This window comes from Rutidosis leptorrhynchoides, chromosome 7, assembly GCF_046630445.1.
Source record: "Rutidosis leptorrhynchoides isolate AG116_Rl617_1_P2 chromosome 7, CSIRO_AGI_Rlap_v1, whole genome shotgun sequence".
Lineage (NCBI taxonomy): Eukaryota > Viridiplantae > Streptophyta > Magnoliopsida > Asterales > Asteraceae > Rutidosis > Rutidosis leptorrhynchoides.
Window position 1 is genome coordinate 5,916,249 of NC_092339.1, and position 62,603 is coordinate 5,978,851.

The 62,603-nt window shown below is 32.9% G+C and overlaps 1 protein-coding gene and 1 long non-coding RNA gene across 5 annotated transcripts; both read left to right on the plus strand.

Annotated features, from left to right (window-relative positions):
• Positions 1-32,736: 32,736 nt before the first annotated feature.
• Positions 32,737-36,131, plus strand: LOC139857956 (uncharacterized). 4 transcript variants are annotated; one of them, XR_011762755.1, is made up of 4 exons: positions 32,737-33,805; positions 33,914-34,025; positions 34,173-34,256; positions 34,361-36,131. It is a non-coding gene; the product is annotated as an uncharacterized lncRNA (long non-coding RNA). The 4 variants fall into 4 exon arrangements; XR_011762753.1 differs by having other exon boundaries at positions 32,737-33,667; positions 33,745-33,805; positions 34,173-36,131; XR_011762754.1 differs by having other exon boundaries at positions 32,737-32,999; positions 33,299-33,805; positions 34,173-36,131.
• A 3,069-nt stretch (positions 36,132-39,200) lies between these two features.
• Positions 39,201-43,719, plus strand: LOC139858172 (NAC domain-containing protein 21/22-like). Its single transcript, XM_071847026.1, has 3 exons — positions 39,201-39,462; positions 42,542-42,816; positions 43,089-43,719. Exons 1-3 carry the CDS (start codon positions 39,297-39,299, stop codon positions 43,605-43,607), a joined length of 960 nt encoding a protein of 319 aa, XP_071703127.1. The 5' UTR covers positions 39,201-39,296; the 3' UTR covers positions 43,608-43,719.
• The last annotated feature ends 18,884 nt before the right edge of the window (positions 43,720-62,603 follow it).

Below are 62,603 nucleotides of genomic sequence, written 5' to 3' on the forward strand. Positions count from 1 at the left end.
TAAAGGTATTAAAGCTTAAAGGAATTTTATATCCAAAATGGCAATAACTTAAAAAGGCACTAAAACCTATTAAATATTAAAGCGATAAGTGACGTCGTAAAATTCTTAAGCGCCTAAATCTTAATCTAAAGAAAAACACTTAAGGGATTTTACGGCTAAGCTTAAAAATCTAGGAATCTAAAATTAATTACGGCAAAAACTAAGTTTAAAACTAATTACGAACGAAAAATATATAAATTACGATTAAACGATAAAAACGATATAAATATAAAAAGAAACTAAAGTTATAAAAATACAATCTTTATAAAAATATTATTTTTATATTATTATTATTATATAAAAATATTAATCTATAATAATAAAACTTAAAATTACAAATTAATAAAACTAGATATAAAAATATATTATTAAATAAAACCCTAATTAGGTTTAAGTAATAATAATAATTTAATTAACCCAAATTGTGTAATTATTACGTACTACGTTTCCTGTCACAGCAACTCATGCGACCGCATGAATTTTAGTTATTGGGCTCATGCATCGCATGGCCCAATGTTCCAGCAATGATTCGAGCTTTTAATCAGGTTCGGTCCAGTTTCCTTTTTTATTTATGATTTGATTTTTTTTTCCAATTTTCAAAATATTACAAAATATTTATATAATTTAAAATAAACTTATATTTTAAATCTAAAAATAAAAGTACTTGTTAATATTATATATAAAATCTTAGAAATATATATATATATATATATATATATATATACATATATATTTATTTTAATTTTTAACACTTATTATAAATACAAAATATTTTACGAAATAAGAAATAATATATTTTTACAAAAATATAGTTTTACTAAAATATAGCGTAAAAATACAGCGTTTCGCTGGTTCCCCGGCAGCGGCGCTAAAAACTTGATGTGTGAAGCGGAGGTGTACGAAATAGTATTATTTTTATTACGAAATACGATACAATGTACACAAGTTTTATTTATTTATATAGATGGGATATACCTAAACCTTGCTACAACACTATAGGCAGTGTACCTAATCGTAGAGTAGTGTAGTTTTTAATAAGTCCAGTTCGTTCCACAGGGAGCTAGCTGTAGTGACCCGAACTTTTCCATGTTTATATATATTAATTGAGATTGATATTTACATGATTAAATGTTTCCAACATGTTAAGCAATCAAACTTGTTAAGACTTGATTAATTGAAATTGGTTTCATATAGACAATTGACCACCCAAGTTGACCGGTGATTCACGAACGTTAAAACTTGTAAAAACTATATGATGACATATATATGGTTATATATATAGTTAACATTATATTATGATAAGTAAACATATCATTAAGTATATTAACAATGAACTACATATATAAAAACAAGACTACTAACTTAATGATTTTGAAGCGAGACATATATGTAACGATTATCGTTGTAACGACATTTAATGTATATATATCATATTAAGAGATATTCGTACATCATAATATCATGATAATATAATAATTTAAAATCTCTTTTGATATTATAAACATTGGGTTAACAACATTTAACAAGATCGTTAACCTAAAGGTTTCAAAACAACACTTACATGTAACGACTAACGATGACTTAACGACTCAGTTAAAATGTATATACATGTAGTGTTTTAATATGTATTTATACACTTTTGAAAGACTTCAATACACTTATCAAAATACTTCTACTTAACAAAAATGCTTACAATTACATCCTCGTTCAGTTTCATCAACAATTCTACTCGTATGCACCCGTATTCGTACTCGTACAATACACAGCTTTTAGATGTATGTACTATTGGTATATACACTCCAATGATCAGCTCTTAGCAGCCCATGTGAGTCACCTAACACATGTGGGAACCATCATTTGGCAACTAGCATGAAATATCTCATAAAATTACAAAAATATGAGTAATCATTCATGACTTATTTACATGAAAACAAAATTACATATCCTTTATATCTAATCCATACACCAACGACCAAAAACACCTATAAACACTTTCATTCTTCAATTTTCTTCATCTAATTGATCTCTCTCAAGTTCTATCTTCAAGTTCTAAGTGTTCTTCATATATTCTACAAGTTCTAGTTACATAAAATCAAGAATACTTTCAAGTTTGCTAGCTCACTTCCAATCTTGTAAGGTGATCATTCAACCTCAAGAAATCTTTGTTTATTACAGTAGGTTATCATTCTAATACAAGGTAATAATCATATTCAAACTTTGGTTCAATTTCTATAACTATAACAATCTTATTTCAAGTGATGATCTTACTTGAACTTGTTTTCGTGTCATGATTCTGCTTCAAGAACTTCGAGCCATCCAAGGATCCGTTGAAGTTAGATCCATTTTTCTATTTTCTAGTAGGTTTATCCAAGGAACTTAAGGTAGTAATGATGTTCATAACATCATTCGATTCATACATATAAAGCTATCTTATTCGAAGGTTTAAACTTGTAATCACTAGAACATAGTTTAGTTAATTCTAAACTTGTTCGCAAACAAAAGTTAATCCTTCTAACTTGACTTTTAAAATCAACTAAACACATTTTCTATATCTATATGATATGCTAACTTAATGATTTAAAACCTGGAAACACGAAAAACACCGTAAAACCGGATTTACGCCGTCGTAGTAACACCGCGGGCTGTTTTGGGTTAGTTAATTAAAAACTATGATAAACTTTGATTTAAAAGTTTTTATTCTGAAAAAATGTTTTTTATTATGAACATGAAACTATATCCAAAAATTATGGTTAAACTCAAAGTGGAAGTATGTTTTCTAAAATGGTCATCTAGACGTCGTTCTTTCGACTGAAATGACTACTTTTACAAAAACGACTTGTAACTTATTTTTCCAACTACAAACCTATACTTTTTATGTTTAGATTCATATAATAGAGTTCAATATGAAACCATAGGAATTTGATTCACTCAAAACGGATTTAAAATGAAGAAGTTATGGGTAAAACAAGATTGGATAATTTTTCTCATTTTAGCTACGTGAAAATTGGTAACAAATCTATTCCAACCATAACTTAATCAACTTATATTGTATATTATGTAATCTTGAGATACCATAGACATGTATACAATTCTTCGACCTATCATGTCGACACATCTATATATATTTCGGAACAACCATAGACACTCTATATGTGAATGTTGGAGTTAGCTATACAGGGTTGAGGTTGATTCCAAAATATATATAGTTTGAGTTATGATCAATACTGAGATACGTATACACTGGGTCGTGGATTGATTCAAGATAATATTTATCTATTTATTTCTGTACATCTAACTATGGACAACTAGTTGTAGGTTACTAACGAGGACAGCTGACTTAATAAACTTAAAACATCAAAATATATTAAAAGTGTTGTAAATATATTTTGAACATACTTTGATATATATGTATATATTGTTATAGGTTCGTGAATCAACCAGTGGCCAAGTCTTACTTCCCGACGAAGTAAAAATCTGTGAAAGTGAGTTATAGTCCCACTTTTAAAATCTAATATTTTTGGGATGAGAATACATGCAGGTTTTATAAATGATTTACAAAATAGACACAAGTACGTGAAACTACATTCTATGGTTGAATTATCGAAATCGAATATGCCCCTTTTTATTAAGTCTGGTAATCTAAGAATTAGGGAACAGACACCCTAATTGACGCGAATCCTAAAGATAGATCTATTGAGCCTAACAAACCCCATCCAAAGTACCGGATGCTTTAGTACTTCGAAATTTATATCATATCCGAAGGGTGTCCCGGAATGATGGGGATATTCTTATATATGCATCTTGTTAATGTCGGTTACCAGGTGTTCACCATATGAATGATTTTTATCTCTATGTATGGGATGTGTATTGAAATATGAAATCTTGTGGTCTATTGTTACGATTTGATATATATAGGTTAAACCTATAACTCACTGATAATGCTAAAAACGAACATATATTTCATAGCATTATTCCTCAAGAAAGACAAGCTTTTAGTTGCAATTGTTCGATTTACAAGCAATATTCGTTTAAATATTAAAAAGTGAAGACAAAAGGCAGATTCGACAAATTGAAGACAAAAAGGTCCAAAGAGCTAAAAAGTACAAGATACAACTAAAAAGGTTCAAATTATTGATAAGAAACGTCTCGAAATCACAAGAGTACAAGATTCAAAACGCAAAATACAAAATATAAAATTGTACGCAAGGACGTCCGAAAATCCGGAACCGGGACCTGAGCCAAGAAGAAACGCCCGACGCAACGGACCAAAAATATCTAGTCTACTATGCACAAGAATATAATATAATATATATATATAATTATATATAATTATATATTATATATATTATTATTATTATATTACGTCGGCAAGAAGAAAACAAACCAATTTGGCTGGATCCAGGGTGGCCATGCGACTCGCATGGCCAAAGGCACAAATCCATGCGAGTCGCATGGAGTGAGATTGCTGGTCAGGTCCTATATAAAGCCAGTTTTGTGCCGAGTTTTAATCATCTTTTTTCTTCCTCTTCATACGTAAATATATTTATATTTATAATTTATATTTTAATTTTAATTATAATTCTAATAATAAGGGTATGTTAGCGAATGTTGTAAGAGTGTAAGTCGAAATTCTGTCCGTGTAACGCTACGCTATTTTTAATCATTGTAAGTTATGTTCAACCTTTTTACATTAATGTCTCGTAGCTAAGTTATTATTATGCTTATTTAAAACGAAGTAATCATGATGTTGGGCTAATTACTAAAATTGGGTAATTGGGCTTTGTACCATAATTGGGGTTTGGATAAAAGAACGACACTTGTGGAAACTAGACTATGGGCTATTAATGGGCTTTATATTTGTTTAACTAAATGAAAGTTTGTTAATGTTAATATAAAGATTTACAATTGGGCGTCCCTATAAATTACCATATACACTCGATCGGACACGATGGGCGGGGTATTTATATGTACGAATAATCGTTCATTTAACCGGACACGGGAATGGATTAATAGCCACTAGAATAATTAAAACAAGGGTGAAATTACATTCAAGGGTAATTGGTGTAATTGTTAACAAAGTAGTAAAACCTTGGTTTACACGCAGTCGATAACCTGGTGTATTCATTAAACAAAGTATTAAAACCTTGTTACAATTCGAATCCCCAATTAGTTGGAATATTTATCTTCGGGTATAATAATAATTTGACAAGGACACTTGCAATTTATATTTATGACTGATGGACTGTTATGGACAAAAACCAGACGGACATATTAAATAATCCAGGACAAAGGACAATTAACCCATGGGCATAAAACTAAAATCAACACGTCAAACATCATGATTACGGAAGTTTAAATAAGCATAATTCTTTTATATCATATTTAATTTTCTTTATTTTATATTTAATTGCACTTCTAATTATCGCACTTTTATTTATTTTATTTTATCGCACTTTTATTATTCGCAATTTCATTATCGTTATTTACTTTACGCTTTAATTTAAGTATTGTATTTATTTTATATTTTACATTAGGTTTTAACTGCGACTAAAGTCTTAAAATCGACAAACCGGTCATTAAACGGTAAAAACCCCCCTTTATAATAATAATATTACTTATATATATATTTGTATTTTTATAAAAGTAAACTAATATAGCGTTGAGCTTTGTTTAAAGATTTCCCTGTGGAACGAACCGGACTTACTAAAAACTACACTACTGTACGATTAGGTACACTGCCTATAAGTGTTGTAGCAAGGTTTAAGTATATCCATTCTATAAATAAATAAATATCTTGTGTAAAATTGTATCGTATTTAATAGTTTTTCCTAGTAAAATAATAACTATTTTATATACACCTCGCTTCGCATCAAGTATATTTTTGGCGCCGCTGCCGGGGAACGCCGAAGCGAAACGCCATATTTTTAAATTTTAAGTTATAATTAGTTTTTGTAAAATTTATATTTTTGTTTAAAAATTAAAAAAAAAAAAAAAGCTTTTAAAATCGAAAAAAAAAAAAGAGTATTTTAAATATATTTTTAAGTTTTTCTTTTATTTTTACAAAATTATAAAGTATTTTAAGTACATTTTTAGTTTTTAAAATTAAGATTTATTTTAATTATATATATATTTATCTTTTAAATATAAAACAGAAAAATATAAATAAATAATAAATATTACGTGAGCTGTCATTTGAACCAGTCCAATTGAACCAGTTCAGGGTGTCCATGCGACTCGCATGACCCACCCCCTTAAACCATGCGACTCGCATGAGGGGTCTGACAGGGCCACATTCAAACCCTAATTTCGCATTTATTACGGTTATTATTTAATTATTATTAATTAAACCCTAATCTATTATCTATTATTATTATATTTAAGTTTTTAGTTTATTTTAATTAACTTAAAAACTAGTTTTATTATATATAATATTTAATACAAAAATATATAAAATATAAAAATAATATTTTTATAAAATCTAATATTTTTATAACTTTTTATAACCTTTAATATTTTGTCCCTTTTTAATCGTTGTAGCGTAATATTTGTATTTTTTAGCTCATATTTAATTTTAAACTTAGTTTTTGCTATAGTTATTTTTACTCCTAGATTTTTAGGCTTTGCCGTAGAATTCATTAAGTGCTTTTTCTTTAGACTAAGATTTAGGTGCTTTAGAATTTTGCGACGCCTTTTTAAGTTTTAGTTTCTTTTTAAGTTATTTCCATTTGGGATTTAGTTTTTCCTGTAAGCTTTAATTTTTTTAGATACCTTTTACTATGTACCAATTATCATTCCAATTAGTAATTTCAATTTGCGATTATAATTTTAAGTTAGTTGTAGTAATAAGGTTAGGTTAGTAAAGTATTTTTAAGTTTTTATAAGTTTCTTTTATTTTTCCGTCACCTTTTATTTTTCAACCATATTTTTTTCTTTTTCGACCTTTTGCGACGAACTCTTTTTCTCTCTTATTTCTCGCTATTCTAGTTTTAGGACTTAGAATTTTTTTTTTTCTACTTCTTATCTAAATTTCTTAAAATTACGAAAATTTATTTTGAGTGGTTAAATTAATAGACATCAAAATTTTCTGGTTCGTAGTAATAGTTGGATTTGTACGTGGACCGGGTTATTGGAGCCAAACAGTCCTCAATTATATTGAGACCAAACGAATCCTGCCCCTCTGCTGCATCTTTTGGCTATTCGAAACGTGGGCAAAATCAGAAAAGTCTATTGATTGGATAACTTATTATAATTTTTCTTTCCTTTTAAAAACTAATAGGATATTCAGTGAATGCACCGAGCAAGACGTTCATCACCTTTTGTACGTTCACCACCTGTAACTCGATCAAGACATCGTTTAACAAATATAACCGCCGTTGATTTTTCTTTAGAATCGTCATCCAGTCGACCAAGTACTTCAGTTCAAATTTCCGATAATTCAGTTTTTGAAACAAACCTCACAATTGAGAATCCAGAGAATATTCAGGAACGGTTCATAGATCCTGAACCATTAAACTTTCCTCCGGAACCACCAATCATTCAAACAGAGATTGTTGAGGAACGAACCATTAAAACAGAATCATCTAGTGATACCGATTCAACAAATTCAATTATGGAGAATCTGGAACCTTTAAGTATGGAAGACCGAATGAGAGCTAAACGCACTGGCCAAGGTCACGCAATTACTCATCCAGACATTAATGCGCCAGATTATGAAATCAAAGGACAAATTCTACACATGGTGACTAATCAATGCCAATTTAGTGGTGCGCCGAAGGAAGATCCAAATGAACATCTACGTACCTTTAATAGGATCTGCACACTATTTAAAATCCGAGAAGTGGAGGATGAACAGATATATCTCATGTTATTTCCCTGGACTTTAAAGGGAGAAGCTAAAGATTGGTTGGAATCGTTACCTGAAGGGGCGATCGATACATGGGACGTTTTAATTGACAAATTTCTTAAACAATTCTTTCCTGCATCTAAAGCCGTAAGACTTCAAGCAGAAATTGTTACATTCACACAAAAACCAAATGAAACTCTATATGAGGCGTGGACAAGATATGGAAAGTTATTAAGAGGATGTCCGCAACATGGTTTAGACACCTGTCAAATAGTACAAATATTCTACCAAGGATGCGACATCACTACAAGGAAAGATATAGATATAGCAGCTGGTGGTTCTATTATGAAGAAGACCGAAACTGATGCGTACAAAATTATTGATAATACTGCTTCCCACTCACATGAGTGGCACCAAGAAAAAGATATCATTAGATCATCTAAAGCAGCTAGAGCCGATTCTAGCCATGACTTAGATTCCATTTCGGCAAAGATAGATGCTTTCGAGAGACGAATGGAAAAGATGACTAAGGATATTCATGCTATACGAATTAGTTGTGAGCAGTGTGGAGGACCACATTTGACAAAAGATTGTCTCAGTATTGAATTAACAATGGAACAAAGAGAGAATATTTCATACATAAACCAAAGGCCTGGAAATAATTATCAGAATAATTATCAACCGCCAAGACCGATTTACAATCAAAATCAGAACTATAACCGAAATATTCCATACAATAACCAACAAGGTCCTAGCAATCAACAAGTATCCAATAATACTTACAATCAGCAAAGACCTAATTTTCAAAACAAACCACCACAACAAACCGATAATAAAAAGCCGAATTTAGAAGATATGATGACGAAGCTAGTTGAAACTCAAACGCAGTTTTTCACATCTCAAAAACAAACCAATGAACAAAATGCTCAAGCATTTAGAAATCAACAAGCTTCTATTCAAAATCTGGAACAAGAAGTAAGTAACCTAGCAAGGTTAATAGGTGAAAGAAAACCGGGAAGTCTACCAAGCGATACAAATGCTAACCCCCGGAATGAAACAGCTAAAGCTATTACCACAAGAAGTGGTACAACACTTAAACCACCGGAAATACCTGTAACTTCTGATGAAACCATTCCTACTCCACAAGAACCACAATCCGAGCAAGAAAAGGAAAAAGAACCGGTAGTTGAAAAGGTTAATGAAGATAACACAGTTAAGGATAAACCTTATGTTAAACCATACCAACCACCACTTCCTTACCCGAGTAAAATGAAGAAAGAAAAACTTGAAGCCGAGCAATCCAAATTTTTGGATATGTTTAAACAGATAAATGTAAATCTTCCTTTCATTGATGTGATTTCAGGAATGCCTAGATATGCTAAATTCATGAAAGATCTAATCACGAATAGAAAGAAAATGGAAGAACTCTCGGCTGTTACTATGAATGCAAATTGTTCAGCAGTGCTGTTGAATAAGATACCAGAAAAACTATCTGATCCAGGAAGTTTCACAATTCCATGTTTTCTGGGTAGTCTTAGTTCAATAGAAGCATTGGCAGACTTAGGTGCTAGTATAAATCTAATGCCGTATTCACTATACGCTAAGCTAGACCTTGGAGAATTAAAACCAACCAGAATAAGCATACAACTAGCCGATAGATCAATAAAATATCCTAGAGGGATAATGGAGAACATGCTAGTTAAAGTTGGTACTTTAGTATTTCCAGTAGATTTTGTTGTTTTGGACATGGAAGAAGATTCTCAAGTTCCTCTCATATTAGGAAGACCATTCTTAAACACGGCTAAAGCAATGATAGACATGTTCGGTAAGAAACTGACCCTAAGTATAGAGGATGAGAGTGTTACCTTTTCAGTTGATAGAGCCATGCAACAACCACAATCTGCAGATGATACATGTTATTATATTCAAACTATAGATGCACATGCAGAATTATTAGAAGAATTTCCAGAATTACAAGGAACAGGAGAATGTTCTTTAGGAGAAGGTAATGAACCAATTGATGAAGCTGAAATGTTAGCTACACTTATAGCTAATGGATATGAACCAACAACAGAAGAAATTCAAATGCTAAAAGAAGAAGACAGATATCGATATAAATCATCGATAGAAGAACCTCCGAAATTAGAGTTAAAGCCACTTCCAAACCATTTGGAATACGCTTATTTACATGGTGAATCTGAATTACCTGTAATAATATCGTCTTCTCTTACTGAAAATGAGAAATCACAACTCATTTCTGTGTTGAAAGCTCATAAACCAGCCATTGCATGGAAGATTCATGATATTAAAGGAATAAGTCCTTCGTATTGCACACATAAAATCCTTATGGAAGAAGGTCATAAAACGTATGTGCAACGCCAACGAAGACTAAATCCTAATATGCAAGATGTAGTTAAGAAAGAGATTATTAAACTGCTAGATGCAGGTTTGATATATCCAATTTCTGATAGTCCATGGGTAAGCCCAGTTCAATGCGTGCCTAAGAAGGGTGGCATGACTGTCATTACAAATGAGAAAAATGAGCTTATTCCTACTAGGACTGTAACAGGATGGCGTGTATGTATTGATTATAGAAAATTAAATGACGCCACCAGAAAAGATCACTTTCCCTTACCTTTCATAGATCAAATGTTGGAAAGATTAGCCGGAAATAGTTACTATTGTTTTCTAGATGGATTTTCCGGATATTTTCAAATTCCAATAGCACCCGAAGATCAAGAGAAAACCACATTCACGTGCCCTTATGGTACTTTTGCTTACAAACGCATGCCATTTGGACTTTGTAACGCCCCTGCAACCTTTCAAAGGTGTATGATGGCGATTTTTCACGACATGATAGAAGAATGCATGGAAGTATTCATGGATGACTTTTCAGTCTTCGGTGATACATTTAAATCATGTCTAGTAAATCTGGAACGAATGCTAATTAGATGCGAAAAATCAAATCTAGTACTTAATTGGGAGAAATGCCATTTCATGGTTAAAGAAGGCATCGTTCTTGGACATAAAATTTCAAAAGAAGGAATTGAAGTGGATAGAGCTAAAGTAGATGTAATTGCTAAACTTCCACATCCCACCAATGTTAGAGGAGTTAGGAGTTTTCTAGGGCATGCCGGTTTTTACCGACGTTTCATAAAAGATTTTTCAAAAATTGCCACTCCTATGAATAAACTCCTAGAAAAGGATGCGCCATTCATCTTTTCAGATGAATGTATCAAATCTTTTAATATTCTTAAAGAAAAACTCACTAATGCGCCGATCATGATAACACCAAATTGGAATCTACCATTTGAACTAATGTGCGATGCAAGTGATTTTGCAATGGGAGCCGTTTTAGGACAAAGGATTGAAAAACGATTTCAACCTATATATTATGCTAGTAAGACATTACAAGGAGCACAAACAAACTATACAACTACTGAAAAAGAACTCCTTGCTATTGTCTTTGCTTTTGACAAATTTCGATCATATCTCGTTCTAGCAAAAACGGTGGTCTATACCGACCATTCTGCTCTTAGATACCTATTTTCAAAACAAGATGCTAAACCAAGATTAATCCGTTGGATCTTACTCTTACAAGAGTTTGATATTGAAATCCGAGATAAAAAAGGAGCAGAAAATCTCGCCGCTGATCATCTTTCTCGTCTTGAAAATCCCGAATTAGAAGTTCTGAATGAATCGGCCATAAAAGACAACTTTCCTGATGAATATCTATTGAAGATAGATTATAAAGAAATCCCATGGTTTGCAGACTATGCAAACTACTTAGTTTGTGGATTCCTTGAAAAAGGATTATCGTACCAAAGACGAAAGAAATTCTTCAGTGATATAAAACACTATTTCTGGGAAGATCCACATCTGTTTAAAAGTTGTCCCGATGGAATAATACGCCGATGTGTATTTGGAGATGAAGCTAGTAAAATTTTAAACCATTGTCACACAGGACCAACAGGAGGGCATTATGGGCCTCAACTAACAGCAAGAAAAGTTTATGAAGCTGGATTCTATTGGCCTACAATTTACAAAGACGCACACCTTCTTTGCAAATCCTGTGATGCATGTCAAAGGGCCGGAAAAATAAGTCAACGTGATGAAATGCCACAAAATGTCATCCAAGTATGTGAAGTATTTGACATTTGGGGTATTGACTTTATGGGTCCATTTCCAAAATCTCATAATAATCTATATATACTCGTAGCCATTGATTATGTATCTAAATGGGCGGAAGCACAAGCTCTCCCAACTAACGATGCACGAGTTGTAGTCAATTTTTTAAAACGTCTTTTTGCAAGGTTTGGAACACCGAAAGCTTTAATAAGTGATCGGGGTACTCATTTCTGTAATAATCAACTTGAGAAAGTTCTTAAAAGATATGGAGTAACTCATAAAATCTCCACCGCATATCATCCACAAACAAGTGGACAAGTTGAAAATACCAACCGAGCTTTAAAACGTATTCTAGAGAAAACCGTAGGATCAAATTCGAAGGAATGGTCCATTAAATTGGAGGATGCACTCTGGGCTTTTAGAACAGCCTACAAAACTCCAATTGGAACCACACCTTTTAGACTTGTTTATGGAAAAGCATGTCATCTTCCAGTAGAAATTGAACACAAAGCATTTTGGGCTTTGAAAACATGTAATCTTGATTTACATGAAGCCGGACGTCTACGATTAAGTCAACTAAACGAATTAGAAGAATTAAGACATGAAGCATACGAAAATTCGTTAATCTATAAAGAAAGAACGAAGAAATGGCATGATAAAAGAATCAGAAGTTCAAAAGAATTCAAAGAAGGAGACAGAGTTCTTCTTTTCAATTCACGATTCAAGCTATTTCCTGGAAAATTGAAATCAAGATGGTCTGGACCATTCATAGTCAAAAGAGTTTTCCCATACGGAACGATAGAATTGATAAATTCAAATGGGATTGAATTTAAAGTTAATGGTCACAGAGTTAAACATTACATACATGGTCCGATGGAAGTCGACAACGAAGTTAATCATAATTTCGACACCACAGCTAACTAAGTGTGGGGAGAATCAAGTCTGTAAAGGATAATATGTATTTCTGTTAGAGTTAGATTGTCTGTTTTCGTGTAGTTCTCGAAAATGGAACACGTATGGTCTTTCCCTAGCAGACCCTAAAGAACTAGTCTTCTCCCCCCATTCTGAATTTTTATTTTTTTTTTAGGTTTTTACGAAATGAAGACTGCCTGTGAACTAAACCATGGTCTAATGCTACACGCTTTGATCACTAAACGTAATAATGACATACTCCCGAGTGAATTAGTATCAGTAATCAGAGAAAGAATGGACGGAGTTAGAAAAGGATCCAGATGCGAAGATAATAAGTTACAATTTGGTAAAGGAAAATCAAAATCCGCAGCGAAAAGAAGAGCACGACACCTAGAACGATGTCACAAATGCGGAAAATGGTCACATGGAGGTAAATGTTCAAATAATCAAACCTATTCAAATACCGAATTTGTTACTTTATGCAGAGACGGACCGTTCATATGTTTAGAAGAAAAGACAATGAATGCTCGAGGTTACGCCTATGCAGCCATGGAAAACCAATTAAATCGACTATCTTATGAATATAATAGATCATATAACTAAGAAATCTATTTCACAGGTATGTCTGTACAGTTTTTATTTTTATTTTTAACCTTTTGATAATAAACGCTAATTTGTTCGCTAAAAAGTATTAAATTGGTATTAAATAAAATTAGGTTTGGCGACCGAAATTATTGATATCGTTCAAAAATTTATTACATCACTGCGAAATTTAACGTTTATTCTTAAGGTATAAATATCTTTAATCAATCAACCCAAAATATTTCAAAAATTCGTCATGAGTTAAATTAGGTCTTGGAACCGAAATTACTTTACCGAAAAGAGGGGCGCATATTTTTGATAATATTTGATTGATTAAAGTGGGATAAAAAGACAAAAAGATTTTTAATTTTATTTTTACCATGTTTTTAAAATTAATATAAATCTTAAGTTAATATTATAAACTTTGTAAAAACAATATATTTAAAATTGTAAATATTTGAAAAATTAATATAAGTTTGGTATGAATTTATAATATGAATTTTTAAAATTGAGTTTGGTGTGAATTTTTAATATTAATTTTGAATTTTATATTTAAGTTGTGTGAATTTAAAAAAAAAAATTTTTACTTTATCTCATTAAGTTAAAAATATGATTTTTAAAATTCGTCGTAAGTTGAAGACTAGGTCTTTGAACCGAAATTGCTTTACCCGAAGGAGGGACGAGAACTTTTATTATCATTATTTTTAATCTTATTGATTTAAAGTATGCCAAAAACATTAAAAAACCCAAAAATCTTAGCTTTTAAAACAATCGCTACAAAAAGACAAATTTTAAAATTTTGTCGAGGGACGGACTAGGGCATCGTCCCGAAACGACCTCGTCTTAAAAAGAAACAAAATTTTTAAAATTTTATTAAATTTTATGTTTTAAAAGTATAACCTTTTTATAAAATAAAAAAAAAAAAAAAAATATATATATATACCAGAATTACACCCCATGCGAGTCGCATGGGGGTAAGAGCAAAACCATGCGACTCGCATGGATCAAAAAAACTGGACAGGATCAAATATTCAGTCGCTGCTTCTTTTTCACAAACACACATACACAAACACGAAAACCTCCCAAACTCTCTCAATTTTTCACCAATTTTCACCAAATTTCTTGCAAAAATTTCACAATAATCATGCCTAGATTCAGTAGTCTCAACCCCTTCAGGAGAAAGGTAAAGATTTCACCCCTAATCTCTTTAAATTCGAATTTTTGTGTTCTTGAGCTAGAAATTTTATATTTTGATTTTGTTAAATTTAGGTGTAATTAGAGCTAAATTGTTGTTATATTATGCATGTATATCCTAGATAGAAGCTATTTAACATGAATTGAAGCTAAAAACTTCAAATTTTTAAGAATCTAGGGTTTGTGTTCTTGAGCAATTTGGGCCTTTTTGATATAAACAGGTTATGGCCGATTTTTGTCATGAATTGTTGCTAAATTGAGTAGTGTAACATGTCTAGGTAGTTAATTGATCCAAACTTTGAGCCTAAACATGTTTTTGAAAATTAAAGTGGACTTTTTAAGTCCAAAAATTCATGAACTTGGATAAATTAATATAAAGGCCATTTGAAACTTGTTTCATTGCTAGTAGTGATTATTTTGGCATGTTATTTGAGATAAATGCTTATGAACCTGATGTACATTTTTCGTATATGCTTATTTGATAAAGTGTAGACTTGACAAAAATATGAAAATGAGCACTAGTTTGATTTGAATGCCATGTAACAAGTGTTTAATTGCTATAATGATTATTGTTGACATGTTTAAGAGTTTAAATGTGATAAAACATTGTATACATTTTCGTATGTAAAAATGTAGAATTGTTATTGTTAAGAAAATGTGTATAAAATGTGTTATGAATTGAACATGTCATCATAATTGTTTCAAGTTATTATTTTGCTAACACTAATGCATATTTGGATGCACAATTTTTGTGTTTAATGTGTTTTACAGAAAGCCGATACTGGAGGTTCAGGAGCATCATCGTCCAGGCAACCAGAGCCCGAACCGGAAATGTTTCATGAACAAGAACAACATATGCAACAAGAAGAAGAAGAACATGAGGAGCAACATATTCCTTATCACGATCAAGATCAATTATTCGTGAATCAGTTTCGTCAGTTCGCTCCACATCAAAGGATTCTGAGCTTAGACATTAATGAAGATCAGTTACACCCAAATCTGAGATTTGATCGATGTTGGATAGAGTATCCAGATTATCAAAAGAACATGCACATTCTCTACTTTAAGGTTGTTGAAATGCCAAGGGCAATTGACTGGGTACCTTTGGAAACAGTTGACCTTGCCGAACCGATTCGGGAATTATTGGTGCAAAGGTATGGTAATTCTCAGTTTAACGATTGGATGCGCCTATTTTCCATTCGTAGAACCATATATAGGGAATGGTGTATAGAATTACTTAGTACTATTAAGTTAAACAGTGATGTTAGGAGGATAGATGATAGAAGCTTTATTAGATTTCTGTTAGGTGGACGCATGTACAGAATGTCCATGATAGATTTAGCTAGGGCCTTACAGATTTACACCCCTGCTGAACTTTTGAGCCCCGACTGTAATAGCTTGATTGCCCAAGGAGAAAGGGTAGATAGGGAATTTGATATTAACGCTGTCTGGAGGCGTATGTCCCACTTTAATGAATTTCACGCCAGTGGAAATCATACATACTTAGATATCGACAGAGCTGAACTCCGGGTGATTCATAGATTCTTAGCAAACACAATTACACAAAGGGGAAGAAATAAGGAGAAATTGACCGTAAACGATTTGTTCTACCTCAAGTGTATTAGAGACCCGAGGAGTTTCGTTAACATTCCCTATTGTGTTGGTTATTATCTCGCTAATGTAGTTTCGGGGATGAAATCGGGGAGTATTATAGGTGGTGGTATTTTCATTACTCTCATTGGAGAGTATTTAGGTGTAGATAAGCACCAAGGGGGTCCAATGAACGAAATAGAGGACGGAGGTGAAACTATAAGTTCAAACCTTTATCACGGTGCAAGGGTATTATTAATGAGACGTGGTCGGGTATATCGATACGAGGGACCTCAGCGACAGGTAGAAAGAGGTTCGGATGACGAGATGGAGGATGCGAACAACATTATAGGAGTTGTTCGGGAGACTGCTCTTGATTTAGGCGTTCGTATGGAGGATGAATACATGACGAACTATGATAGGCATATGCAGTACGAGGCATGGCAACGTCGGAATGACTACGAGCATTCCCGGCAACGAGAGCATGGCCGATGGGATTATCATCAGCGCCAAATTATAAGCCAGTTGCAGCCTGGCGAGATGTATTATCCGACCCGACCCGCATACTATCCCGCACATCAGCCAGAAATGAGACCACCCTATGATTCATATGATTATGACGCAGCATACCAGTTCACCTATAATCAGCCATGGAACCCGGACGCGAACATGAATTGGGATCCCTATCCTAATTATCCTCCTAACCCACCTCCTGATCAGTAGAGATAAGTTGGTAATTTTTATTTTTATTTTAAACACTTAACATTTTATTACGTTTATGTAATGTTTGATATTCTTATTATTATTGTGTACTAATATTTTTCTTATAGTTTGAAAGTGGGATGTCAAAGATCCATTTCAAATTGCATGTATGATTATATTTGTATTGTATGTATTCTATTTTATGCACAAAACAGGGTAAAACAACGCATTTTCAAAGACTGGCATTAAGTTCAGCAAAAGCAAGTAATTTTGACGACAATGATGCAAAATGTATGTGAAATAACAACAAGACGGAATGAACAAATGACGTGCACCATTTATCATTCAGCAAACAAACGCCAATATATTTGGAAACTTTGGTAAAAATTTAATCATTTTCACACAAATCACCCTCAATAATTTAAATTGTTACTGATTTCTTGCAAATGAGGGCATTGCAAGATCTTAAGTGTGGGAAGGGGTTAAATTCTTTCGAATTTTAAAATTTTTATATTAAACACTTGGTTACCATTAAAAATACTAGTAAAGCAGTAGTTGTATTAGAATCTAGTGCTCTCTGATAAAAAAGAACAGCCCTAGTCTTATATACTGACTACCCAATTCTAGTAAAATTTTTCAAAATTTTCAATTAAATGAATTCAAATCATGTTTATACATATTTATGAACGATAAAACTAGGTTTTAACACCGAAATTATTGTTACCTCGGAAAGGACATAAATTGAGAAACAAACTAAAATGTTAAAATTCATTTAAAATGGAATAGAGAACGATAAAAAGGAAAATAAAAGCCAAGTGTGGGAAAATTTACCAAGTTATTTTAAACATATGTCACATATATCTGTAACAAATAACTAAAAATACTTTTGCTTTGGACTAAACTAAACTGTTTTACCCGATGAAAGAAAAGAAGAGATGGATCTACACGATGAATCAATTCCATCACTAAAAGGAAGTAAAGTCTTCCAAAAAAGACACGCGCTTCTTGATTTAGGTCATGAAGTTGTCGTTCAGACCAGCTGTAGGTTGACGAAAAATCTAGAAAAGTCATCACTAAAATCAGCAGGAAATCCACGGACCTCAGCATTAAACAGGGTCGCCAAGTGGTCAGATTTATCCTAACCATGAGAAGGATTTATCTCGTACAATGGGGAGGCACCGTGCAAATTAGCTGGATAAGACTAATGAATCAGATCCCCAGAAAGGATAATCTCCTTAAAGATTAAAAATCAGCTTTTAAGCCTGATATTACTCAATCCTTGAGATTGACCTTAAAGATTGAGAATTCAAACTCATGGAATTCGATGATATCTAAACTCGAGCTTAAACGAGAAAATATTTTGATCAAAAATTATAAACCGATTTGTTTTCTGAAAACCCTATTTTCAATGCGTTCATTACCATTGAACGTAAAATCCTAGGAATTCACCTGGAATTCATTAGGTCACCTGAACTAAATCGGGTGTCAACCGTAAGAACGGTGGTTGCATAGCATGGTCAAAGACAGGACCTTGTGCCAGACCGAAAAATTATAAGGGTGAGCTTTACTATTGCTCCTACCAAGGATAGTAATTGCGTCCGACACATTATAGACCATAATCAAAAGCATGTCACGGGACATTGCCTTAACAGTTGCTTGTTCAACGCTTTCCTTTACAACCGGACAGTAGTTTGCCGAAAGGTAATATACGGGACAAGTAAACTGGACGTGTTGATTTCCAAATACAAGGTTAGCAAGTGGGTGACACAAAACCGCAAGTTTTGAGCTAAAATTTTCAAATTTGAAACCCACCAAACCCACAAAAATATTTTGCAAACACCGGTAAAGGGTTATTCCGGAAAACTTATCTAGGGTAAAAACTAGATTTCAAAAGATCAAATGTTTTCATAAAGATCCAATTTCCTTAATGGATCTAAATTTTTATAGTCATGTGGGACTGTAAACCACATCGTTACTACCATTGTTCATACCGCCGTATTGAAATCACTGATGTACAAAGTATGAAGAATAAAGAAGTGATTCTAGTATTTCAAGACAATATTGCTTGAGGACAAGCAACGCTCAAGTGTGGGAATATTTGATAATGCTAAAAACGAACATATATTTCATAGCATTATTCCTCAAGAAAGACAAGCTTTTAGTTGCAATTGTTCGATTTACAAGCAATATTCGTTTAAATATTAAAAAGTGAAGACAAAAGGCAGATTCGACAAATTGAAGACAAAAAGGTCCAAAGAGCTAAAAAGTACAAGATACAACTAAAAAGGTTCAAATTATTGATAAGAAACGTCTCGAAATCACAAGAGTACAAGATTCAAAACGCAAAATACAAAATATAAAATTGTACGCAAGGACGTCCGAAAATCCGAAACCGGGACCTGAGCCAAGAAGAAACGCCCGACGCAACGGACCAAAAATATCTAGTCTACTATGCACAAGAATATAATATAATATATATATAATTATATATAATTATATATTATATATATTATTATTATTATATTACGTCGGCAAGAAGAAAACAAACCAATTTGGCTGGATCCAGGGTGGCCATGCGACTCGCATGGCCAAAGGCACAAATCCATGCGAGTCGCATGGAGTGAGATTGCTGGTCAGGTCCTATATAAAGCCAGTTTTGTGCCGAGTTTTAATCATATTTTTTCTTCCTCTTCATACGTAAATATATTTATATTTATAATTTATATTTTAATTTTAATTATAATTCTAATAATAAGGGTATGTTAGCGAATGTTGTAAGAGTGTAAGTCGAAATTCTGTCCGTGTAACGCTACGCTATTTTTAATCATTGTAAGTTATGTTCAACCTTTTTACATTAATGTCTCGTAGCTAAGTTATTATTATGCTTATTTAAAACGAAGTAATCATGATGTTGGGCTAATTACTAAAATTGGGTAATTGGGCTTTGTACCATAATTGGGGTTTGGATAAAAGAACGACACTTGTGGAAACTAGACTATGGGCTATTAATGGGCTTTATATTTGTTTAACTAAATGAAAGTTTGTTAATGTTAATATAAAGATTTACAATTGGGCGTCCCTATAAATTACCATATACACTCGATCGGACACGATGGGCGGGGTATTTATATGTACGAATAATCGTTCATTTAACCGGACACGGGAATGGATTAATAGCCACTAGAATAATTAAAACAAGGGTGAAATTACATTCAAGGGTAATTGGTGTAATTGTTAACAAAGTAGTAAAACCTTGGTTTACACGCAGTCGATAACCTGGTGTATTCATTAAACAAAGTATTAAAACCTTGTTACAATTCGAATCCCCAATTAGTTGGAATATTTATCTTCGGGTATAATAATAATTTGACAAGGACACTTGCAATTTATATTTATGACTGATGGACTGTTATGGACAAAAACCAAACGGACATATTAAATAATCCAGGACAAAGGACAATTAACCCATGGGCATAAAACTAAAATCAACACGTCAAACATCATGATTACGGAAGTTTAAATAAGCATAATTCTTTTATATCATATTTAATTTCCTTTATTTTATATTTAATTGCACTTCTAATTATCGCACTTTTATTTATTTTATTTTATCGCACTTTTATTATTCGCAATTTCATTATCGTTATTTACTTTACGCTTTAATTTAAGTATTGTATTTATTTTATATTTTACATTAGGTTTTAACTGCGACTAAAGTCTTAAAATCGACAAACCGGTCATTAAACGGTAAAAACCCCCCTTTATAATAATAATATTACTTATATATATATTTGTATTTTTATAAAAGTAAACTAATATAGCGTTGAGCTTTGTTTAAAGATTTCCCTGTGGAACGAACCGGACTTACTAAAAACTACACTACTGTACGATTAGGTACACTGCCTATAAGTGTTGTAGCAAGGTTTAAGTATATCCATTCTATAAATAAATAAATATCTTGTGTAAAATTGTATCGTATTTAATAGTTTTTCCTAGTAAAATAATAACTATTTTATATACACCTCGCTTCACATCACTCACCAACATTTTTGTTGACGTTTAAAGCATGTTTATTCTCAGGTGAATACTAAGAGCTTCCGCTGTTGCATACTAAAATAAGGACAAGATTTGGAGTCCATGTTTGTATGATATTGTGTAAAAACTGCATTCAAGAAACTGATTTCGATGTAACATATTTGTATTGTAAACCATTATGTAATGGTCATGTGTAAACAGGATATTTTAGATTATCATTATTTGATAATCTACGTAAAGCTTTTTAAACCTTTATTTATGAAATAAAGGTTATGGTTTGTTTTAAAAATGAATGCAGTCTTTGAAAAACGTCTCATATAGAGGTCAAAACCTCGCAACGAAATCAATTAATATGGAACGTTTTTAATCAATAAGAACGGGACATTTCAGTTGGTATCCGAGCGTTGGTCTTAGAGAACCAGAATTTTGCATTAGTGTGTCTTATCGAGTTTGTTATGATGTATTAGTGAGTCTGTACTTCGACCGTGTTTACTTGAAAAATGATTGCTTAACAAATTTTGTTGGAAACTATATATTTTTAACATGTGAATATTATGTGATATATTAATCTCTTAACGCGTTTAATATTATGTGATAGATGTCTACCTCTAGAACAAGTCCCATTGACTCACCTAATAATAATGAAGAGTCAAATGTAAATTGGAAGGATTCGCGGACTGATTCACAAGTTCCCGAAGAGGAACCGGAAGAAGAGTCGGAACCGGAAGAAGAATCAGAACCGGAAGAAGCATCGGAACCGGATGAAGAAATAGAACCGGTGGGAGAAATAATAAAACGGTTAAGTAAAAGAAAATCCTCAACCAACCGACCAAGGTTAATTATGGTCAATGGTGTTTCCGCCAAGGAAGCAAAATATTGGGAGGATTACCAATTCTCCGATGAATCGGATTCCGACGAGAATTCCGATGATGTTATAGAAATTACCCCAACTGAATTTAAAAAGGCAAAAGAAAATAATAAGGGAAAGGGCATAAAATTAGAGAAATCTAATTCCAACCCCGATGAACTTTATATGTATCGTCAACCCCCGAAGTCCTTAAGTTGTAACAATGACCCGGGAACCTCTAAACCACCAGGTTTTTCTAAACCAATGTGGAAAACGACAGCTCGTATTAGGGGAACATCATATATCCCTAGAAACTTGGCAAAATGAACCAAAACCGAAGAAGAAGAAACAAGCGAGTCAGAATAAGATAGTTGTATTCATGTGGTGTAATATATGTAATATAGTGTGCTTATGCTTTATGATATATGTAAAAATTGCTTGTATTAATAAGTATTTTTTTTATGAATCTAACTCTTGTCTATTTTACAGAATAAAAACACAAAATGGATAGACAACCCAATATTTTAAGAGACCTACCCGGAGACATGATTGATGAAATCTTGTCTAGAGTCGGTCAGAATTCTTCGGCACAACTATTTAAGGTGAGATCAGTTGGTAAGACATTCGAAGAACGTTCCAAGAATGCCTTGGTTTATAAAAGGCTTTCGTTTGAAAGATGGGGGATATCACATTGGGAAATTCATAAGTTACGATGTGTTTACTTTGAAGCATATATTGCGGGGAACCTAAATGCTATTTTACGCAATGGGTTAAGAAATTATTTTGACTCAATATATCCGAATATTGGACTTCGCGATTTAGAAAAAGCGGCTAACATGCAACATAAAGAAGCATGTTATGCTTACGGATTAGTAATGTTCGCTTCTCACCAAAGTGAGAACAAGAACATCGGGCTACAACTATTAAACAAAACGTTCCCACAAGTAACGGAGTCGGTAATTGGGGTAAGAAATGAGGTTTTTAGATTGTTACGGGACTGTTGGACATTACGTAACCCTCGTCCCTTTGATGACGTTACAACACGCTGTCTTATCAACGGCCATAACGGTTATGTTCCACAAGACCAAGGATGGGAAGTAATCCTAGTAAAACCAGAATGCATGACTTGTTTCTGGACGTATGAATTACGTGTCTTTATTGCCTTTGCTGAACGACTTGTGTACTAGCTAGAATTATCTTCACAACCATCTTGTATCAAATTTATTGTGTGCTATATTTCATGCTATATGTAAAATAAGCGGTATTGTAAGTTTGTAAAATATTGTGTAAAAGTTTGAACGCAAAATATTATTATAATCAGTTTTTCATATAGAATTGTAGTAGTTGAATTGTATATTAGCTACTAAGTATGAACTTAACGGGTAGGTACTACCCGAATTTAAACTTATAAAACGCTAATATGAAGAAAAAGCTTTTATAAATGAGTTCATATTATGCTACGAAATACTATTAACTACTCTTAATATTCTGTATGATTAACTTGTTCCATTTGACTATTTTGAAGGAAATGGCACTGACTACTCGACACACCGTGAATATGAATGAAGAAGAATTCCGTACTTTTCCAGCTTCAAACATAGCCGCAGTACAGGCTGCGCTACATACCAACAATAACCTTGGATCTAGCATTACAGGAAATCGTGTAGGATGCACCTACAAAGAATTCACTGCCTGCAAACCTTTGGAATTTGATGGAACCGAAGTACCGATCGGATTGAAACGGTGGACCGAGAAGGTCGAATCGGTGTTTGCCATAAGTAAGTGTACTGAAGAGGACAAAGTGAAGTATGCTACGCATACCTTCACAGGTTCTGCGTTAACATGGTGGAATACCTATCTAGAGCAAGTGGGACAAGACGATGCGTACGCACTACCGTGGTCAGCATTCAAGCACTTGATGAACGAGAAGTACCGTCCCAGAACCGAGGTCAATAAGCTCAAGACAGAACTTAGAGGGTTACGAACCCAAGGATTTGATATTACCACGTACGAAAGACGATTCACAGAATTGTGCCTATTGTGTCCGGAAGCATTCGAAGATGAGGAAGAGAAGATCGACGCGTTTGTGAAAGGATTACCGGAAAGAATCCAAGAAGATATAAGTTCACACGAGCCCGCTTCCATACAACAGGCATGTAGAATGGCTCACAAACTAGTGAACCAGATTGAAGAAAGAATTAAAGAACAAACTGCTGAAGAGGCCAATGTGAAGCAAGTCAAAAGAAAGTGGGAGGAAAACGGTGATAAGAATCACCAATACAACAACAACAGCAATTACAACAATAATCGCAACAATTATCCCAACAATCGCAACATCAATCGCAACTACAACAAACGGCCCAACAATAACAACAACAACAACAACAACAGCAACTACAACAATCATCCCAACAACAATAATAACCGCAACAACAACAACAATCAGAAGTAGCTATGCCAAAGGTGTGAAAAGTATCACTCGGGGTTCTGCACCAAATTTTGCAACAAGTGTAAAAGAAATGGTCATAGCGCGGCGAAGTGTGAGGTCTACGGACCAGGGGTTAATAGAACGAAAGGAACAAATGGTGTCGGAACGAGTAATGGCAGAGCAAGTAGTGTCGGAGCAAGTTATGCCAATGTAGTTTGTTATAAATGTGGGAAACCGGGCCACATTATTAGAAATTGCCCAAACCAGGAGAACACGAATGGACAAGGCCGCGGAAGAGTTTTCAATATTAATGCGGCAGAGGCACAGGAAGACCCGGAGCTTGTTACGGGTACGTTTCTTATTGACAATAAATCTGCTTACGTTTTATTTGATTCGGGTACGGATAGAAGCTATATGAGTAGAGATTTTTGTGCTAAATTAAGTTGTCCATTGATGCCTTTGGATAGTAAATTTTTACTCGAATTAGCAAATGGTAAATTAATTTCAGCAGATAATATATGTCGGAATCGAGAAATTAAACTGGTTAGCGAAACATTTAAGATTGATTTGATACCAGTAGAGTTAGGGAGTTTTGATGTGATAATCGGTATGGACTGGTTGAAAGAAGTGAAAGCAGAGATCGTTTGTTACAAAAATGCAATTCGCATTATACGAGAAAAAGGAAAACCCTTAATGGTGTACGGAGAAAAGGGCAACACGAAGCTACATCTTATTAGTAATTTGAAGGCACAAAAACTAATAAGAAAAGGTTGCTATGCTGTTCTAGCACACGTCGAGAAAGTACAAACTGAAGAAAAGAGCATCAATGATGTTCTCATTGCAAAAGAATTTCCCGATGTATTTCCGAAAGAATTACCGGGATTACCCCCACATCGATCCGTTGAATTTCAAATAGATCTTGTACCAGGAGCTGCACCAATAGCTCGTGCTCCTTACAGACTCGAACCCAGCGAGATGAAAGAACTGCAAATCCAATTACAAGAACTTTTAGAGCGTGGTTTTATTCGACCAAGCACATCACCGTGGGGAGCTCCTATTTTGTTTGTCAAGAAGAAAGATGGTACATTCAGGTTGTGTATCGACTACCGAGAGTTGAACAAACTTACCATCAAGAACCGCTACCCACTACCGAGAATTGACGACTTATTTGAGCAGGAAGGACAGAGAACCCATTCGAGTAAAATCTATGAATATAATGATTCATAATAACCTTACTACTCAAATAAAGGAGGCGCAACAAGGAGTTTTAAAAGAGGGAAATTTAAAGGATGAAATACCCAAAGGATCTGAGAAGCATCTTAATATTCGGGAAGACGGAACCCGGTATAGGGCTGAAAGGATTTGGGTACCAAAATTTGGAGATATGAGAGAAATGGTACTTAGAGAAGCTCATAAAACCAGATACTCAATACATCCTGGAACGGGGAAGATGTACAAGGATCTCAAGAAACATTTTTGGTGGCCGGGTATGAAAGCCGATGTTGCTAAATATGTAGGAGAATGTTTGACGTGTTCTAAGGTCAAAGCTGAGCATCAGAAACCATCAGGTCTACTTCAACAACCCGAAATCCCGGAATGGAAATGGGAAAACATTACCATGGATTTCATCACTAAATTACCATGGACTGCAAGTGGTTTTGATACTATTTGGGTAATAGTTGATCGTCTCACCAAATCAGCACACTTCCTGCCAATAAGAGAAGATGACAAGATGGAGAAGTTAGCACGACTGTATTTGAAGGAAGTCGTCTCCAGACATGGAATACCAATCTCTATTATCTCTGATAGGGATGGCAGATTTATTTCAAGATTCTGGCAGACATTACAGCAAGCATTAGGAACTCGTCTAGACATGAGTATTGCCTATCATCCACAAACTGATGGGCAGAGTGAAAGGACGATACAAACGCTTGAAGACATGCTACGAGCATGTGTTATTGATTTCGGAAACAGTTGGGATCGACATCTACCGTTAGCAGAATTTTCCTACAACAACAGCTACCATTCAAGCATTGAGATGGCGCCGTTTGAAGCACTTTATGGTAGAAAGTGCAGGTCTCCGATTTGTTGGAGTGAAGTGGGGGATAGACAGATTACGGGTCCGGAGATTATACAAGAAACTACCGAGAAGATCATCCAAATTCAACAACGGTTGAAAACCGCCCAAAGTAGACAAAAGAGCTACGCTGACATTAAAAGAAAAGATATAGAATTTGAAATTGGAGAGATGGTCATGCTTAAAGTTGCACCTTGGAAAGGCGTTGTTCGATTTGGTAAACGAGGAAAATTAAATCCAAGGTATATTGGACCATTCAAGATTATTGATCGTGTCGGACCAGTAGCTTACCGACTTGAGTTACCTCAACAACTCGCGGCTGTACATAACACTTTCCACGTCTCGAATTTGAAGAAATGTTTTGCTAAAGAAGATCTCACTATTCCGTTAGATGAAATCCAAATCAACGAAAAACTTCAATTCATCGAAGAACCCGTCGAAATAATGGATCGTGAGGTTAAAAGACTTAAGCAAAACAAGATACCAATTATTAAGGTTCGATGGAATGCTCGTAGAGGACCTGAGTTCACCTGGGAGCGTGAAGATCAGATGAAGAAGAAATACCCGCATCTATTTCCAGAAGATTCGTCAACACCTTCAACAGCTTAAAATTTCGGGACGAAATTTATTTAACGGGTAGGTACTGTAGTGACCCGAACTTTTCCATGTTTATATATATTAATTGAGATTGATATTTACATGATTAAATGTTTCCAACATGTTAAGCAATCAAACTTGTTAAGACTTGATTAATTGAAATATGTTTCATATAGACAATTGACCACCCAAGTTGACCGGTGATTCACGAACGTTAAAACTTGTAAAAACTATATGATGACATATATATGGATATATATATATAGTTAACATGATACTATGATAAGTAAACATATCATTAAGTATATTAACAATGAACTACATATGTAAAAACAAGACTACTAACTTAATGATTTTTAAAAGAGACATATATGTAACGATTATCGTTGTAAAGACATTTAATGTATATATATCATATTAAGAGATATTCATACATGATAATATCATGATAATATAATAATTTAAAATCTCATTTGATATTATAAACATTGGGTTAACAACATTTAACAAGATCGTTAACCTAAAGGTTTCAAAACAACACTTACATGTAATGACTAACGATGACTTAACGACTCAGTTAAAATGTATATACATGTAGTGTTTTAATATGTATTTATACACTTTTGAAAGACTTCAATACACTTATCAAAATACTTCTACTTAACAAAAATTCTTACAATTACATCCTCGTTCAGTTTCATCAACAATTCTACTCGTATGCACCCGTATTCGTACTCGTACAATACACAGCTTTTAGATGTATGTACTATTGGTATATACACTCCAATGATCAGCTCTTAGCAGCCCATGTGAGTTACCTAACACATGTGGGAACCATCATTTGGCAACTAGCATGAAATATCTCATAAAATTACAAAAATATGAGTAATCATTCATGACTTATTTACATGAAAACAAAATTACATATCCTTTATATCTAATCCATACACCGACGACCAAAAACACCTACAAAAACTTTCATTCTTCAATTTTCTTTATCTAATTGATCTCTCTCAAGTTCTATCTTCAAGTTCTAAGTGTTCTTCATATATTCTACAAGTTCTAGTTACATAAAATCAAGAATACTTTCAAGTTTGCTAGCTCACTTCCAATCTTGTAAGGTGATCATCCAACCTCAAGAAATCTTTGTTTCTTACAGTAGGTTATCATTCTAATACAAGGTAATAATCATATTCAAACTTTGGTTCAATTTCTATAACTATAACAATCTTATTTCAAGTGATGATTTTACTTGAACTTGTTTTCGTGTCATGATTCTGCTTCAAGAACTTCGAGCCATCCAAGGATCCGTTGAAGCTAGATCCATTTTTCTCTTTTCCAGTAGGTTTATCCAAGGAACTTAAGGTAGTAATGATGTTCATAACATCATTCGATTCATACATATAAAGCTATCTTATTCGAAGGTTTAAACTTGTAATCACTAGAACATAGTTTAGTTAATTCTAAACTTGTTCGCAAACAAAAGTTAATCCTTCTAACTTGACTTTTAAAATCAACTAAACACATCTTCTATATCTATATGATATGCTAACTTAATGATTTAAAACCTGGAAACACGAAAAACACCGTAAAACCGAATTTACGCCGTCGTAGTAACACCGCGGGCTGTTTTGGGTTAGTTAATTAAAAACTATGATAAACTTTGATTTAAAAGTTGTTATTCTGAGAAAATTATTTTTATTATGAACATGAAACTATATCCAAAAATTATGGTTAAACTCAAAGTGGAAGTATGTTTTCTAAAATGGTCATCTAGACGTCGTTCTTTCGACTGAAATGACTACCTTTACAAAAACGACTTGTAACTTATTTTTCCGACTACAAACCTATACTTTTTCTGTTTAGATTCATAAAATAGAGTTCAATATGAAACCATAGCAATTTGATTCACTGAAAACGGATTTAAAATGAAGAAGTTATGGGTAAAACAAGATTGGATAATTTTTCTCATTTTAGCTACGTGAAAATTGGTAACAAATCTATTCCAACCATAACTTAATCAACTTGTATTGTATATTATGTAATCTTGAGATACCATAGACACGTATACAATGTTTCGACCTATCATGTCGACACATCTATATATATTTCGGAACAACCATAGACACTCTATATGGCCAAGTCTTACTTCCCGACGAAGTAAAAATCTGTGAAAGTGCGTTATAGTCCCACTTTTAAAATCTAATATTTTTGGGATGAGAATACATGCATGTTTTATAAATGATTTACAAAATAGACACAAGTACGTGAAACTACATTCTATGGTTGAATTATCGAAATCGAATATGCCCCTTTTTATTAAGTCTGGTAATCTAAGAATTAGGGAACAGACACCCTAATTGACGCGAATCCTAAAGATAGATCTATTGGGCCTAACAAACCCCATCCAAAGTACCGAATACTTTAGTACTTTGAAATTTATATTATATCCGAAGGGTGTCCCGGAATGATGGGGATATTCTTATATATGCATCTTGTTAATGTCGGTTACCAGGTGTTCACCATATGAATGATTTTTATCTCTATGTATGGGATGTGTATTGAAATATGAAATCTTGTGGTCTATTGTTACGATTTGATATATATAGGTTAAACCTATAACTCACCAACATTTTTGTTGACGTTTAAAGCATGTTTATTCTCAGGTGAATACTAAGAGCTTCCGCTGTTGCATACTAAAATAAGGACAAGATTTGGACGTTTCTCATCAATAAATTGAATCACTTTGATTGAATCTTGTACATTTGAGCTTTTTGGTCATTTGCGTCTTCAAATCTTCATTTGCGTCTTCAGTCTTCGTACTTATTTATTTAAACGAATATTACTTGGAATTAGAACAATTACAACTAAAAACTTTACATATTGGAAGGATATTGTACCTAAATATATGTTCATATGGAGTACTATCAACCATAAAAAAGGCGAGAACTGCGAGAACTTTTGATTTAAAAAGATTTTCACATGTAAATATATTGAATCGCACATAAACCTTGATGAAGAGTATGAATGAGCATAAAATAGTTGAAAAAAACTTATATTTTACCGCTATAATTAAATATATAGTTTCTTGTTCACATGTGCATATTTGTTTCCAAACATGTGAACAGTTTCATATAATTAATAATTTAACATGTATTTTAAGCTAATGAACATATGTTTGTTAATGATATGTGCATTAATTAACATTTGGATGTCATTGGTTGTATTTAAACGCATAAAAACTACTAAATTAAATAGTTCTCGCAGTTCTCACCTTTTTAGTGGTTCTCTTTTGAACCTGCCCCTATATATATATATATATATATATATATATATATATATATATATATATATATATATATATATATATATATATATATAGCGAGGTTCCAGAGAGAACTAAAGGTAAGAGAACTCAGAGAACTCACATACTAAACTCAATCTGTGTGTAGATTGAGGTCAATCTATGTGCAGATTGACTCAATTTATGTGCTGATTGAGGTCAATCTATTGCAGATTGAGGTTAATCTATGTGCAGATTGAGCTCAATATGTGAGTTCCACGGGTTCTCTACCACCATTAGTTTTCTCTGGATTCTTTCACTATATATATATATATATATATATATATATATATATATATATATATATATATATATATATATATATATATATATATATATATATATATTATTTATTTAAATATATTATATTAATAATAATTACAGAGTATATGATAAAAATTGATGTAATTATTTCTTTTCTATCTATATCTATATAGTCATATAAAGCTCTAAAGTAATGATGTCATCATTAAGCTAATTATCCTTTAATTTTCATAATGATGATGTCATAATTATATATTAATTTAAATAAAAAAATAAGACGAAATTTTTTATAAAAGGAAATACTAATCTCCTAAATTGTAATTTTAATTTTTTAAAAATAGTTTAAAAGGTACTTATTATTACTAATAATAATAATTATTATTAAATATATAAATACTCAACTTTGAGTGAACTTAATTATTTTTACTTTTAATATAATAATTATAATTATAATTATTATATTATTAATATTCAAATATGGATTTTTTTAACAAAATTAACTACGTTACATATGTATGCGAAAATACATGTCTATATATTTGTGAAAATAACGACGAGTTTCTTAGTCAAATGGGTCATTAAAATAAATGACTTTAGCATTTATATTCACTTAATACCTAAAACATGTCATTAAATTGTTTCGTTTAAATAAACCCGTAATTTTACGGGTCATTTCACTAGTTTTAATAAAAACACTAAGAACTTTATTAGAAAACGAAGAAGTAAACAAACCCTACATGATAAAGAAAACAAGATCACTTAAACCCTACAACTCAAATGGGCCAAACAAGCCCAAGAAAGTGGAAAATACAAACCAAACGTCAAATGAGGCAAGAAACAAACTAAAATACGTACAAGGGAAAAAAAATCGAGCCCGAACAAAGAAGGACGATAAAGAGGGATGAGAGCTAACAACATCAAAGACCAAAAACAATCCTCCGTGGCAAACAAACCCAAAGTCGAGAAAAAAAGAACCATCAACACAACACACGCATGTCTTTCGTAAAAAAGACGAGCTTATAATCTTTTTATTCGATCAATTTACAAAATGTATTTTTTTAACAAGCTAATAGACTTTAACAAATAAGGTGTAAACTTATCTCATTAGTAAAAATACCATTCACTATGAAGCAACGTCAAACAAAAAGAGACAAACTCGACTAATTTTTTTTATTTTTTAGTTTGAAATTGTGAGGTATTCCCCAAGAAATGTGACATTCGACTTCTCGACTTTTCAATGTGACTCTTAGGAAATGACACAACGCCATCGCAAAACTACGTGTCCACTGATAATGTAGGAATACGGCACACTCGGGAGAATGCAAAGCATTCTCGCAAAAATAGAAGTCCTTCAGATGTATGATAACCTCCCGTCAAAAATATTTTTAAAAAAGAAAAAAACTTTTCTTTTAATCTAAACAATAAATTCTAAACCTAGAAATCCTAAACTCTAAACTCTAATTTTAATGCAATTCAAAAAATAAATTTTGTTATCCGCTTATCTTCAAAAAGGATGATTAGCTCTGGATGTTCTCCACACACACACACACACACACACACACACACAGAGAGAGAGAGAGAGAGAGAGAGAGAGAGAGAGAGAGAGAGAGACGTGATCTAGGGAGAAGAAAAATAAGGGAAGAGAGGGAAATAGCGTGATGAATGAATGTATCACTTATCAGATGCGTGCCGAATGATATTACACTATTTTCAGCTCCTCCCTCTTTTTATTTACATCCTCCAAGATCACTCCAATATGAATGTTAATTATCCGATCCACTAATCATCTATATCCGTATAATCGGATTAGAAGTTAGGTAATTATATACACTTTTGATGAATCAGAGTGGATATTTATCGGATCAAATATCCATTGTGATTAATACTGATAGGTGACCTGGTCACAAACTGTGAAAACTATAAAGGAAATGTTGGATGTCAATCTACGTTCTGAATATGGCGTAATGTCTTTGGAAGTAGCCCAATAATAATAATTGTACAAGGGGAGTCCGAGTAAAATGTTTATTGGGCCTATATTTAGTCCAATAGATATTTTTACAAACAAGTCAACAACCATCTCAGCCATTGACCGTTCTCGATGATAGAAGATAGTAGCAAGTACTCATGCGCTAAGCTAACTGCAATTGAACCCTAGAACAACGGATTCGCATATTCACTTTCTCAAACTTTATTCTTTCTTCTGTAAATGTCATGTTATTAATATCCTCATGTATTTGATACTTGAGCTCTAGAATCCACTTTTTAATTCTAATATATCCAGTCACGACATTCTCTCAATTTTTATGTTTGTGTTGTTCTGCAGTATAGACTGTGGGAAGCTATTGATGAAAATTGGACTGAACACTAGCGAAATGATACCGCCAATCTCATATTCACATTCGTTCTGGATTTACACATGTATGTATTTATTTAGTTTTTGCATATATAATTGGGATATTACTTGATAATTGGATGTTTGACTTATTTATTTTACTATTTTTTTTTTATATTTTTTTTATGTATATGTAATTGGGATATTACCTGATTATGCTATTGACGAATATGAATGTGGCTTTGGTAAGTCGCAAAGACATTTCATTATTTTCAATTGAAATTTTGCATTTAGAACAATATTTTGTTGTTAGTTATAGAGGTTTTATATCTATAAGCTTTAATCACTTTGTAACTTGTATAATGAAAGATATAAGCTCTTGTAGATGTGGTTAGGTCAGTGGCAAAAAGATGTGAGAAGCAATACAGGAATACAATGGCGGAACCAGGAAATTTTTTTCATCGGGGGCGTGAATTTTTTTAAAAGCGTTCACATTCACTGTAAATTTTTTTCTTTCAATCTTCCATGAAAATACAACCTTTTGGGTCATTGGCAAAATTTGGAGGGTTTTGGGCAAAATATGGAGGCTTTTGGGGGCAAAATAAAATTTTAAGCCTGAAAATTTCAAATTTACTCAAGCCAAAATAAAAAAATCGAAAATTTTAATCCTCAAAATTTCAAATACACTGGGGGCAGGTGCCCCCTCCCCCTATGTAGTTTCGCCCCTGCAGTAATAGATCTAGATGCTGGTCAGGTAAACTCCATCTTTTTGTCATTTTCTTGTTAAGACTCTGTTTGAACTCGAAAGACGTTGATTAATTTTTTTCATAGCCAATCATCAAATGCCACGTGTTCCTTGCATCTCACTGGTCTTCTTGCTAACAATGCCGAGGTAATGAATACTAATTTTGCGTGAACTTATATAATGTCTTGCTAATGATTTCTGCTGAAAATGTTTTTAAGTACTGTTTTGATTTCTAGTCACGTTTATTTTGTAAAGGACGTTTTTAAAGAGCGAAGAGGCGAAATCAGTAGTTAGCATCGGCTGTTGTTATAACTTGATATCAGAGGAAGAAACTGCAAACGATGATTATGCACTATATGGATTTCCTGTAAGTAAACCTGTAAAGTCTTGGAAGAAATTCAAGTTTTCATGCTTATCACGCATCTAAAATTCTAAAATCTTACTTCTGTTAATAAGTTTATACTCAAATTTTGTGTTGTTCGTTGTTGAATTTGACGAGTTGTGTTTATACTAGAGTGCAGATATCCAAAAAGTTATCTAACAACATGCTAGTCTTCATCATTTTGAGTTGCATGCTTTTCGAGCTGCCTTTCAAGTGGTATTAACGTATATGTATAACAGCAGCCATTTTTCTTTAGCTTCTACTGCTATAATAATAATGTCATTTTTGCTATATAATGAATGGGATCCGACTTGTTACAGGTGCTTTTTAGATATTTTCTCGATACATTGACATCAAGTCCTTCAATAGGGTCGCAAGGGAAGGCTTTGCGCGCCTACAACAGTCCTCACTCTTCTTATGTGAAGTGTTGCAGGGCTGAAACAGGTGATGTAAACGTATATATAACTTAAGTGTCAACATATTAGTTGTATCAGTGATTTGGGTATGTGGTTTGGGTCATGATCCGGATTCGGTCCAATCTATTTACGTAACCCGACATTTGGAAACCACTAACCATTGATATATAAGCATTCCATTGAGTTGACCCGTATAGGTGGATCGATAGATGGGTCAATCTCTGATTTGAACATGCTGATCGATTTATCATTAAATTTTTTGACTTTTAAACCCATCGTTACTTATCTGCTTGCCGACATCTCCACTTAAATCCCCCACCCACCCCTCCCAAAAAATCTTCCATGTCACTTTCATATTTCTTTTCCTTTTAGAACGTCGTCTATTGGTTATAGAAACATCATAGATAGTGAAAAAAAAAAAATCCAAATGTGATGTTATGCTTATGAAAATGCATATCTAATTATGACAATTTTTTATTGAGCGACTTTTTCTACAAAATCAAAATTTGAATTTTTTTTTGTTAAAAGTTATATTCGTCCGCCTTTAAAAAAAGTTACATTGTTCTTAAAGCTTAATTGATTTGATAATATTAACATCACAAAGTATGTTTCTTACTAGTGTTTTGTAGTTGGTATGTACCTTAAAGTGTAACATTTATACAACTACTTTTTTGGATTGTTTATGGAATGTATTCATACAATGTGTTCCACCCTACAATATAGTACAAGTTTATTTACGGGGTGAAAGTTTTTGGAACTACATTGCGAAAAATGGAGCACTCGAGTAAGTATGTTGCATCACGGATTGCAAAAAAAGGTACGATTCTACATGCCTTAATCACTTTTTTATGATCAACTGCTTACTATAACACAAATGATTGTATGTAAAACTTTTTAATGAGCCATGTTTTACACAGGGACAATATTTTAACAGTTGTCACTATTACTATCGTCAGAATCTGTTTACTGTTTTAATGAATACAGAAGGAAGAAAACAAAACGTAAAGCTAAAAGAAAGTTGCGAAAAAAGATAAAAGAGGGGGAAGGGCGTTGATACAGGGTTGAGGTTGGGGTGGGTAAGCTGGCGGATTAAAAGCCTAAAATCATGTGAAAGAAAATAAACGGTTGTAAACGAGTTATAATTCATGTTTCCTTGATTAATTAGGTCATGGGTCACGATCATGATTCATTAGTTATTGGTCAATTCAGTGTCAATTTAGTCGGGTCTTGGGTCAGATATTCAGGGTCAGATTATTTGTTGATCCCATTAATTTTGAGAAATATAGCTTTGAGTTTGTATGCTATCAACTCAGATATGCTGATTATATAATTTTCTTTTTAAATAATTTTGCGGATTTATGATTAAGGAACTGATGGGACCCATATTGTAAACACGGTGATTTTATAGAAGCGTTTATGTTGCTGATCTTTAATCCTAGCATATCTCCCATGGGTGTCGTTATAATTGCTAAGAAGGGATAACAAAAGCGTCATGAAGATGCCATATTCGGTGAAATGGTTTAAAGAACGGATCGGCTTAGGTCACCGATGACAGATGTTCGCATACAAGTGAAGTAGTAAAGATTATTAATCTTAGAAAATGAGTTGAGTTTTGTGGAATGAAGTTGACAGTCTTGTCATATTCATTTTGTCAGCTACTTATGGTTCAATAAATTCTTACTAACTTTTAAAAAGATTCAACTTGGTAGTTGTTATTTCATACATTAATATTAATATAAATATAAAATATATAATATATATATGTCTCTATACCTATATATAAATTTATTAAATAAAAGATGCTGAGGGGTTATCTGGCCAAAAATTATTGGAATATAACAAAGGGTGCATTTCAGTTGGCAAGTGCAACTTTGTAGTCAATAGTATCACTGTCAATAACACTGTTTATGTGAGGCTGTGGTTGAAAATTCCCTTGTCTTTACATTTTCTTTCTTACCAAATTTGGGACGGCATCCTAGTCATCGCAATTCCTTTCTATTTTCGATCAACTATGCCCATAACCCTGTGTATCTATTAATGTTTATCTAAAGTCGCAATCACGTAAACAAGTGAAAATGCATTTGTATTATGTGAAATTTTTTGTAATATATACGACACTTTAAGTTCCAAGTGTTTGATGTGAATGTTTCGGTGTTTTGGGTAGGTAATAATATTTGTATAGCTAACGGTAAAGATCATAATCCATATAATTTACTGTAGTTTGATATATTTGAAGTGAGAAGTGGAGTTTGAAATATAGTAGTACAAAATGTATAAAGTGGAACGGCAATAGTAAGTAGAGATATGGCCCCAACCAAAGCATTATCTATTTGTTGTCTGCCCAACACACTCCATTTAAGTCATCTGATTTTTGTCTCAATGTTCATTATGGTTTCATTTAGATAAATAAAATAAAATATTTGTATTTTTAAAATTTAAACTTTAAATATGAAATATAATTATATATAATTCATTTGATACATTATTATTATTATTATTTTTTAAATCTACCATTCGATTTCTCACATTAATCCTATTTTTGTAGGCTTATCAAGTTAAATATACATATCATTTTTTTTTTTTCTCTTTATAACCTTCGAATTTATCTTGTCAATGTTAGAGATGAATACAAATTCACATATAATTTTTATATATTTATAATTAATATCCAAAGAAAATTATTATTTTTGTTATACTATAATAAATAAGATACATAAATTATAAAATAATATTATAATAGTCCATGGTAATTACTTCATCATCGTCCAAGAAAAGGAAGTAGCCAATGATATATATACTTATTACATGTACACACATAAATAAATGCACATGATGAAAAATTAAGACTTATGGTGCGTTTGATAAAACTGAATGATTTAGTGCTGAATGATTCAGAATCTGAATGGTCCAAAGCCTTTGAATAAGGTTTGCTCTGAATGAAAATAAGTTGTTTGATAATCATTTAGAATAAACGATATGAACTGACTAAAACTACCTTATTAACGTGTGACATGAATAGAAAATTCAATATACTTGTTAGTTAGGTGATCAGTATATGATTTGAGAACAATATTATAGATAATTTATGCTCTTAATGGTTAAGAGAGTGTTTCATCTCTGAACGGTTCAGAGCTGAATTCTGAACCATTCAGCACCATATATCATTCAGAGGTCAGAAACAAACGCACTGAATGCTGAATGATTCAACATTCAGTACTAAACCATTCTATTAAGAGTCAAACAAACGCGCCCTTAATAATGTAAAATTTATTAATTTAGTCTGGAAACTAAAGGAAAAGAATATTTAATTAGTTTGGCGGAATTAAGATGAGATTCCACTTATGATATTTCGTGGAATTCAAAGACGATAAAACTCAATATATAAAATATAATAAGAATAAATGTAACTGGTTTAGTTTTAGAGAAAATGAACTGAGGTGAGGGTGATGAGACGTGTTGAAGGTCAATTGAGGTTGGTGGCCAATCCTGGCATGGCATGGGTGGACATACACACACTCCTCCTCACTCCTTCTATAGCCAGTGGCGAAAACAGGAATTTTTTTCACCCGGGGCGAAATTTTTTTAAAGCGTATCAACTTTTTTTGGTAAAATATGGAGGTTTTTGGGAAAAATATGGTGATTTTTGAGCAAAATGTGGAGGTTTTTAGGCAAAATATGAAGGTTTTGGGGCAAAATACGGAGGTTTTGGGGCAAAATACGGAGGTTTTGGGGCAAAAAAAAAAATTCCACCGGGGGTAAAGTCGAAAAACCCAAAATTTTTACACTAAAAATTGCAAATCGACTGTGGGCATCTGCCCCCCTTGCCCCATGCTATTTCCGCCACTGTCTATAGCATATTTGTTAGGATAGTCATTCCAATTCTAAAAATAACATACTCTCTTATCAGAACTACTTGTCACATTAATACTTTTTCATTAAAATTAATTTATGACTAAATCACGTTCAATCATAACATACTTCTTCAAAAAAATTGAGACCTATTATACTATTTAATTAAACAAATGCAACCATTTGAGCTAAGAGTACAATCCATTAATTCAATACTTCTGTTATTAGTTAAGTTGTGCAAAGACAAGAAGCATGGCGAGAGGAGGAGGTCGGGAAAATGTCATTGGAGCTCTCAGGTTAAAGGCAGGACAATGAAGCGTTGGAAAGCCTTATAAAAGAGTCAGATATGATCAAGTCACCTACAATTGATTAAAACAAAAAGGTATAAGGGAGATGATTTTCACTCATTACTTTTTGATCCATGTATACTTTTGTCACATATAATTGCAGTTTTGTCCCTAAAAAGTTGAACTTATATTATTAATTATAAAGGTTGAAATAGGTAATTAGGTGTACACGGATCAAAAAGTGATGTGTGGTATGATCATCTCACAAACATAAAACCTTTTTCCTTACCCATTACACATTTAAATATTAAATTAAATTATATATTTGATATTATACGTGTATATACGGTACTAATTTGACCTTATCACCCTTCATATGTTCTTCTTCATATATTCTTCTTGAATCATTCAGTCAACTAGACTTTTGAATGCTACGGAGTATATACTTCAATATATTGATTATCAATATCAATATCTATATAGTATAACATATAATATATAATATAAATATAATATAAATATAAATATATAATAGTAATAAACTGTCAATTGTCTTGGTCATAGATAGATTAGATTTCATATATAAAAACCAGTTTGGTTATTGGCACTCTTAATTACCCTTTGTTCAATACACACACCCACACCCAAACTCGCACAAACTAATTGATCACTGTTCATTGGATATACATAATTAATATTCCAGCATGAGCAACCTGAGTACGGTCGAAGCTACACTTCCTCCAGGGTTCAGATTTCACCCGAGAGACGATGAATTGATATGTGATTACTTGTTCAACAAGCTTTCTCTTTCTGATTCTCATCTTCTTCTTGAAATTGATCTAAACAAGTGTGAGCCATGGGACCTTCCTGGTAATAATATATACATATCATATCATTCTTTTTCATTTTATTTTGATTCTCATTTTCTACAAACATGATGTCCTTTTGTTTAATCATTTACTCCGTATATCGTATGATCTCTTGTTTAACCAATATGACAAACTAAGTTGATCATTTACCTTACGCTTTAACCTCTAATTCTTTAGTTTACTTTGCTTTATGATATGATCATCATCTCAATGGTTAATCAACTACCTTAAAATCAGGGCATAAAACTAATATATATATATATATATATATATATATATATATATATATATATATATATATATATATATATATATATATATATATATATATATATATATATATATATATATATATATATATATTCCCCCATTCATTATATCTATGTATGCACTTGTATATATGTATTAGTCAGTATGTAATACGTCATATGTAACATATCTAATATGTAAATTATAAATACAAATATAATATAATATTGACAGGTAAACAAATAAGTGTATTTTTTTAGGTCAGTTTAGCTAATAAGATGTGTATCATTGTGAATCAGGATCAGTATGTGACATATAACCCGACTTGAATTGATGCATAACATGCATGACAAATTGGAAAATTGTTATTTTTCTTACTTTTTAAAAATATATACTCAGTATAATGATACATTATAATTTTAAAATAAACTTGGTCCATCTCATTTTAAATTCTCTCTTCTAGAAAATGTTAAATTGCAAAAAAGGTAATTATAAGACGTGATATGTTGTACACTACTCCGTATTTTTTTAAGTTATAGATCAACTAACATGCTTTAAAATTTCGTATAATTTATAGTATGTTCTATGTTTTAAGTACTACAACTGAAAATTAGTATAATAGTATAAATAAATTATCACTCATTATTAATATTACAAGTCACAAGTCATACATACCATAAACTAATTTAAGGACAAAAGTGTCATTTATTACTTTATCTTAATAAATTAGGAATATATGAAAATAAGATTGTTAAGGGACACATGTGAAATAGAACGATTATATTTATATATACAATTAAATCACAATCCGAATGTTAATATTCTACTCCTTATTATCTCAAGGTTATTTCATAATAATAAACTCATGTTACATATAAATATACATCTCCGTATATGTATCATTTGTTATGTATGTGTGTGCATACATGGCGATTTCAAATTTTTTTCAATACTAATTATATTTGATTGCTATAATAGCAGTAATTTATCATAAGAAACTATAAATTCTAAAAATATACGGAGTTCGGGTAGTTAAATTTAGTGGTGTCCAATACAATTTAAAAGAAAAATTATCAATTTGAAAAATATATAGGGTCATGTAGTTAAATTTAAAGTTATTCTATATAATTTAAAAAGTATTTTTTATTAAAAATTTTCAAATTAATAGTGTCTCGTGATTTCATGGGCTTGTATATATAGAATCGCCCTCGTGTGTATTTATATACACACACTTATGTATATACGTGTGTATTTATAGATGTACATATGAATGGTAGTAGTGTGTATATCCTAATCTACGTGTTATATTGTCTTTCACAATATTATATACATATATGCAAAGTTTGAATTAACCATTTGTTCTTTCATACTACACATTTCTTTCACTTACTTTAACATAAATTGACGTTTATTTGTCTTCTTTGATTATAAGAAAAGAAAGATCAAATAACGATAGCCAAACTTAGAATGACCACGTACATATACGTGTCTACTACGGAACGTATATATGTATCAATCATCAATAAGTTTTCACTTAAACTAATTTTTTTAACAACGGTTATATGAAATTATCATTCGTAATTAAAACTTAAGGAAAACCAATAATATAATGCTATATATCGAAAAAAAAAAATACATTTATTTACAGAGTATTTGATTTTGACACTTTAGCTTCATGTATAATTAATTAAATTGAAGGAAATAAGGCCAAATTTGTATGGCCCTAGCTAAACCTCACTTACCATTCTATAGCCACGTGCTTGGCCCTCACAACATACCTACTTGTTCAAAAACTAAGATTTATTCATTCTTTTAACATTTTAAACTATTACTACATATTTGTAATCCCTACTTCAATATTACTTTGCTTTGTAATTCAGTCATATTGTGTTGAATTTTGCATTGAGAATCGTGACTATTGAATGATTGATATTGTGCGTTAATGTGTTAATCAATATTATTTAAACTGACTAGACAGTCGATTGATTGACAGAATTAGTTCACCGACTGAAGATATTGTCGGCCGACAGTGCAAGGTCGGTGTAAATTGATCTTTGATCGACTAAACATGACAGTCGACAGACTGACACAGTCAGTCGACCGACTATCGTTGCAGACAGGATAAATACGGGTTTCGTGTTGCTTTGATAGTATACACACTCCCACATAACCCTAACCGATTGCTTTTGTTTGTTATCGTTCCCAGACCTCCAACCCACCGAATAACACCTTCTAGGCATCTTTCTAATCTAGATTTAGGTCTAGGTTCGACTAATTCGGTCTCGTGAACGACACGTTATTCGATTGAGTTTAGATCTAGTGTTTCCCGCCTTAGATCGAGTCTAGATTGATTATAAGGTCCAGAAACAATGTCTACATAAACACAAACAAACTCTTAATTAGTTACACATACTATTGACTATTAGTATATAAATGGCCCTTTTGGCTAAATTTTTTTGGAAAATACGTTGCTAAGTATTTATGAGATTTATTTAAGATTTATAATATAATTTTATCTTTTAAAAAAAATCAAGCAATACAAATTATTGTATTTAACTTTATGGGTAGTAATTTAAATTAAACCTTGTAAGGAAGTGGATACATGACAATATCCATTTATTTATCAACTTTAGGAGGACAAATGGTATTATGACAATTAACTTAACTTAATTATGCAATGACAAAATATTTGAGTGTGATGTATGTATATTGTAACACATTCATTGTATCTAACTTCCCTTTTGGTAAACGCAATTCACCAATAATGATCTCAAGATTTATCATAACAGCATGATTATCGACGTAATTAACCGTTTGTGATCTTTTTATAGAAACGGCTTGTGTGGGAGGCAAGGAATGGTACTTTTATAGCCAAAGAGACCGAAAATATGCAACTGGATTACGAACAAACAGGGCCACAATATCTGGGTACTGGAAGGCAACCGGAAAAGACAGATCAATTTTTCGAAATCGAACACTTGTTGGTATGCGAAAGACTCTTGTTTTTTATCTTGGAAGGGCACCCAAAGGAAAGAAAACTCATTGGGTCATGCATGAATTTAGGCTTCAAGGTTCACTAGCACCTCCACTTGATCCTTCAGTCAAGGTCTAATTTCTTTAAATTATTATTTCTTACATGAAAATATAGAAGATTCCTAGATGATAAATTCTTCTTGTAATTACGGGTAAACAAGTAAACATGTAACTTTTTATGCTCATATGTACACGGCTTAATCAACTTAACACCGGCTGTTTCTTAGCCTTTTTTTAACTATATATACCAACCTTTTAAATGAATATCAGGACTAGTTCCAATCATTAGACTATTATAAATGTCACTAAATATTAACGAGATTAATGTTAATGTTATTATTACAGGACGACTGGGTACTATGCAGAGTATTTTGTAAGAAGAGAGAAATAGTTGATGGAAATGTGGGAAGCATATGCAAATATGAAGATACACTAAGTTCTTCATCATCTCTACCACCATTAATGGAACCTAATTACACCCTCTCCTTTGACCAAGGTCAACCCACCACAAACTTCAATATCAATAATAGAACTTATAACCAGCAAGTGCCCTGCTTCTCCACCATTTTCAACATGTCTCATAATCTACAAATTGATCCCTTAATAAATAACAATCAAAACATATTAATCTCCAATAACAACACTGGTACTACAAGCATACCACAACCACAATTACCGGATATCGCAATTCCTTCAACATCTTCATCGTCATCACATTGCTACGAAAAGAAGGGTACGATTAAAAACATTTTGAGTCGTTTCGACAACACGGATCAAAACGACACGTTAAGCTTTGGTGAAGGGTTATCCGATCAAAGCTTTTTGTCCGATGCAGCTTTGGCCGTTACCATGTGGTACCCTTGATAAATATGATTCTTAGTGTGTAACAATTGTAATATAATAGTTATAATATAATAATATAATAGTGTTATTTTGTTATTGTACATACCTATACTTATGTATAGAAAAACGTCTAGTCTAGTTATAAAAATGAAGAAACGAAAATGAGCTTTTGTACTAAAAAGTATGTACAAAATAATGTGCATGGAGCTTAAATGTTTAATTATTAAGAGTTAGTATCATTTTCGTTGACATATATAGCCGGCGAACAACTACTTTTGATGACTAGCTAGGAGCATTAATTAAATATTATGAAGTAATATTAAATTAAATTAAATTAAATTAAATTAAATTAAATTATTGTTATTATTAATAATAAAATTAAATGTTTTATAAAATGATTACTATTACTCTACCGTCACAAAAATCTTTATTATTTTAAAAAGTATTGATCTAATCATAGTCAACTACGCTTAGAAAATTGATTTAAGCTTAAATGATGGTATATATATATTTTTTTTTTTTAAAAAGCAAATTCACACCGCCACCTAATACTAACATGAATATATACATCACGATATTTCTTAAGCAGGACTCGAACCCTCAATCTCAAGATTGTAAAGGTGACATCAATACGCCAAGTCATTGACTCTTTGATTTAAATGACGGTATATGATGTTAATGATACCGCAACCCGCATGCGCATTCTATACGTATGCGGGTAATCACTAGCGTGCGTACGCATGTAATTTATATGCAGTATGCGGTATGCGGAAGCGTGTTGAATGCCTTTGTTCTCGGCATGGCGGTTACTTGGCCATCAAGCCTAATATCTTTTCCATAATTACAACCGAGATTCGGGGGAGTTTGTTATGGAAAGGATTATCACAATCTTGGACGGTTTTAGAATTAGGGTTTGCCTATATATACTAACCCTAATTACTATTCCACGACGATCACATTTACGTGGCTCACAATACATAATCATTATCATCATTCATCAAAGGTTAACAGGTTAGTCACTCTCGACAGTTTCCTACAACCTTATTCGGGCCTTCGATCGACGACCGTCATCGAAGGTGGACTTAATCACCTAGCCACCCCGCCGACATCATCATGTCGGTCAGGGTTATTCACGATAGCCGGACCGGAGAGCTAAGTTCTAAGATCCTTAAACCTCTTTAAAACGTATTGAACATGCATATTAACCTCTTGGAAAATATATGCACGATCAAGTGGTGCTTTCATTGAGAGCTGAACTAATTCAAGACGTGTTTAATTGTTTTTTCTTTTAAAAGTTTTGAATTATAAAGCTCATTACTCACAGTTTTCTCGAATTTTTTTGTTTCTTTAACAGAATCATGACTTCCTGGGAATCATCGGAACGTACTCAAACGGACAACTAGAACACGCCGTCTGGTAATCAGCCAACGCAAGCTATGACTGCGGGGGCGGGATACACGCCTTACCCTCCACCCGTGTCCAGTGAACCTTTCCAAAGGTATAAACCGATATTCCAGGATGGAATTACACCACCAAGGGCAAACTCGCCGGTCACAACTACGCGGCTAGATTTTTCTGCAGTGGATCCAAGAGTTATCTTTGCAGGCACTAGCGGCGAAACTATAGGCCCGCATGTAGTATGCTGCGGCCAGGTGCCTATTTACAGCACCACGATTTCAATCCCTCTGCAGACGCAGGGTTGTCAGCAAAATTCGTCTTTTACACCACTGCAGCCTTGGCAGCCGCCGCGCCTAATTTCACAGTTTCTAACTCCTGCGGATGCGCAGGCATTACTTAATAGTTGGGGGTTCGGTGTCATTCCAGACGCCAATTCTCATTGGACGCCGATAACCGCAGAACAGCAAAGCACTGCACATACGGTTGGACTTATAACGGCATATCCTCAGGTCTCGCAGGCATCTGCGCCACAGGTTTCGGCACCTTTTCAGCTACCCGTATACTCTGCGCCGTCAAGCCTACCTTCTTTTCCAACGCAGCAGCCTTGGCTATATCCGCAGACGCCGGGGCAACCTTGGCAAAATATTCAGGGGCAGGCGAATCTCGCAAGCCAATTTATGCAGGCGGCACCTCCTGACATAGTCCACTTATTTTCGCAACCTAGTTTTGTTCAGGATATGATGAAGAGTTTCTCCGCAGGACTCAATGGGGATCCTGTTAAACCGCCCTTTGAGCTACCAACCACTTTTAACAAGTTTCCTCCGCATATAACCGCGTATCCGTTTCCATCAGCACCAAAGATACCTCACACGTTAGGTACCTACAATGGCTTGACTGACCCAGATGATTTCCTGCAGCGTTTCGAAGGCGCGATGCGCACCCAAGGGTGGGTTGATCCAGTTGCATGTCAGATATTTCCCATGACGTTGCAGGGCATTGCGCGTGAATGGTTCATTAAACTTCCAGCAGGTAGCATATCCGGGTTCATAGATTTGCGTACGAAGTTCTTGCTGCAGTATCAAAATCAAATGCCGCGCAAACGCACTCACATTGAATGTCACGATATTGTGCAGAAACCCAAGGAATCTTTGGGAGAATTTCTCACGAGATATACTAATGAATGCTTGCGCATACCGGACCTAAAGCCAGAACAGAAGATTTCTGGGCTGATACATGGTATAAGTACAGAGCGTCATCCAACGCTGGTAAGGCGTCTGCGCCATACAGTGCCAACAACTTATGCTGAAGCGCTTAATGAATGCCATGATTATATGCGGAGTGGCGAAGATAATGATATTCCAACAGCTAGCTCACGCAACGAAAGGAAAGACGATTGAAATGTCCCGTTCATATTGATTATAAACGTTCCATATTAATTGATTTCGTCGCGAGGTTTTGACCTCTATATGAGACGTTTTTCAAAGACTGCATTCATTTTTTAAAACAAGCATAACCTTTATTTTATCGATAAAGGTTTAAAAAGCATTACATAGATTATCAAATAATGATAATCTAAAATATACTGTTTACACACGACCATTACATAATGGTTTACAATAAGAATATATTACATCAAAAATAAGTTTCTTGAATGCAGTTTTTATACAATATCATACAAGCATGGACTCCAAATCTTGTCCTTATTTAGTATGCAACAACGGAAGCTCTTAATAATCACCTGAGAATAAACATGCTTAAAACGTCAACAAAAATGTTGGTGAGTTATAGGTTTAACCTTTATATTATCAAATCATAATAATAGACCACAAGATTTCATATTTCAATACATCCCATACATAGAGATAAAAATCATTCATATGGTGAACACCTGGTAACCGACATTAACAAGATGCATATAGAATATCCCCATCATTCCGGGTCACCCATCGGACATGATAATTTCGAAGTACTAAAGCATTCCAAATTCCAGAATGGGGCTTGTTGGGCCCAATAGATCTATCTTTAGGATTCGCGTCAATTTGGGGGTCTATTCCCAAATTCTTAGGCTACCAAGCTAAAAGGGGCATATTCGGCTTGGATCATTCACCCATATAATGTAGTTTCATTTACGTGTGTCTATTTCGTAAAATATTTATAAAGTTGCATGTATTCTGATGTGTGCAGCGGGGTGTACGAAATAGTACTATATTTTACTGCGAAATACGTTACATATTACACAAGTTTTAATTATTTATTTACAAATGGGATATACCTAAACCTAGCTACAACACTATAGGTAGTGTACCTAATCGTAGAGTAGTATAGTTTTTAGTAAGTCCGGTTCGTTCCACAGGAAGCGGGCTTATTGCACACTATATTTTTAAACAACTATATTTGTACAAAATATATATAATTATATATAATAATATATAAAAGGGGGTTTACCGTTTAATGACCGGTTTGTCGATTTATATTTTAAGCGAAGCGTATAGTAAATGACGATATTTAAATAACAATAAATTAAATAACAATAATTAAAATGACAATAAATAAAAGTACGAGAAAATATGAAATAAAATATATTATGCTTATTTAAACTTCCGTAATCATGATGTTTGACGTTTTGATTTTATTTATTGTCCTGGGTTACTTGTCCTTTGTCCTGGATGTATTTAAAACCTATCTGGTTTTTGTCCATAATAGTTCATCGGTCATAATTATAAACTGCTCGGCAAATTTAACCTTATACCCGAAGTCAAATATTCCAACTAACTGGGGATTCGAACTGTAACAAGGTCTTAATACTTTGCTTAATGAATACACCAGGTTATCGACTGTGTGTAAACCAAGGTTTAAATACTTTGTTAACAATTACACCAATTACCCTTGAATGTAATCCACCCCTGTTTTAATGAGTCCATTGACTATTAATCCATCCCCGTGTTCGGTCAAATGAACAATAATTCGTACTTATAAATATCCCGCCCATCGTGTCCGATTAAGCGTATGTGGTTATATATAGATACGTCAAATCATAACCTTTATATTAAATTAACGAGGTATCGTTAATTTAATATAAAGCCCATTAATAGCCCATAGTCTAATTTCCACAAGTGTCGTTCTTTTGTCCAAACCCCAATTATGGTACAAAGCCCATTTACCCCGTCTTTAATATTTAGTCCAACATCATGATTACTTTGGCTCAAATAAGCATAATAATAACTTAAGTACGAGACATTAATTTAACAAGGAGAACATAACTTACATTGAGTATTTATCGCGTAGTGTTACACGGACAGAATTTCGACTTCAAAAACCCGTAAAATAACCTTTACATAACCCGAACTAATCTAATATAACACTAATCTATATTATATATATATATATATATTATATTTATTTATATTATACTAGGGAGTATTATTATTATTATGTTCTTTTACTCGGCAGAATTCGCGACCTTTTATAGGCATTCTGAAATTTTTGTGCTCCGCGAGTCGCGGTACTTTGTGCCTGAGAACTCCGCGAGTCGCGGGGAAATGGAATACAGCTCACACCCTTTTGGATCTTCTTTGCTGACGTTTTATATATATAAATATAAAATATAAATAATTAATATAATTATTTATATATTATATTATATTCTTGTGCATAACTGACTTGTAATTTTTGGTCCGTTGCGTCGGGCGTTGATAGTTGACTCATGTCCCGGTTCCGGATTTTCAAACGTCCTTTCATACTATTTTATATCGTGCACTTTACGTTTCGCGATTTGTAATTTGCACAAAAATTGTTCTCCTTATATTTCAAAATCCGTGCGAGTCTTTTACTCACTTTTTAGTGGCACTTTTAAGTGTACTATGGCTTTAGTGGCACTTTTCAGGCTTTAGTGGCACTTTTTCTTCAATTCTTTAATCTTCGTGCTTCGTCTTCACATTTATTTATTTAAACAATTACAATGAAAATATAATACAATTACACATAAAAATCTATTATTTAGGAGGGATATTGCTATGAAATATATGTTCCTTTTTAGCCTTATCAAATATCCCCACACTTGAGCGTTGCTTGTCTTCAAGCAATACAGAACTTGAAATAAAAACATACATGAATCACTTTTTTATTCATCACACTTTGTACATTAGTGATTTTGATATGGTGGTATAAACAATGATAGTAACGATAGAACCATGGTTAAAGGTGGGTGTGTCATCCACAGTTGCCTCGGGTTTAGGTCAACGACACTTGCAATCAAATAGCCGATTTACTTTCGGTTTCCAAAGCAAAGTGCACATTTGAAAGGCGGTTTACAGTCCCACATGACTATGAAAATTTAGATCCGTAAGGAAATTGGATCTTTATGAAAACATTTGATCTTTTGAAAATTCAATCTAGTTTTTACCCTAGATAAGTTTTCTGGAATAACCCTTCACCGGTGTTTGCAAATTATTTTTGTGGGTTGTGTGGGTTTCAGATTTGAAAATTTTAGCTCAACACTTGTGGTTTTGTGTCACCCACTTGCTAACCTTGTATTAGGAAAGCAACACGTCCAGTTCACTTGTCCCGTATATTACCTTTCGATAAACTACCGTCCGGTTGTAAAGGAAAGCGATGAACCAGCAACTGTTAAGGCAATGTCCCGTGACTTGCTTTTGATTATGGTCTATAAACGTGTCGGATGCTAGTACTATCCTTTGTAGGAGTGATAAGGCTAAAAAGGAACATATATTTCATAGCAAAATCCCCCAAGAAAGACAAGATTTTAGTTGCAATTGTTCCATTTTCAAGTGATATTCGTTTATATTAAATAAGTGCGAAGACAAAAGGCGAAAACGACGAATTAAAGACACAAAGGTCCAAAAAGCTCAAATATACAAGATACAAATAAAAAGGTTCAAATTATTGATGAAGAACGTCTAAAAATGACAAGAGTACAAGTTGCGGAACGCAAAGTACACGATATAAAATAGTACGAAAGGACGTCCGAAAATCCGGAACCGGGACCCGAGCCAAGAAGAAACGCCCGACGCAATGGACCAAAAATATCTAGTCTACTATGCACATAAATATAATATAATATATAAATAATTATTAAAATTATTTATATTTTATATATATTTAATAAATATGTCGACGAACAAGAAGACAAAAGATATGTGAGCTGTCCAGCGTGGCCATGCGAGTCGCATGGCAAATAGGCATAAACCCATGCGAGTCGCATGGCAGTAAAAATCTGGCCAAATGCCTATAAAAAGGCAGTTTATGCACGAACTCAAACACATCTTTTTCTTTTCCTTCTCTGTAAACATATAACATAAATAAATAATTATAATTTTAATTATAATTTTAATAATTATGATTTAGTTTAGTATTGTAACAAATGATTTACGGGTTTTAAGTCAAGACTCTGCCCGTGTAATACTACGATATTAATACCCACTGTAAGTTATGTCTTTCCTTTTTAATTTAATGTCTCGTAGCTAAGTTATTATTATGCTTATTTAAAACGAAGTAATCATGATGTTGGGCTAATTACTAAAATTGGGTAATTGGGCTTTGTACCATAATTAAGGTTTGGGCAAAAGACCGACACTTGTGGAAATTGGACTATTGACTATTAATAGATGGGGGGTATTGTCTAATTGAGTGACAACTCATTGGAGTCTGTCGAACCTATCTTCAAATTAATTATCCTAATAATTAATAATGATTATGGTTGTCCTATTTAGTGACGTTCATATGGAATCTATTATAATCATTTAATTAATTATTCGGGTTGGGTAATTGATTATTCAAACTGATCAAGTGGGTAAATTAATATTCATATCTAATCAAAACAGGGGTAGATTACATACAGTGATAACTGGTGTAATTGTTGACAGAAGTGATAACTGCGTCACAGTTTAAATCCTTAATTAGTTGGAATATTTGACTTCGGGTATAAGGGTAATTTGACGAGGACACTCGCACTTTATATTTATGACCGATGGACTATTATGGACAAAAACCATATAGACGTATTAAATAATCCAGGACAAAGAACAATTAACCCATGGGAATAAATAAATAATCAACACGTCAAACATCATGATTACGGAAGTTTAAATAAGCATAATATATTTTATTTCATTTTTCCTCGTACTTTTATTTATTGTCATTTTAATTATTGTTATTTATTTTATATTGTTATTTAAATGTCGTCATTTACTATACGTTTCGCTTAAAATATAAATCGACAAACCGGTCATTAAACGGTAAACCCCCTTTTATATATTATTATATATAATTATATATATTTTGTACAAATATAGTTGTTTAAAAATATAGTGTGCAATAAGCCCGCTCCCTGTGGAACGAACCGGACTTACTAAAAACTATACTACTCTACGATTAGGTACACTGCCTATAGTGTTGTAGCAAGGTTTAGGTATATCCCATTTGTAAATAAATAATTAAAACTTGTGTAATTTGTAACGTATTTCATAGTAAAATATAGTACTATCACGTACCCCCACGCTACCACATCAAGTTTTTGGCGCCGCTGCCGGGGAACTTATCTTAAAAGCCGGAAGCGCAACGCTAATATAAAAAAAAAAAAAAGATTTTTAGTTTACTTTTATTAAAAATTCGTTTTTGTAAAAATACGTTTTAATTATTCAAAAATATAAAAAGAAAAACAAAAATATAAGTATTTTTTTAGATTTTGTTAAATATTTAAGTTTTATAAGTTTCTTTATCTTTATTTTAATTTATAAAAATATAACTTTTATTAAATATCTTTTATATATAGAAAAAAAAACAGAAAACAGAAAATAAAAAAAAAATAAAGAAAAAAAAGCGTCGAATATTCAAACCTGTCAGCTGAATTCTGGAACCCCGCGACTCGCGGGGTTTGATGTATTAATTACCGCAACTCGCGGAGCCTTTCTGACAGGCGACAAAAAACCCTAATCCTGCATTAATTACGGGTTATTATTAATTATAATTATTATTTAAACCTAATTATTATTATTATTAGTTTATTTTTATTTTTACTTTTTATTTAATTTATGTATTTAGTATTAATTAGTTTTATTAAATTGTAAAATTAGTAGTTTTATTAAAAAAATAATATAAAAATAATATTTTTATAAAAATTGTACTTTTTACAACTTTTTGTATATTTTTATATTTTGTCCCTTTTTAATCGTTGTAGCATAACTTTTGTATTTTTAGCTCATATTTAATTTTAAACTTAGTTTTTGCTATAGTTATTTTTACTCCTAGATTTTTAGGCTTTGCCGTAAAATCCCTTAAGTGCTTTTTCTTTAGACTAAGATTTAGGTGCTTTAGAATTTTGCGACGCCGTTTTTATATTTTAGTACCTTTTTAAGTTATTACCATTTAGGATATAGTTTTTCTTTTAAGCTTTAATATTTTTAGACGCAACTTTTAATTCTTAGTTTTTAATTCCTTTTTAAGTTACGACGCGCTATTTTCTTATTTTTATTTTTCGACATTTTTCGACGCGCATTCTTTTTCTTTCTTATTTCTCGACGCTTTAGTTTTTAGGACTTAGAAATTTTCTCTATTTCTTATCTAATATCTCAAACGGAAAGAAAAATTATTTAAGTGGTTAAATTAATGGACGTTGACAATTTTCTGCTTCGTAGTAATAGTTGGATTTGTTAGTGGCTGAGTTGTGAGCTTCCGATTTAAAGGGTTCTGGCTCCCTGCTGCATCTTTTGGCTATTCGAAACGTGGGCAAAAGCAGAAAAGTCTATTAATTGGACAACTTATATAAGTTTTTCTATTTTTATAACTAATAGGATAATTAGTAAATGCACCACATTGTAGCTAAAATTTGGCCATCGCAATAAAATGGAAAATTTTGAAAACAAGGCTATGGAAACTCTTTTTGATATCCAAAATCAATTAAATCAATACTCTCAAACGAGTGTTGATGACAATTCGTTCGGTCAATCTTGGATCACGAATGACGAAACAATAACTGGTTGTGAAATCTGTGGAGATTATCACTCAACATGGGAATGTTATTATTACGTTCCTATGAAAAATTACGCACCCACGGAACCTGAATGGAATGATTATGAAGAATACAATTCAAATTGGGATTATTCCCAAGAATATATCCAAACTCAACAACCAGTAGACGAGGAAAATTACGTGTCTGAAAATTTATTAGACAATATGAAAATCAAACTCGAAGAACTCAGTGCTCAAAATGAACAAATGAGAGAGTTTGTAAACCGGAAAGCTGAAACTCTATCAGACTACACACCTGTTGATCTGAGGAGTCGTGTGCAAGAAAATCTCATATCATCGAATTTTGATGAATTCGAGAGCTCCGAAATCACCAACTATCCCGATGATACTTTTTATTCAGTCTTACCAATTTCACAACATATCGACACATTAGCCTCTACCGACGAAATCATTGATCCATCAATAGATGAAAAAGAAGTAAGGGTGACAAATTGGTACTCTTGGAAAAACAATAACGTTGAAAATTTTACCCCCGAGACCAAAGTGGTGGGACCAATAAGGACCGTTAAAGAAGAAGAATATGCTTCGATCTCGAATTTTACCATCTCACAACCTTCCAACCCAATATTCTCAATAGACGAGTCATCTACCGGAAATGAACTACGAGCTGTAATAGATAATGACACCTCGAATTTCACCCAATTGGGTAATAGAGGTGAAAACTTTGACGTCGAGAATAAACGAAAGGAAATGTTAGGAATTGTCCACCCTATAGATATAAGTATGTCGGTGTATATCGATCCATTTGACCAAGAACCAGAAAAGAGACATATCCATTTACTAAAAGCTACACTTAAAAAAGAATTAAGTAGTGACAATCGGGCGAGTCTAAACTTTAAACCCATTGATATATTATACACCACCCGAGATGTAAATAACTGGCTCACTACTCTAATTCGTGGAACTTATTCTACCGACTTCACATGTCGTCAGCTAAGAGTGGGGAAGTTTAACCCCACTTAACGTTAAATTAGGGGTTCGGGTTAGTGCATAACTCGTTAATAAAAATGCACGATTAGGGTAAAAGACGCATTTTCAAAAATTATCAAACAGTTCAGAAAAGCAACCGTTTTTGAAGAAAAACATGTGTGATAAAACAAGAAGGAATGAACGATGAGGTGCACCATCTATCATCCTGCAATTTTATGGTATCTTTAACTACTTTCTACACTAATCACCCTCATGAATTTATAATTATAGTCTGATTTCATGCAAATGAGGGCATTGCATGATCTTAAGTGTGGGGAAGGGTTATAATTTCTCTCGGGTTTATACTTGGCTTATTTTCTAAATATTATGAAAATTTTAAAATTTTTTAACTAAATGAATTCAAAATCATGTTTATACATATTTATGAACGATAAAACTAGGTGTTAATGCCGAAATTATCGTTACCTCGGAAAGGACATAAATTGAGAAACACCCTAAAACGATTGAATTCATTTAAAATGGAATAAAGGAGAATAAAAAGGCAAAGAAAGAAACTAAGTGTGGGAAGAATGTACCAAGTTATTCAATTAAAAACTATCTATCACATATCTTTGTACAAGATTATTGCAGGTACTTTTGTTTTAGATGATACTAATCAATTTTACCCGGTTTACTGTAATATATTTGAAAGAAAGATGGATCTACACGATGAATCAATTCCATCATTTGAAGGAAGTAAAGTCTTCCGAAAAAGACACGCGCTTCTTGATTTAGGTCATGAAGTTGTTGTCCAGACCAGCTGTAGGTTGACGAAAAATCTAGAAAAGTCATCTCTAAAATCAGCAGGAAATCCACGGACCTCAGCATCAAACAGGGTCGCCATGTGGTCAGATTTATCCTAACCATGAGAAGGATTTATCTCGTACAATGGGGGGGCACCGTGCAAATTAGCTTGATAAGACTAATGAATCAGATCCCCAGAAAGGATAATCTCCTTAAAGATTAAAAATCAGCATTTAAGCCTGATATTACTCAATCCTTGATATTGACCTTAAAGATTGAGAATTCAAACTCATGGAATTCAATGATATCTAAACTCGAGCTTGAACGAGAAAATATTTTGATCAAAAATACAAACCGATTTGTTTTCTGAAAACCCATTTTCAATGCGTTCATCACCATTGAACGTAAAATCCTATGAATTCACCTGGAATTCATTAGGTCACCTGAACCAAATCGGGTGTCAACCGTAAGAACGGTGGTTGCATAGCATGGTCGGAGACAGGACCTTGTGCCAGACCGAAAAATCATAGGATGATCTTTACTATTGCTCCTACCAAGGATAGTACTAGCATCCGACACGTCAAAAGACCATAATCATCTGCATGTCATGGGACATTGCCTTAACAGTTTCTTGTTCATCGCTTTCCTTTACAACCGGACGGTAGTTTACCGAAAGGTAATATACGGAACAAGTAAATTGGATGTGTGCTTTCCGATACAGGGATAGCAGTGGATTACACGAACCTAAATGTTTTTAGCCAAAATATTGATCCACAAATATATTTTGCAACACCGATGGTGGGTCAAATCAGAAAACTTGTCTAGGGTAAAATCTAGCTTGAATTTTTAAAAGATCAAATGTTTTCATAAAGATCCAATTTCCTAAAGGATCTACATTTTTATAGTCATGTGGGACTGTAAACCGCCTTTTAAATGTGCACTTTGCTTTGGAAACCGAAAGTAAATCGGCTATTTGATTGCAAGTGTCGTTGACCTAAACCCAAGGCAACTGTGGATGACACACCCACCTTTAACCATGGTTCTATTGTTAATATCATTGTTTATACCGCTCTATCAAAATCACTGATGTACAAAGTGTGAAGAATAAAGAAGTGATTCGTGTGATGTATTATATTATTTCAAGACTGTATTGCTTGAGGACAAGCAACGCTCAAGTGTGGGGATATTGATAAGGCTAAAAAGGAACATATATTTCATAGCAAAATCTCCCAAGAAAGACAAGATTTTAGTTGCAATTGTTCCATTTTCAAGTGATATTCGTTTATATTAAATAAGTGCGAAGACAAAAGGCGAAAACGACGAATTAAAGACACAAAGGTCCAAAAAGCTCAAATATACAAGATACAAATAAAAAGGTTCAAATTATTGATGAAGAACGTCTAAAAATGACAAGAGTACAAGTTGCGGAACGCAAAGTACACGATATAAAATAGTACGAAAGGACGTCCGAAAATCCGGAACCGGGACCCGAGCCAAGAAGAAACGCCCGACGCAATGGACCAAAAATATCTAGTCTACTATGCACATAAATATAATATAATATATAAATAATTATTAAAATTATTTATATTTTATATATATTTAATAAATATGTCGACGAACAAGAAGACAAAAGATATGTGAGCTGTCCAGCGTGGCCATGCGAGTCGCATGGCAAATAGGCATAAACCCATGCGAGTCGCATGGCAGTAAAAATCTGGCCAAATGCCTATAAAAAGGCAGTTTATGCACGAACTCAAACACATCTTTTTCTTTTCCTTCTCTGTAAACATATAACATAAATAAATAATTTTAATTTTAATTATAATTTTAATAATTATGATTTAGTTTAGTATTGTAACAAATGATTTACGGGTTTTAAGTCAAGACTCTGCCCGTGTAATACTACGATATTAATACCCACTGTAAGTTATGTCTTTCCCTTTTAATTTAATGTCTCGTAGCTAAGTTATTATTATGCTTATTTAAAACGAAGTAATCATGATGTTGGGCTAATTACTAAAATTGGGTAATTGGGCTTTGTACCATAATTAAGGTTTGGGCAAAAGACCGACACTTGTGGAAATTGGACTATTGACTATTAATAGATGGGGGGTATTGTCTAATTGAGTGACAACTCATTGGAGTCTGTCGAACCTATCTTCAAATTAATTATCCTAATAATTAATAATGATTATGGTTGTCCTATTTAGTGACGTTCATATGGAATCTATTATAATCATTTAATTAATTATTCGGATTGGGTAATTGATTATTCAAACTGATCAAGTGGGTAAATTAATATTCATATCTAATCAAAACAGGGGTAGATTACATACAGTGATAACTGGTGTAATTGTTGACAGAAGTGATAACTGCGTCACAGTTTAAATCCTTAATTAGTTGGAATATTTGACTTCGGGTATAAGGGTAATTTGACGAGGACACTCGCACTTTATATTTATGACCGATGGACTATTATGGACAAAAACCAGATAGACGTATTAAATAATCCAGGACAAAGAACAATTAACCCATGGGAATAAATAAATAATCAACACGTCAAACATCATGATTACGGAAGTTTAAATAAGCATAATATATTTTATTTCATTTTTCCTCGTACTTTTATTTATTGTCATTTTAATTATTGTTATTTATTTTATATTGTTATTTAAATGTCGTCATTTACTATACGCTTCGCTTAAAATATAAATCGACAAACCGGTCATTAAACGGTAAACCCCCTTTTATATATTATTATATATAATTATATATATTTTGTACAAATATAGTTGTTTAAAAATATAGTGTGCAATAAGCCCGCTCCCTGTGGAACGAACCGGACTTACTAAAAACTATACTACTCTACGATTAGGTACACTGCCTATAGTGTTGTAGCAAGGTTTAGGTATATCCCATTTGTAAATAAATAATTAAAACTTGTGTAATTTGTAACGTATTTCATAGTAAAATATAGTACTATCACGTACCCCCACGCTACCACATCAAGGAGCAATAGTAAAGATCATCCTATGATTTTTCGGTCTGGCACAAGGTCCTGTCTTCGACCATGCTATGCAACCACCGTTCTTACGGTTGACACCCGATTTGGTTCAGGTGACCTAATGAATTCCAGGTGAATTCCTAGGATTTTACGTTCAATGGTAATGAACGCATTGAAAATGGTTTTTCAGAAAACAAATCGGTTTATAATTTTGATCAAAATATTTTCTCGTTCAAGCTCGAGTTTAGATATCATCGAATTCCATGAGTTTGTAATTCTCAATCTTTAAGGTCAATCTCAAGGATTGAGTAATATCAGTCTTAAAAGCTGATTTTTAATCTTTAAGGAGATTATCCTTTCTGGGGATCTGATTCATTAGTCTTATCAAGCTAATTTGCACGGCGCCCTCCCCATTTTACGAGACAGATCCTCTCATGGTTAGGATAAGTCTGACCACCTGGCGACCCTGTTTTATGCTGAGGTCCGTGGATTTCCTGCTGATTTTAGTGTTGACTTTTCTAGATTTTTCGTCAACCTACAGCTGGTCTGGACGACAACTTCCTGACCTAAATCAAGAAGCGCGTGTCTTTTTCGGAAGACTTTACTTCCTTTTAATGATGGAATTGATTCATCGTGTAGATCCATCTTTTCTTTTCTTTCATCGGGTAAAATAGTTAATTTAGTCCAAAACAAAAGCACCTGCAATAAACTTTACAGAAACATGTGCTAGATAGTTTTTAATTGAATAACTAGGTACATTCTCCCCACACTTAGTTTCTTTCTTTGTCTTTTTATTCTGCTTTATTTCATTTTAAATGAATTCAAACGTTTTAGGGTGTTTCTCAATTTATGTCCTTCCCGAGGTAACGATAATTTCGGTATTAACACCTAGTTTTCACCGTTCATAAATATATATAAACATGATTTTGAATTCATTTAGTTGAAATTTTTTCAAATTTTCACAAAATTTGGCAAATAAAACCAAGTGTAAATCCGAGAGAATTTATAACCCTTCCCCACACTTAAGATCATGCAATGCCCTCATTTGCATGAAATCAGACTATAATTATAAATTCATGAGGGTGATTAGTGTAGAAAGTAGTTAAAGATACCATAAATTTGCAGGATGATAGATGGTGCACCTCATCGTTCATTCCTTCTTGTTTTATCACACAAGTTTTTTTTCTTTTCTTCAAAAACGGTTGCTTTTCTGAACTGTTTGATAATTTTTGAAAATGCGTCTTTTACCCTAATCGTGCTTTTTTATTAACGAGTTATGCACTAACCCGAACCCCTAATTTAACGTTAAGTGGGGTTAAACTTCCCCACACTTAGCTGACGACATGTGAAGTCGGTAGAATAAGTTCCACGAATTAAAATAGTGAGCCAGTTATTTATATCTCGGGTGGTGTATGATATATCAATGGGTTTAAAGTTTACATTCACCCGATCGTCACTACTTAATTCTTTTTTAAGTGTAGCTTTTAGTAAATGGATATGTCTCTTTTCTAGTTCTTGCTCAAATGGATCGATATACACCGACATACATATTATAGGGTGGACAATTCCTAACATTTCCTTCCTTTTATTCTCGGGATTAAATGTGATGACCCGGAAATTTCTGACCAAATTTAAACTTAATCTTTGTATGATTAACATTTTCGACACGATAAGCAAAGTCTGTAAACTGAATCTCAAAATTTTTGAACTACTTTCATATATTCAAATACCTTTCGGTTGTTCTTGACAATTCGCGAACAATTATATGTATATATATATATATATATATATATATACACTATAACTCGAAAACGTAACAATGTATTAATTGTTTAATACCGTACATTAAACTTATTGGTTTAAATATTTATTTAAATATATATGATAAGTTGGAATATTAATTGTATGAATAACTTGCGACGTATATTTTAAAACGTGTTTAAAAATATTGAGAATAGATATTAACTTGGTTATGAAACATTTGATAAATACTATTATATTAATAAATAACGAGACAATGATTTATAGAAGTAAATGACCAAAACACTCGAAAGATTAAGATATACTTTGAGTGATATAGTTTATGGATAATTTAAGGCTATATTTTGACAAAGGTACGTGTCACGAAACGTAAAATGCAAGTTTTCTAAGTGTACGAAAATGCATTTGAGAAACCGAAACCGGGACATAAGTTGAGTAACAACGTACGAGTCATCGGAACAAAAATTACAGGTCAACTATGCACATGAATTTAATATAATATATAATTAATTATATATATTAAATATATTATATATATTTAAATAATATGTCGACAAACAAGAAAACAAAAGTTTGTGAGCTGGATCAGAGGGCCATGCGATCGCATGGCCTTGAAGCACAAATCCCATGCGATCACATGGGGTGCTTTTTCAGAAAAAGTTCTATAAATTGCACGATTCTGGTTCAGTTTTCTCACACTTTATATTACTCCGTATTACTTATGTTATTTATTTAATTTATTATTTATAATTATTATAATTATAATTATTATTATTATTATTATTATTATTATTAATATTAAGATTATTATTATTAATCTTATTATTAATAGTATTAGTATTATTATTTTTACGATACAAAAATAATAATATATATATAATATCACGACGGAGGGATGTCCAAATGATTTCGAAACTGGTTTTCGAGCAAGCTAGAGCTAAGGAAATTATGGGTTATTGTCAAAGAGGTTATGGGTAATATTCGAGGGTATATTTGTGAATCAAACCTAGTGTTTATCATCTCTGTTGCGTCTACGTAATTTCCTACAATATTAAATCTCAATATTGGTTGAGATCTACGGTTATTTGGTAATCCGAGTTTCATTTTGGTGAATGACCTTATGTGCTGCTAAGGTGAGTTTCATTTGCTCCCTTTTTAAATACTTTAAATATTTTTGGGCTGAGAATACATGCAATTTATTTTAAACGCAATGGATACAAGTACATACTAAATTCTACACCGAGTTTGAACCGAAAATCCCTTAGCTTTGGTAACTAGTAACTGCCGGTTATAAGAACTGGTGGGCACGAGTAGTTATATATGGATCCATAGGGCTTGACATCCCTGTCTGTTCCAGGTATAGAAACCCTAGCCTGAACTATAAAACAGACGTATGCTATTTGAGTTTAGTACACGTTGGTTTGCGTGTATTGTACATGTTGGTTGCATGTATGTTAAAACAGGGGTACTTATTATAACGTTAAAGTTTAGTTACCAGGGTGCTCAATCTTGTAGAATATTTTGATAAACGTTTCTGGATGAAACAACTGAAATCTTGTGATCCATCTTTATGTACAGATTATGCAAAACATTAAAACTATGAACTCACCAACCTTTGTGTTGACACTTGTTAGCATGTTTATTCTCAGGTTCCCTAGGAGTCTTCCGCTGTTTGCTTATATGTTAGACAAGCTATGTGCATGGAGTCTTACATGACATGTTTATCAAGGAAACGTTGCATTCACCAAATCATCACCGTGTATCTTATTTTGACTGCATTGTCAATGGAAGTACTACTGTAAACTATTATTTACGATGATTGTCTATATGTAGAAATCATCAAATGTCGAAAACCTTTGATTTAAATATTCATTTATGGTGTGCCTTTTCAAAAGAATGCAATGTTTACAAAACATATCATATAGAGGTCAAATACCTCGCAATGAAATCGATGAATGACGTGTTATCCATATGGATTTGGAGCGATCGTCACAGTTGGTATCAGAGCGTTGGTCCTAGCGAACCAGGTCTTGCATGAATGTGTCTAACTGATAGTTGTTAAGATGCATTAGTAAGTCTGGACTTCGATCGTGTCTGCATGTTAAAAGTTTTGCTTATCATTTCTTGTCGAAAATTACATGCTTATCATTCTTAAGTCTAGACACGTTTTACTGCATTGATTGCATAAATAGTGTATAGACAAAAATTCATATCTTAGCGTATCTGTTACTGTAAACTTTTCCTGACATCTTCCGAAAATTTCTCCGTGATTTATGGAATTTGGTATTATATATACATATGTAAATTATGTATTGAAGAATACCAAACTAAATTCTATAATCTATTTCATATCAAAAATCATCTATCTAATTATACAAGATGGATCCCGTATCTAATTCAAATTCCTTAAATTCCGACAGCTATTCCGATATGGATATTCTCCTGAACTCTGAAGAAAGTGTAACTGGAATGGATCAACTAATTAGCCATCATCTATTCTGGATGAATTGGGGATGGGTTCGTAGCCTACTTAATTATTGGAGACAAGAAGAAGGCGATCCCTTCCATCCACCACATTGCCCTCTTGGCGAAGAACCTGAAGCACTTACCGGCGAACCTGTTCGTAATACCATTTTCTCTCTCATCTCCAGAATATCTCGTCATGATCATATACTCTCTCAAATTCTGGATCTTATTCATCCGCTCGTCCGAACCGCCAATCATCCCGGTGTAGTAGAAGAAGTCAACGAGCTTCGCGCTCGGGTAGTGGCTTTGGAGAATATGGTGCAAAGGTTACAAGCACCAGCAGCATCACCGGCATCAACAGTACCACCGACAACAACACCAACAGTACCATTACCACCACCAACAACATCCGCATCGCAAACCTCAACTTCACAATCTGTTCCACGAGCATCAACGTCATATGCACCGTAGTTACCAAGAAATACCAGCAACAATAACCGATGAAGTATTAACTCATTTCCCCTGAAGAAATTTTATGTATATTTAATATATATGAATTTTGAAATCAAAATAAATCTTTTCGTACCAAGTTATTACGTGTGAATCTTAACTGGTAGGTACTACTC

Excerpts from the sequence above, each read along its gene's own strand:
- LOC139858172 (XM_071847026.1), top strand. The coding sequence starts at position 39,297 with ATGAGCAACCTGAGTACGGTCGAAGCTACACTTCCTCCAGGGTTCAGA. Across the intron at positions 39,463-42,541 it reads TGAGCCATGGGACCTTCCTG|AAACGGCTTGTGTGGGAGGC; the intron begins GTAATAATATAT and ends ATCTTTTTATAG. Across the intron at positions 42,817-43,088 it reads CACTTGATCCTTCAGTCAAG|GACGACTGGGTACTATGCAG; the intron begins GTCTAATTTCTT and ends TTATTATTACAG.